General features: G+C 42.5%; 2 protein-coding genes across 4 annotated transcripts; both read left to right on the top strand.

The window, feature by feature from the left end:
- Positions 1–1,390: 1,390 nt before the first annotated feature.
- On the top strand, positions 1,391–31,863 carry ERCC5 (ERCC excision repair 5, endonuclease). Of its 2 annotated transcripts, XM_004577621.3 has the most exons (15): positions 1,391–1,776; positions 5,751–5,926; positions 7,842–7,957; positions 8,386–8,469; positions 10,108–10,168; positions 11,365–11,508; positions 13,251–13,458; positions 13,762–14,838; positions 19,646–19,869; positions 20,213–20,332; positions 20,460–20,673; positions 21,247–21,391; positions 27,659–27,859; positions 29,265–29,349; positions 31,212–31,863. In XM_004577621.3, exons 1-15 carry the CDS (start codon positions 1,689–1,691, stop codon positions 31,785–31,787), a joined length of 3,519 nt encoding a protein of 1,172 aa, XP_004577678.2. In that variant the 5' UTR covers positions 1,391–1,688; the 3' UTR covers positions 31,788–31,863. The 2 variants fall into 2 exon arrangements, with proteins under 2 accessions (XP_004577678.2, XP_058526484.1); XM_058670501.1 differs by lacking the exons at positions 1,391–1,776; positions 5,751–5,926; positions 7,842–7,957 and adding an exon at positions 8,044–8,166.
- A 9,104-nt stretch (positions 31,864–40,967) lies between these two features.
- On the top strand, positions 40,968–57,235 carry LOC101527607 (putative methyltransferase-like protein 21E). 2 transcript variants are annotated; one of them, XM_012927327.3, is made up of 5 exons: positions 40,968–41,024; positions 50,648–50,760; positions 52,344–52,510; positions 53,642–53,759; positions 56,211–57,235. In XM_012927327.3, the coding sequence occupies exons 3-5, from the start codon at positions 52,388–52,390 to the stop codon at positions 56,612–56,614; spliced, it is 645 nt and encodes a 214-aa protein (XP_012782781.3). In that variant the 5' UTR covers positions 40,968–41,024; positions 50,648–50,760; positions 52,344–52,387; the 3' UTR covers positions 56,615–57,235. The 2 variants fall into 2 exon arrangements, with proteins under 2 accessions (XP_012782781.3, XP_058526566.1); XM_058670583.1 differs by lacking the exons at positions 40,968–41,024; positions 50,648–50,760 and having other exon boundaries at positions 52,224–52,510.
- The last annotated feature ends 3,713 nt before the right edge of the window (positions 57,236–60,948 follow it).

The raw sequence follows: 60,948 nt of genomic DNA, 5'->3' as shown, positions 1-60,948 counted from the left end.
GTGCCAGAGTCACTCCTAGCTTAGCCCTTCACCACCCCAGCTCGCGAGCTAACCAGGGGGACTTGTATTTTTATTGGAAAGTCAGATATACAGAGAGGACAAGACAGGAAAATCTGTGTCCGTTGATTCACTTCCTAAATGACCACAATCATTGCTGTGCCGATCTGGAGACAAGAGCCTCTTCCGGGTCTCCCACATAGGTGCAGGGTCCCAAGGCTTTGGGCTGTTCTCACCTGCTCTCCCAGGCCACAAGCACAGAGTTTGATGGGAAGTGGGGCCACAGGGATTAGAACTGGAGCCCATATAGGATCCCAGCTTATGCAAGGCGAGGACTTGAACTACTAGGCTACCACTCCAGGCCCAAGTTGCTGTGGTTTTACAAGGATACAGAATAATCAGATATCCACAGTAGCTACTTTTCATCCTGTTCTCAGGGATGCCCACACACAGAAAAGGCCCCCTCAGGCTATCTCAAAGCAGTGGCCACATGTGAGCCATGGAGAGAGCAATCAAAAGAGACCATGCCTGCGATGCCTTGCAATCGTAGAAGGCAACCCATTTCAGCACTGTTATAGCAGTTTTAGCAAACTTAGACGCCCTGTAATCCCAGCAAGATGTTTACTGATGACACAGTAAAATGGGAATGCCACCAGTGAACTATTAGAGCAGTAGGATGAGCAAGTTACAAGATTTCATCAAAAGAAACTTGTTCCTTCAAGGCAGTCTTTCTGTGCTTGGATCTAATTTCAATACCATAGTCCAAATTTAAAAACAACAAACTTTCTCACCGAGTTGGGATGAGATACCCACACAGTAGTTACCATGTCATTGTGAGCTAGTATCATTTATCACAGAGCTACTAGGTCTGAGTGCTTTGTATATAGCACCTCTAATCCTCAAGAACAAATACTTGTTTGACGCTGTTTTTAAGGATAAGGGCAGATATTAACAATGTAACTACCATAAAGTTGGCTATATATGAATGTTGACTTAAGGGTTCCAGAGCCGAGGACATTCAGGTGTTACTGTGGCAATTCCACCTCTTTTCTGACGCATAACCCGTTGATTTCTCACTTGCAGATCCCAATGAACACTGTATTACAAGGATTAGAGCCTTAAGCTGCAATACTAATTATCACGTTCTACTGCAAATAGTTACTAATTCATACACACCCAACAAGCTATCTTGGTGTTGTTTCCTCACGCGTGAAACAAAACGTGGTACCCAATCTTCACTGCGTATAGTGGTGGCGGGAACTGATACCAAAACTGCGCAGGAAGCCACTTCAGCAGGAAGGCATACCGCACTAGAGCCCCGATTAACTTCCGGAGTGCGACGGACGCAGCCATTGTACGTCAGAGCGGGGCGGCAGGGCTTCCGCCCCGTGGGTGCTGGGAAGCGGAAGCGGAGCGGCCGGGTTCCCGGTGGGTGTGCGGACCCTGTCAGGGACGTGTGGTTGTTCCGGTTTTGCGCTCAGTCTCCTCGTCTCGTTTTCCCTCACGAGTGCGAGTCTGCGCCACAGCCCCGCCGCCTCCCGCAGCCGGCCGCTGTCGGGTCCGCGCGGAGCCTCTTCCTCCTGGGAGCCGCGGGCCGCGGGTCCCTTCCTGTGAGCCCGGGCGGGCGGCGTTCCTGAGGCAGAAGGGCAGCCTGCGGTCTCCGGCGCCGGCTGCGAGGAGCCGCCTGCCCCATGGGAGTCCAGGGCCTGTGGAAGCTGCTGGAGTGCTCCGGGCGGCAGGTCAGCCCCGAGACGCTGGAAGGCAAGATCCTGGCTGTCGGTATCCTTGACGCCTCGTGGGGCGGCGGGCTTCCCGGGCTCCGTGGCCGCTGCCGCCCGTGAGTGGACAGCGCCGTGACCGCGGATGAACGTGTGTGTGAGTGGACAGCGGAGTGACCGTGGAGTGACCGTGTGTGTGAGTGGACAGCGGAGTGACCGTGGAGTGACCGTGTGTGTGAGTGGACAGCGGAGTGACCGTGGAGTGACCGTGTGTGTGAGTGGACAGCGCCGTGACCGCGGATGAACGTGTGTGTGAGTGGACAGCGGAGTGACTGTGGAGTGACCGTGTGTGTGAGTGGACAGCGGAGTGACCGTGGAGTGATCGTGTGTGTGAGTGGACAGCGGAGTGACCGTGGAGTGATCGTGTGTGTGAGTGGACAGCGGAGTGACCGTGGAGTGACCGTGTGTGTGAGTGGACAGCGGAGTGACCGTGGAGTGACCGTGTGTGTGAGTGGACAGCGGAGTGACCGTGGAGTGACCGTGTGTGTGAGTGGACAGCGGAGTGACCGTGGAGTGACCGTGTGTGTGAGTGGACAGCGGAGTGACCGTGGAGTGACCGTGTGTGTGAGTGGACAGCGGAGTGACCGTGGAGTGACCGTGTGTGTGAGTGGACAGCGGAGTGACCGTGGAGTGACCGTGTGTGTGAGTGGACAGCGGAGTGACCGTGGAGTGACCGTGTGTGAGTGGACAGCGGAGTGACCGTGGAGTGACCGTGTGTGTGAGTGGACAGCGCCGTGACTGCAGAGTGACCGCGGAGTGACCGTGTGTGTGAGTGGACAGCGCCGTGACTGCAGAGTGACCGAGCGGGCAGAGCTGGGCGAGTGCTGTGGTAGTGACAGGTTAAATCCTGAATACTTCGGACCATCGTATTTCCTGCTGTCCCGAGCCTTGCTCCCGGCTGCCCTTCTTAAAGGAAGGAGAAGTGTGGACAAGACAACTTTTATTTTTAAAGTGTAGTGTTATAAATATGAAATGGCGTATCGTAAAAATTTCAGAAGCTTTACTGAGAACTCCGAATTTGACTTTTTTGTGTACATGTTTTGCTGATTTGCTTGTCATTGGAGTTAAACATGTTTAATTTTGGAATTTTTATTCATACGAAAGATTTTTTTTAGAGATTTATTTATTTTATTACAGTCAGATATACAGAGAGGAGGAGAGACAGAGAGGAAGATCTTCCATCCGATGATTCACTCCTCAAGTGAGCCGCAATGGGCCGGTGCTGCGCCAATCTGAAGCTGAGAACCTGGAACCTCCTCCGGGTCTCCCACGTGGGTGCAGGGTCCCAAAGCTCTGGGCCGTCCTCGACTGCTTTCCCAGGCCACAAGCAGGGAGCTGGATGGGAAGTGGAGCTGCCGGGATTAGAACCGGCGCCCATATGGGATCCCGGGGCGTTCAAGGCGAGGACTTTAGCCGCTAGGCCACGCCGCCGGGGCTCGAAAGATTTTTTTTTTTAAATATAGCTAGCCATGCTGTTCCAGGCACATACACCAGTTTTCACCTTGGGACCCATAAGCCTACACCGTGGCAGGTGTTATGTAAACACCGGAGGCCGGGAGAGAAGGGAGGCCGTTCACCCCTCCAGAATCTGCAATTTCAGCACAGAAGCCAGTTCTTCATACGTAACACCGCTTAATATACTGGAACACTCATCATTTCTAAAGTATGGCCAGTTTATTTTTTTGATGAGTGAATAACTAGCAAGTCTATTGGTAATGAATTTTTGGCTTGAAGGTTTTAATGTGGGGCACTTGGAGTTCCGGAAAGTGAGGGGTTTTGTTTTGTTTGTAAAAGAATGTGTGCCATGGTTGCCACCCAGTGGTCTCACTGCGTTACTGCATTCTAAAGATTTCCCTAGAGTTACTGGTGGATGCAAGGACGATTCAGACACGGGAGCTCTGGAGCAAGGACGATTCAGACACGGGAGCTCTGGAACAAGGATGATTCAGACACAGGAACTCTGGAACTTTGAAAGCGATTTTTAAGAAGTTATTGTGCTTTCCTGAAAAACAAACAAACAAAAAAACCCTTTATTTACAGCATACTTTCAAAGTCACAATGATTGGTTACAGTGATCATTTTAGATGCAGTGTGTACTAGTTAGTGTTCACTAGTTAGTGTTTCATTAAATTTTTAAAAAATTTTTTTGTTTGAGGTTGGGAGATGCTGAGGAAAGAGGTGGGAAGAGGTAGATTTTCTGTCTGCTGTTGCTCTGGCCACATTCCCGTAGCAGCTGGGCCAGACTGAAGCCAGACTGAGAGCCTGGAACTCTCCCTGTGGTCGTCCACTGGGTGGCAGGGACCAACACTGCTGCCTCCCTCAGCAGGAAGCTGAATGGGAAGGGAGCAGGTGGTGTGGGAGGCGGCTACTCTACAGTCCCGTTAGACCACTTACCTCCCTTTTGTTTCGTATCAATGGGGATTCAGACAGCTGAAATGTATGTGTGTGTCTATAGATATATGTAGATATGTATTTAAACACATATGGATCTATATGTCTGATATATCTATAGATATATAGAGCTATACACACACATATATATCTTTTGTTTGTGAAAGAACAACTTACTTATGACTACCATTTTCATGATTTACTGTTGGATCACTAAAATAAGTTGATCTTCTACTACTTGTAGAGTTGAGTGTCCTGTTTACTGTTTTGTTCAGATGATATAGTTGTCATGTGGAAATGCTAGGCAGGCTGGTGGATGTGGGCTTCGGAGCACGCTCTGGGCCAGGTGTACCTTGCTGAGAGGATGTGCTTTGGGGTGGGACACGAGTCCGCTTCATTAGGTGTGGAGACAGGAAGAAAGAGGAGGGCCTCAGAAGGATGGTTGAGGACCCGAGCAATTAACCGTGAGTTTGAGGCACTGGCAGAGTGCTGGGCCTTCTTTATAGTGGACAAATGGCATGCATTTGAAAAGCGGCATTTTGTGAGAAATTGGCCTTGCAGAGCAACGGATCAGGCCACTGTTGAGGCCACCCACAACCCCTATCTGAATCCCCAGCTCCTGTTAACGTGCGTCCTGGAGCCACTGAGGATGGTTAAGTGCTTTAATCCTTGATGCCCACAGGGACACCCACACGGAGTGCTGAGTGCTAGCTGCTGTCTGGCTCAGCTCTGGCTCCCAGGACACTTGGGGAGTGAACCAGTGGCTGGAAGATCTCTACTGCTCTAATAAAAATACTTAGAAGCATGTGTTAGGAAAAGCTAAAAATGAAAGAAAATACCAAGAAGGAAATAAACTACAATTAAATAGCAGAGATAATCATTGATAATATTGTGGGCATAAATTTCCAGTTTTTACATTTAACATTGCACAAAATATAATTAGAAGTGTTTTTTATATACTTTCATAACAAATTTTACTTCCTTTTTATGATTATCTTGCTTATCACTACGTATAACTCCAAAACTTCCAATTTTTGGTACACCTTGGTATTCAAAGAACTATATTATAATTTCATTCATGAAAAGACCTGTTAGAAATGTTTTAAGTTTTCTCATAGTTTATTTATTATAAACAAGCTTTCTTGTAAATAGAATCCTGTTAAAATCTATGGCAATTTCTTGCTGTAGAATTCTTATAGAATTCTTAGATAAACTAGGATTCAAGGTTTTATTATTATTTTTTTTTTTTTTTTTTTTTTTTTTTTGCTGTGAGTTACCAATTATCCCCTGGAAAATGCATGCTGCTTTACTAAGGTTCCTTAGTTCATTAGTTTTGAAAGAAAGAATTCTTTGAAGTTAGCTTTTTAACAAGAACATGTCTGTCTGTTTAAAAATATTCAGTATGCGAATAGCAGTAGAAAGGTTTGCATGAAGTCGGTTACTCACTCCTTCAGGGCCAGATGTCTGCCAGGAGTGGTCAGGACAGCTGCGATTCCATGTTGGACTGAGTCGGGTTCTAGGAGATTCAGGTTGTGAGGAGGAGGGAGAAGATTCCAAAGTGTCTTCCTTAAACATGTCTCCCAGACATTAGCATCTGGTTAAACCAGGCTCTGAAAGGAGTTCGTGATCGCCATGGGAACTCGATTGAAAATGCTCACCTTCTCACTTTGTTTCATCGCCTCTGCAAACTCTTATTTTTCCGAATTCGCCCTATTTTTGTATTTGATGGGGATGCTCCACTCCTGAAGAAACAGACTTTGGTAAGTACTATCTAGTTTTTTTTTTTCCATTCTGTATTTGCGAAAAAAGAAAAGTTCACATAAAATTTTGTTATTTCTTCAACTAAAGTTTTTTGGAAGCCACAGCCGAATTCATTCTGATTCATAACCATTTCAACTGCTTTTCAAATTATCTTGAACAGAGAATCATAAAAATGATTTCTTTTGTAAGTGATTTGTAGGAGCAGCTAATGAGTATGATGATGAAATTTCACTTTCCCCTGAAGCAATTACAGTTCTTAATCTCAGCTTGGCCTTCAGAGTCTCTTCCCTGATGTTGTGTTTTCCAGCTGGGCTGCCATCGGTCAGAATGGTAGGGGACCTGGCTTGGAGACTCCCTGCTGCATGTACCCCAGGGCCAACAAAGCTGCTTTTAATTTATTTTTTCCTTTTCTAAAGATTTACTTATTTTTATTGGGAAAGCAGATTTACAGAGGGTAGGAGAGACAGAGAGAAATATCTTCTGTCTGTTCTGGGTCTCCCACGTAGGTGCAGGGTCCCAAGGCTTTGGGCCGTCCCGGACTGCTTTCTCAGGCCACAAGCAGGGAGCTGGATGAGAAATGGAGCAGCTGGGACACAAACTGGTGTCCATATGGACTCCTGGGTGTGTGAGACAAGGATTTGGTCACTGAACCACCGCGCCAGGCCCAGCAAAACCTCTTTTGAAGGAGGTTGGGTTTGGAAGTGAACAGTGTTCTCTCTTATCTGGTGGTGACTGGCATGACTATCCAGGAAGGAAATTGGACATAATATAAAAGAATGAGGATTAAGCTTCTTCATTTTGAAAGTAGTTGAAAAAAATGTTTGAAAATCCAAATAACAGCACCATTTGTATTTATTGGAGTTTATGACTTTTATACTAGGATACTTCAGAAAGATCGTGGAAAATAGAATTAAAATATAAATTTATGCTGATGCAAAAAATTTCAAAATCTATGCATATGGGCCTGAGAAAGTTCATAGAGAATGTACATTTGGAATGGAAATGGTGCAAGGATTACAAAACCAGCAGAGTAAACATTTTTTTTATTTCATTTTTTTTTATTTTCACGAACTTTTGGAAGTAGTCTTTATGTGTTGAAAATGCCCCTTTATCGGGGGGTGGGAGTTTGGGGGAAAATCCCAGTATATACAAAATTGTACCACAAAATCCAAAAATTCAAAAACTCTAAATAAAAAAATAAAATTAAAGAAAAAAAAACACCCCTTCAGCACTGGCAGGATGGTCGTACCAGTGGGCCGGTGGGACCTTTGCTGCCCTTGTGTAAGTGTCCAGCTGTGACTGCTTTAGTTTGCAGTGATCCAGAGGCTGTTTTGTCTTGGATACCTACTGGGAGGATTCCAGGGGGAAAGAGAAGGTTATGGTGACTTTTGTCAGAAGCATGGAGACTACTCTGTTTACCCTGGCTTCACTGCTTTTTACAAGGTGTTTTAATGTACAGTTAGGATTTCTTATGGCAGTCTTGACTGTTGAAGGACAGAATTAAATATGAGTGCCATGTTTTTATGAAAAGAAGTATTTGGAATCATTATTATTATACTTCCTGGGCCCAACAACTACCTTTTAAACAACAACAAAAACAGAGGTCAGTTAAAGTAATTGTTTTTGGGAAGCATTTACTTGAATACATATCAGTATATTTCTGGCTTCTTTGGAACATTAAAGGATTTTGGAAGAAATTCAGTTTCTGGAGCATATGAGAGGTATCCCATTGAGAACAAAGTTAGGTGGAAACTCTGGATGTCCTGTATTTGGCAGAAACTTGAAGATATTTGTTGTTATTGCAATTAGGAGGAAAAAGAAAACTCAAACTAAGCAGCATAGAAGAAAAACCCCTGAAGTGTCTTTAAGAGATCTACAGCATGAGGTCACATCTTTTATTCTGTGTTTTCATAGGCTAAGAGGAGGCACAGAAAGGATTGTGCATCCACAGACTCCAGGAAAACTACAGAAAAGCTTCTGAAAACATTTCTGAAAAGACAAGCTCTCAAAACTGCCTTCAGAAGCAAAAGGCAAGCGAGATGAGCACTCTTGGAGAGCAGGGGCCGTTTGTGTCGCGGTCCTCTAGTTCTCTCTCAGCAGAAGATAGGGAGTGGAAGGGGGGCTGGTGTTTGCCCTGTGTTGCCGGCTCTGTATCGGGGTGTCGCAAGGAGGCAGGAAGGCTGGCGTGAGGCACGACTTACACTTTGTCCTGTCTCACTGGTCTATGCTGCAGCGTGCGGTGGGCTGTGGCCTGGCTCAGGAGCCTCTGTGCATCTACGCTGCCGTGTGTTGACTTCCGCAGTGGCAGCCAGAGGTGGGAGGAGGGAGGGGAGGCAGGTCCCCTGGGCAGTCTCCTGCGGGCATGGTGCCCGTGTGTGTTCTTCACTGCCTGAACCGAGCAAGCCTGGTCACCACACTGTCCATTCTACTTCTGCTCAAAGCTGCTTCTGCTTTTCAGAAATGAAGCACTGCCGAGTCTTACCCAAGTTAAAAGAGAAGATATCTACGTTTTACCACCTTTACAAGAGGAGGAAAAACATAGGTAAGTGTTTAAACTACTTAAGATTATGTCAGGGATGGATGTTGTGGTGTGGGTTCAAGTCCCTCTGCTGCTGTTCGGCATCCTGCTGATGTCCCCTCTGGGAGGCACAGGCGGGGACACCCGTGGTGGTTGGATGGGGCTCCTGGATCTGGCCTGACCTGGGACTGGCTGTGGGCCACGCTTGGGGACTGAACTAGAGGATGGACAGTCTCTTGTTCTGCCCCTCTCAAATAAATAAAAATAAATAACAATTTTAAATATTATTTTAATCTTTCCTCAGATTTTCATATACCTAATGAGACATGAGGAAATTTATTAACGCATTGGAAATATGCATTTCTACAGCATTTGAAATATTTTTCAAATATTACATGTTTGATTTACTAACTTTTGTCCTGATTATTTTTATTTTTAGTTCATTTTTTTTGACTGTGAAGTCTTTGCTAGCAACTTGGATTTAAAATTTTTAAAGACTCTGCTTTTATTTTTTTTTAAATATTTATTTATTTTTTTTGGAAAGGCAGATAGGAGAGATCTTCCATCTGATAATTCACTCCCCAAGTGGCTACAACGGCTGGAGCTGTGCCAATCTGAAGCCAGGCGCCTCCTCCAGGTCTCCCTCGTGGGTGCAGGGTTCCAAGGCTTTGGGCTGTCCTTGACTGCTTTCCCAGGCCACAAGCAGGGAGCTGGATGGGAAGCAGGGCTGTCAGGACTGGCACCCATATGGGATCCCAGCACGTTCAAAGCGAGGACTTCAGTGGCTAGGCCACTGCGCTGGGCCCAAAGACTCTCCTTTTAAATTTTCTTAATTTGTTACTCTCTTCTCAGCCCATTCTTGTCTCACCGCCATGCTGCATTGCCTTGGATGATGCCTGTCTATTGCATGCTCCAGTAGAGACTTGATACTTCTTGGGAGACTTGGCCTTACTTCATTAGCACTGAGTCCTGCTGTCCTGTTTGGCACCTCTCCATCCGCTCTCTGTATTCCTGTCTGACATGCTGTCATCTTCTGTGGTATCAGTGTTTGAAGTGCAAGAGAAGGAGAGGGAACCTGGGCAGTTTGTTTCCTTCCCCTGGAGCCTGCAAGAGGCAGAGTAGCTGTAGAAATTGGCCTGGTTCTCTTGATCTTCTGGGCCACCAGCACCATCACCTTTGGTCTAGGAGTAGCTTCCAGGCTTTTTTCTTGGTCTTTGGTCTTACCCTTTTTCAGTGCTTCTAATCTGTTAAACCCAGTCTCTGCTTTATATTATAGAATCTGCTTGAAACGAACGTGAGAGTTTCATTTTCTGATCTAAAACACTTCCAAGCTTCTTATTTCTTTATGCTTAATCATCCCTTTTCTCCTCTCACTGTCCATAGTTAGGCTTTTTTTCCTCGATCCTGCATGAGAAGAGAACTTGGTTTTTCTGCCTGGTTTATTGCACCTTTATCAACCTAGTCCTTGTCGTGGAAGCTACTAGATCGTATTATAATGGCCTTTTCACCTGTTCTCCTCCAGACAGGGAGACCTATGGTGGCACAGATCTTGCTGTCTTACATAGCATTGTAGCTCCTGTGACCAGCAGCTCCTTACACTCAAGGAATACTTTTATAAGTTACTGAAAATGGAAATACTTCATATGTGTGCTTGATTTTCAGTTCAGAAGAGGAAGATGAAAAAGAATGGCAAGAAAGAATGAGTCAAAAACAAGCATTACAGGTATTTCAATAAGTTCTGAATTTAGAATGTATTTAGTAGTTTGAAATGAATGACATGAAAATGAATACTATTAATGAAATAATGTGAAGTTATGAAAGTTCATTATAAAAAGTAAGGACAGATGCATTTTTAAATTGTGTATACAGGTGTATATGTGTATATAAATATATAAGCTACTTACCTATATTTGAATAGATATCTGTGGAATGTGCTATTATGCCTATCCAACTAACCTACTTCTTTTGTAGCCAACGAACAAAATGTATACTAAAGCATACTTTTATAGAAAACATAGAAAGCGGGCCCAGTGCGGCAGCCTAGCAGCTGGGGTTTTCACCTTGAACGCCCCGGGATCCCATATGGGCGCCGGTTCTAATCCCGGCAGCTCCACTTGCCATCCAGCTCCCTGCTTGTGGCCTGGGAAAGCAGTTGAGGACAGCCCAAAGCCTTGGGACCCTGCACCCATGTGGGAGACCTGGAGGAAATTCCTGGTTCCTGGCTTCGGATCAGCACAGCACCAGATGTTGCGCTCACTTGGGGAGTGAATCATCAGATGGAGGATCTTCCTCTCTGTCTCTCCTCCTCTGTGTATATCTGACTTTGTAATAAAAATAAATAAATCTTTTAAAAAAATAAAAAACAAAACAAAAGAAAATGTAGAACACCCCCATAAACACCCACAAATAACTTATGCATGTGATAACATACTGGTTACTGTAGTTTATATTTGTGTAGAAGTTGAATACTTTGTGTGTGTGTATTTGGTATGTGTATGTGTATCAAACATATCTATGTACATGTATATGTACGTATGTGCTATATATAAATGCATATGATATATAACACATATATTGTTTCTATGTTCTAGCATTCTGTTGTTGTGTAAGTTAGTGATGTAAGAATAGTCATTTATTATTGGGGCCATCACAGTGCTGTGGGCTGATCAGTCAGCAGGCAATTCTGTCTGAGATCTCCTGCAGTTGCAGTCAGACTTGTCGCTGGATGGTAGTCACTTTGGCAACTTCTTCACCATGTGCATGGCAGTTTTTGCTGGCAATTCAGACTTCTGGGGCATAAGTGCAACAAATATCCATGATGATGAATAGTACCACATGTGTGAGATGCAAATCTCATGTTATTGCGTTTTATGGTTTCAACACGTATCCACTGATTGCTTTGCATTTTATATTTTACAGGAGGAATTCTTTCATAACCCTCATGCAATAGATATTGAATCTGAGGACTTCAGCAGTCTGCCCCCTGAAGTAAAGCATGAAATCTTGACTGATATGAAAGAATTTACCAAACGAAGAAGAACGTTATTTGAAGCAATGCCAGAGGTGAATTGTTAAACAATAGCATCGTGCTTAGCATTGAGAACCGTAGCAGGACTTCTCATTAGAAAGAAGAGGAGATTAGGAAGTATTTCCATTGTATAGCCAGTATTATCTCAAAGATCCTTTGAACTTCAGGTATCTATAAGCTTGTGTGTTTAAGTGTTTAGCTTGACTTTAGTCAAGTATTTTTTTGACTTGATGTCCAAGACTAGCTGTTTTCTCCTCCTGTGTCCCAGGGCCCTGTCATGTCACTTAAGGATCTTATCTGCAAAATGGGCCTCTTGTAGTCTTCTGTGTTTGTAACCCCCAGCTCAGGAGGACGTAGGAAATGTCTGGTCTCTGCTTAGTGACTCATTTCTTAGTTTAGTTCATGAAAGATATTTTAAATCACCTACATATATATTTATATGTATGTGTGTAAGTGTGTGTATGATGCCCTGGAGATGTTAGCCCTTTTGGGCATAGAAACTTTTACTTGTAGTTTGTTAGCCACAGAAACCAGAGTGGGAATGGTGTGTGGGATTGTGTTGGATGTTGTTGAGCATATCTTTGGATTACGCTACATTAATGATGGACCAAAGCTACCATTAAATACTTAGTGCTAGTGAATGGGTTTTGCTTTTTTTTCTACTGTCATCTATTTTTTCTTTAGAGATTTATTTATCTTTTTTTTTTTTTTTTTTATAAAGCAGTTAGAGAGAGACAGAGCGGGAGAGCGTGGTAGCTATTCCATCCGTTGGTTCACTTCCCAGATGATTGCAACAGGCATCATGGGACCAGGCTAAAGCTGGAGCCCAGTACTTCTTCTGGGCCTCCCACATGGGGGGCGGGGACCCATACGCTTGCATCAACCTGCGCTTTTTCCCAGACCATTAACAAGGAGCTGGATCAGAAGTGGAATAGCTGGGGCTTGAACTGTCACCCATGTGAGATGTTGGTTGTTTTTTTGGGCAGACTTAGCCACTGGGGCACAATGCCAGCCCCCACTGCCATCTATTATTTCCAACATAGTTTTCCTTTAACCCATTGTAGTATAGAATATAAATTTTGCAGCAATGTTTCCCTAACAGATTAATTTGATATTTTAAAACTTTCTGTATATTTTTGAACACTTCTTAAAATTGATTTCAGAAATACGAGAAAGACATGATAAGTTTCTCTTGCCATTATTCTTTTCTGTTTTTCCACATAGGAAGGTGCACAGAAATTATATTCTTTGGTCTTTGGATAGGCAGAAATAAATTTATTTTCATCTCAGGGGAAATATGCAGACTCAACTTGCCTGTCAAGTACTTTATTTCTTGAGTTTGAGAGAATCTCTGTATAGTACCTGAGAAAATAGGATTTGGGTTATGCAAACAAAAGTGAGAAGGAGTGGGAGAATCAGAGTCCTTAATAGTTTGCACTTCTTCAATTTCTTTCTGAAACCTTGAGTCTCTGGGATTGGAGTAGCTTGGAGTAGCAGCTCTTTGTATCTGTAGGGTTTGTTAGGGGACAGTAGTTTTACGTCACCTAACTTGGATTAGTTTATCATCTAAATGCATTGTTCAAATGTGATGTTGGTAACAGTAGTGTCAGTAAATAATGGTAGTAATAGTGTTGGTTGTAACAGTATAGAACCAATGGGTAACAAATCCAACTGCTTTTGGTCCCAGACCTGACACTCTCAACCATGTGAGTCTTGGGAAAAATGATAATAATATTTGTACTGAATATGAAACGGTAGTTTTCTCTTTTACCTTTAGGAGTCCAATGACTTTTCACAGTACCAACTCAAAGGCTTGCTTAAAAAAAACTACCTAAACCAGCATATAGAAAATGTCCAAAAGGAAATGAATCAGCAACATTCAGGACAAATCCAAAAGCAGTATGAAGAGGAAGGGGGCTTTTTGAGGGAAGTAGAATCGAGGCGTGTGGTCTCTGAAGACACTTCACATTACATCTTAATAAAAGGTATTGAGTATCATCATTTATTTAGTGGTTAAATTTGTGATGGTTCTGAATTTATAAACTCCCTCCCCTGGGTAATGTTAGTAAATCCTACTTATGTGCTGGCGACGGTATAAAATATTTTTCAGTGAGTTAATGACTATAGTGTTAAACCTCTTTAAAACCTTCTGATGAAATTAACTCATCATTGCTGATTAAATGCTGTTTATATCTTTATTATGAGAATCAGTAATGTCCTCATCTTACTGAGAGTGCATTGTCACACTCTGAAACTGCATAGTGAGAAATGTTTTCATTTTTCTAAAGGTCTTCAAGCTAAGCAAGTTGCAAAGGTGGATTCAGAGTCTCTTCCGTCTTCCAGCAAAATGTACAACGTGCCTTCTGCCATAGATTCATCTCCACGTGAGAAACTGAAGCCTGAGGAAGAGCCTGCCAGCACGCCTCCCTCACCAAGGACTTTGCTGGCTCTGCAGGCTGCCATGCTGGGAAACAGCTCTGATGAGGAGTTGGAGAGTGCCAGTCGCAGCCAGTGCAGGGAGAGGGGCATGTCTGCCCCTGGTGATGAGGGCGCCATATCTCCGCGCACTCTGTCAGCTATTCAGAGGGCCCTTGAGGAGGATGAAGATGTAAAACTGTGTGCTGGGGAAGGTGTGCAGCCAGAAGGGCCTGGAGTGGAGAGTTCCCAAGGGGAGGATGAGGCGGGTCTTCAGGTGGGAGATGGAAAAGGAAGGCTGTTCACTGTGAGCCCTCCATCAGCCAGTGGGGCTGCTGTCGAGGGGCGTGGCGTCAGCACTGAAAGTGAGCAAAAGCCACTAGACTTGGCTCATTTGTCAAGTGCTGTCTTTGCTGAAGCCAGCAAATCTGATGCCCCCAAGGAAAAAAAGCCACCTGTTTGTGAGGAGAGTGAAGCTTTTCAGGCAAGTGAGAAGAGAAAAGATCCATTGCCAATAAGTAACCAGGTGGTCCTGCCCAGCGATGTGCCTGGACCCCTGACCCTGGCACCTCCACCAGGTGCAGGAGGACTGATGTCCAGGAACGAGACACCCACCAAGGAGCTGGAGCTGCAGAAAGATCCCTGTGCAGCTCAGAGGAAGTCTGGTTCCTCTATTTTTTCTAGTGATGATGAGACAAAATGTGAACAAAACTCAGCCTCTGAAGTTGTTGGCACTATCAGCTTCCCTGAAGTGAGTGATGTAAAAAACTTGCCTTCAGAGGGGGTAAGCAATGCTGGAAACGCAGAACTGCTGAATGTAGAAGAGTGTGAGAGTTTCCTGAAAATTCTCCGACCACAGGAGGCAGTTGATTCTTCAGGCCCAGATTTTATTTCCTTCCCAAAGCCCATGCAACCAGTGGAAAGCGACTCTGAGGAGAGTGAATCTGACGGTAAGTGAAGTGCTCTTTCAGCGACACCAAGTGGTATAACTTGATGTTTGTGGGATCCCAGAGACCTTTCTGTGTCCACACTTAGGACAGAGAGACAGAGCAAGGTGAAGTGAGCTTTCCATGGACATCCAGCTGGAACTGGAACCTCGACTCTACCTGCTTGCCTGTGCTTTCAGTTATTGCTGTTGTTTTATTTTTATATGTTTATTCTTTATTTGGAAGGCAGGTAGAGACCTTTCCTTGGCTGGTTGATGCCACGGATGCTTGCCGCCGCCCAGCAGCGACAACTACAATGACGAGGCATACTCTGAGGGTCTGGGAAAAGCCGGAACCGCAACCTGACCCTTCACTGCCAAAAGTGGCTGCGTTTAAACCCTTCTCTCTGCTGCCCCTTTCCCCATTGGCCTTAGCTCTCCTCCCCACTTCTCCAGCTCTCTCTCTGCCACCCTTCTTCCCGTACTTTATGCTGCATTTCTCCGTTCTTGTCCCCGTACGTAGGTCTTACTGCTTCTGTACCGCTTTTGTATCCCTCTCTGCCGCTTTTGTCTGTTCTTGTCCCCGTACGTAGGTCTTACTGCTTCTGTACAGCTGTTGTATCCCTCTCTGCCGCTTTTGTCTGTTCTTGTCCCCGTACGTAGGTCTTACTGCTTCTGTACAGCTGTTGTATCCCTCTCTGCCGCTTTTGTCTGTTCTTGTCCCCGTACGTAGGTCTTACTGCTTCTGTACAGCTGTTGTATCCCTCTCTGCCGCTTTTCCAGCCCTCTCTCCGCCACCCTTCTTCCTGCCCGTCCTTCTCCCGGTCCCGTCTTTCTCCGTCGTCCCTCTCCTCTTGCTCCAGCTCTCCTTCCTTTCCCTGTCCGTCTTCCCCTGCCCTGTTCTCATTCCGGCCTTCGTTCTCCTCCCCATCTTTCTCTGTCATTCCTTTTTCCGTCGTCCCAGTCTTTCTCCGTTGTAGTCTCTCTGTCTTTCTTGTCGTTGTTGTCCCTTTCTCTGTCGTCCCAGTGTTTCTCAGTCGTAGTCTCTCCGTCTTTCTCATCGTCATCCTCCTCTAGCTTTTACTGGCTACTTTTATATCGTTCTCCACCAATCACTTCTCCCCGTGGGTCCACTTGGCGCTACATGATAGGCCAGTAGCAATGACATAATCACAGAGAGGGCATTAGCCTATCCCTGTGGCTTCCTGTTTACCTCCTCCTGGCTCTGGGTCAGCCGCCATCTTGCAGCGGCCCCTCCCAGTCCCAGGAGCAAGATGAGCGGGAACAATCCCGCTCCCCACAGATGTTCACAGTTGCTGGGCTGGGTCAGGCTGGAACCAGGAGCTGGGAACTGAATCCCACTCTCCCACGTGGATGGCGGGTACCCAGTGCTTAAACCAACCTGCTGCCTCCCAGGCTGCATGACAGAGGAAACCAAAATAGGACCAGGGCTTAGACTCGAACCCAGGCTCTTTGGTGTGGGTTGCAGGACCCTCAAATGGTACCAACCACCTGTACTTGTTGCTTTTAAAGACAGGGACTATTTGGAATTCCTTCTAGGTTTTGTTTTTTTCTTTTACTTTGTGTTTTGAAATAATTGCAGACTTGATAAAGTTGACAGGGTATTGCAAAACATTCTGGTTCCTTCATCTAGTGCCTTAGTGGCTAGCATTTTCACATTTTTTTTCTCTATTTCTCTGGTTTTGTCACTTTTTCTCTGGGTACATATTAATTACTTGTGTATTCTTACATCTAGACAAATCTGTAGACTGTTAATCATTATTTTTAGATTCCGTATTTGGACCATTGCCTACTCATTAGATGCATTTGTAACTCCAGAATCAATAAGCATTCTGGGGTCTTTGTGGCCATTGGTGGACACTTGTGGAATGGGGGCTAATTTAAGTTCCCACAACGTCTCCCACTGAGCTCAAGCAAGCAATACTCCACCTTGGTTCATGGCTGCTAGGGAAATGCCAGGAGGTTGAAGACAGGGACGGTGCAGTGTAGACCAAGAAGCTCTAGCCTTTGGCCAGTTGGATCAAGTTTGAATCCCAACTCTGGCATCTGTTTGATTTGGTGGCCTCCACCAAGTCATTTAGCACTTCAAAACTTTGTTTCTTTTTTGCAAAATACAGGAAACATAGTCTGCTAAGATGGATTATTTTAGGAATCAGCAGTATATGTGAAATGTGTTAATATGTGTCAGAGCAGTGGCTCAGTGATGGTCAATTTAGTATTTACAGCGAATGTGTAGACTGTTCTATAAATAACAGGAACCAACCATACACACAGAGCTTATTCCCTAATATCTGCTGTTTCTCTACTTCAAACTTAGTGTTTCCTTTTTGTAATTGAACATTTTAAAAATTTATTTTTATTACAAAGCAGATTTACAGAGAGAAAGAGACAAAGATCTTTCATTCACTGGTTCACTCCTCAAATGTCTGCAATGGCTGGAGCTGAACCAATCCAAAGCCAAGAGCCTGGAGTGTCTTCCAAGTCTCCCATGCGGGTGCAGGGTCCCAAGGCTTTGGACCATCTTCTGTTTTCCCAGGCCACAAGCAGGGAGCTGTATCAGAAGCGGAGCAGCCAGCACACAAACTTGCACCCACGTTGGTTGCTGGCTCTTGCAGGCAGAGAATTAACCAACTGAGCCATTGTCCTGACCTGCAATCATTTTTTTAGAAGATTTATATTTACTTGAACTTGGAGGGTGGAGTTGGGGGAGAGAAAGACACAGAGGATAGATCTTCCATTTGCTGGTTCACGACCCAAATGGTTGCAAATGACTGTAGCTGTCAGGGCTGGGCCAGGCAGAAGCCAAGAGCCAGGAACTCCAACCACCTGTCCCACATGAGTACAGGCACCCAAGCATTCGAGTCATTTTCCCCTGCCATCCAGGCACACTAGCAGGAGCTGGATTGGCAATGGAGCAGTCGGGATTCTAACTGGTACCCATGTGGAATGCCAGCATTGCTGACAGCAGTGTTATCTGCTGGCCACGATGCCCTTTAATCCTTTTTTTGAGGAAAGGACTATTTGGAGCTATGTGAATATACTTTCCTAAACATACATCTGCATACATGTTTTAGCATCATGGCTGATTTTCTTCTGAATAAATTGTTACTGTGACGGCCCCAGGTGATACTTTTCTCATCATTCCATACATACTTATTAGTTGGCATCTGACTCAGGAAGACCTTTCTCTTCTTCATTTGTTTTTAATCACTGAGGACTTCAGAGTTCCTGTTTTGTTTGCCAAATTGTTATCCAGAACCAGCCTGAGTATGTCAATGAACTGTTCAGCGTTAGCCCATGGAGAGACCTTTTCAGCTGATTCCTCCGTCTTTTGACAATTCCTCTATGATATTTTGAATGTTTCCTTACTTTTGGGCCAAGATATTCTAGATTATTTTATAATCCTTCTGCCCAAGTCCTGGAACCATGGTTTTTTGTTTGTTTGTTTGTTTGTTTGTTTGTTTGTTATTTGTTTGTTTTAATCAAGAAACCCTGATTCCTGGAAGTGGTGCCTGCTGTTTAGAAACCACTGGCTGGGTGCTGGGCACTGGGTGCTGGGTGCCTTCCCAGTTGCTGATCTCATTGTTCAGGCCCTCTCCAGGACAGTGGGAATGTTTGTGTACACACATGTGACCATGTGTGCATGTATACATTTACATGTCTTGCTCTTTTATTAACATCTATCAATTCCTGCATTTTTTGTTTTAAAGATTTATTTATTTAGAAGAGTTACAGAGAAGGATCTTTGATCAGGGCTGGGCGAAGCCAGCGCCAGGAGTCAGGAGCTTCTTCCAGGTCTCCCACATGTGTGCAGAGTTCCAGACTTTGGGTCATCCTCCGTTGCTCTCTCAGGCACATTAGCAGGGAGTCTAAGCAGTGCCCATGTTTGGGATACCAGTGTCACAGTGCCAGTCCCCATTGACGTCTTTGTTTCCAGTCCACCACAGGACCTAGGCTCATCCCTTCTTCCTAACTTCCCTGACAGTGAGAAACCTGGCTTGCATTGTCTTCAGCAGATTGCTTGATCTTCTCACTCTGGCCGCCTCCTTAGTCCCAGCCGGCTCCTCCGCTGCAGCCCGGCCCTGGGAGTGCAGCTGCCTCCCGAGCTGCCTGCCTTACCCAATACAGCTGGGTAGGCTGTGCCAGCCTCCTCCGCCTCGGGAGAAGGAAGGGAACCAATCTGTGTTTAGGGGAAAGGTGATAGGAAAGTCAGTGTGGAAGAGCTGCTTGTCTTGGAGTCTGCCCGCAGAGTCAAGGCTTGCTTCCTTTATAGTAAAACAGACTGAACGCCACCTCATGACCATATTTTGATAATGCTTCTCTTCGAAGTTTTAGAAACAGTATTTTGAAGGAGGCTGAGACAGAGTTTCCATCCACGGATTTGCTCTGGAGAGGACATAAGCAGTGCTGGCCAGTGCTGGAGCAGGCCAGAACCGGGAGCCATGAGCTCACTTGGCCCTCCCAGCTGGCTGGCAAAGCCTTTCTCCATCACTTTTCCCAGGTCCTTAAGAGGGAGCTGAATCCAAAGTGAGGCTGCCAGGACACAACCAAACCTGTATGAGATGCCTGCTTTATCTGCTGCTTCACAGCTTTGCCCTACTGTCAGAGGCGCATCAGCCTATCTCATTGACAAGGCTTGTTTTGAGCCTAGAGGCATTTGTGATGAAATCTATTTCATAGTAATTTAACTGTCCCATGCTTTTTCTTTATCCATTTTCTTTTTTTCTTTTCTGGAGTATACAGTTTTTCAGGATGCTCCAGGAAGCTCTTGATGATTTCAGTGAGATACAGTGACTATTATTTTGCTACAGGAAGTTTCATTGAAGTGCAGAGTGTGGCCAGTGATGGACTTGGTGATGGACTGAGCGAAGCTTCCAAGCCTCGCTCTGAGCAAAGTGACACAATGCCCATAAGAGCCAAGGACGAAGAAGCTGCCCGTGATGCCGAAAGCCTCCCACAGGGCGACTCGGAAAGTGAAGACTTAGAACCATGTGTTGCAGGGGATTCACCTGATGAATGGCAAGACATTGATTTGGTAATGTTACACGTTGGGTTGTAACCTTCTGCTGGGCAGCCATGTAGCTTTTGAATTCATCGGAAATTGCTGGATGAGTAGTGTTTTTCAGTATTTGTAGGACACTTTGTTCCTGATGCCTCCTTTTCCATGTGGGGAACTTAGGTAGGAACCCATTTTTCTTGAGTGAGGGAACTCAAAAGATGCTTGTATGAAAGAATCTTGTTCAGAAACCCAAGTGGGATACTCTGTTAGGAGGAAAGGCTTATTAGTGATTTTGGTCAGAGTAAGTGAGCTGATTTTTGTAACCAATCTGAGGTGGCTTATTAACATAATCACCTACAAGTGAAAAATTACTCCATAGGAGGAGCTGGAAGCGCTGGAGAATGACCTCTTAGAGCAGCAGAATTCACTGAAGGCTCAAAAACAGCAGCAGGAGCGGGTCGCTGCTACTGTCACAGGACAGATGTTTCTGGAAAGCCAGGTAGGGCGTCGAACCTAATAACCCTTTCCTCATATTCCCCGGAAGGCAAGGTGTCATATTGCCACTTGTGGTGAATGTACAGCAGTGCAGGTTTCTGGGGCCACTCACCATGTGTCTGCCATGGCAGGAACTTCTACGCCTCTTTGGGGTTCCCTACATTGAGGCTCCCATGGAGGCAGAGGCCCAGTGTGCCATCCTGGACCTCACTGACCAGACTTCTGGAACCATCACAGATGACAGTGATATATGGCTGTTTGGAGCGCGACACGTCTACAAAAACTTCTTTAATAAAAACAAGTTTGTGGAGTATTACCAGTATGTGGACTTCCACAACCAACTAGGTAAGACATTGCAGAGCATGAGGCTTTCTGGAAGCTTCCTTCAGAATTTGTCCTGGGACCTCAGGCTTTCCCGGGAAATCATCTGGGACAGGAATGAGAATGATGGAGGTCTAATTAAGACAAGGTATTATATATGCTCTTTTGTTTATGTGAAGGAATAGTTTGAAAATCAGAGCTAAGAAAACAAAGTCCACGTATGTTCAGGCCTTTTCTGGAGTTAATCTCTCCCCTTCGAGTCCTGACCCCAGCTCCTGCTCATGGGTTCTACCACTGGTTTTCCAATAAAAAGACATCTTTGGCTGGTATTTGAGGGGATACAAGAATACCTAAGGGGATCTCAAAGCATGCGTGGAAAATATGCGTTGTGCTGGATCTCAAAACCTTTCAATAATATCTCAAAACCTTTCAATATTTCACCAAAATAAATTTACCTTTTAAGTCCATTTTCCCCCATGAACTTTTTGAGATACTCTTAATAAGTGTACAAAAAAATAATTGAAATTCTTCTACATATAGGTAATGTACTTTTGTAAATTAAAATTTTTTTAACAAAATAATTGTTGCTGTTAACAGGGCTGGACCGGAGTAAATTAATAAATTTGGCCTATTTGCTTGGGAGTGATTACACCGAAGGGATACCGACTGTGGGATGTGTTACAGCCATGGAAATTCTTAATGAGTTCCCTGGGCATGGCTTGGAACCGCTTGTCAAATTTTCGTAAGTTTTTTCTTTAAAAGATTTATTTATTTTTATTTGAAAAGTAGATTTACAGAGAGAAGGAGATACTGAGAGAAAGATCTTCCATCCACTGATTCACTCCCTAAGTGGCCGCAATAGCTGGAGCTAAATTGAGCCAGGAGCTTCTTCCGTGTCTTCCCCATGGGTACAGGATCCCAGGGCTATGGGCTGTTCTCTACTGCTTTCCCAGGCCACGAGCAGGGAGCAGGGAGCTGGATGGGAAGTGGAGCAGTCAGGACACAAACTGGCACCCTTTTGGAATCTTGGCACATGCAAAGTGAGGACTTTAGCCACTAAGCTATAGTGTTGGGACCTTTCTTTATGTCTTTGGTTATTTATACATACATACTTAAGCTAATAACTACCAGTGTTATTTATATCATAAACTATGACAAATCAATTTTCATTGAGAAAAAGCAGGAAGTTTTCTGGTAATAAAAGGCCTCTTTAAGAGTTTTGATGTAATCATTATCAATTTCTTATTTCAGTGGTGCCCATGAGCAGGTCAGCATTAGAGTCAGCCCCATGAGTTTCACAGGATGATGGAGGTGGCCATGTTGTCGTTCAGACATTTATTGAGTGGCTTCTGCATATGAGGCACTGTGCAAGCTCAGTGGATAGAGAAGATGAGTGAGTCACGTACCCCTGCAGGGATTCCCTGGCTCGTGGGGGTGATGTGTGGGCTCAGTGTTCGCATGGCGGTGGGGTGCTGGAACCCTTCCGGACCGGCTGCTGAGTGCCCTCCCCCTGGGCATGCCATGCTGTGTTAAATGGAGGAGTTCCACTTGGTGCTTTCTGAGTCCAGAGGCTTGCAGTGTGTGGGGCACACTTCTTGTTTGGGAGAATCTGAGGCCGCACAGGTCAGGAGCTTAAGCAGGTGGCTTCTCAGAGTGTGCCCAGGAAGGGATGTAAACAGTGTGGAAATGTAAACTCAGTGCCCTAAAGCCTGCCCTGTGGGTGCGCACAGGTCGGTGGGGTTGAGTGTATTCACAAGGTTGTGATGGCACCTTTTTTTCTTTTTATTTGGAATTTTTGAATTATGTGATACAATTTCATATAGACTGGGATCCTCCCCCCAAACTCTCACCCACTGACAGATTTTCCCCATTTTACTAATATAGTGTAGTCCTTCATAAAGAATCATCATTCCATCAGTCTCTTATTAAAGTGTACGCCGACATTGCTGGTACAGACAATGTCAGATAGTCCAGCACCCCATTGTCTATACATTTCCAGTAGTTTCATTGGGAATCCATCTTTCATCTGATAGCAGGGATGCATGTTGCATTATACCCTCACAGCTGGATATGGTAGACCCCAGTACTCCATCATTATACATTTCTGTAATTGAGAAGCCATGAAACAAGGTCAACAACTGGTATGAGTTAGAACAACAGCTTCAACAACAACAATGACAACAACAAATTACAGCACCATGAGTAATCAACACGTGGGTGACAAAAAGGAAACACAAAGTCTCTTGGAAAAAATGATGCCACTGTGTAATCCATGAGTCAGCAGTGAATTCGACAAGAGAAAAGAATGTATTTGGAATAAATAAAACTGAAATAAAAAACATCGAAACATATGGGATGCAGCCCAGAAAAAAAAAGCCAGTATGGATTGGATTATTGAAGTTACACTTTCCATGCTGGTTTCCTTGTATTAGAGAGAACATATGGTATCTGTTCTTTTGTGATTGACTCATTTCGCTGAGCATAATGGTCTCTAGTTGGGATCACCTTGTTGTAAATAGCGTAATTTCATTCTTCTTAATAGCTGAATAATATTCCATGGAATAGATGTACCACAGTTTCTTTAACCACTTTTCTTTGGAAGCACATCTGAATTGTTTCCATGTCTTTGCTATTGCAGATTGTGCTGCTGCAAATATAGGATTACAGATCCCCTTCTCATATGCAGATTTCATTTCTATTGGGTATATTCCTAGGAGCGGGATAGCTGGGTCATATGGCAGGTTTATTTGCAATTTTCCAAACTCTCTCTCTCCATACTGATTTCCACAGTGGTTGTATGAGCCTACACTCCTACCAGCAATGAAGGAGGGTGCCTTTCTCCCCACATCCACACCAGCAGGTGCTGTTCATTGAGTTCTGAATGTAGGCCAGTCTCATTGGAGTTAGGTGGTACCTCAGCGTGGTTTTCATTTGTATCTCTCTGATGGCTAGGGAGCCTGAGCATTTTTTCATAAGTCTGTTAACCATTTTAATCTGTTCTTCTGAAAAATGTCTGTTCATTTCCTTTGCCTCGTTTGTTACTTTTTTTTTTTTTTTTTTTGCTGTCCCTGGGTTTCTGAAGCTCTTTGTAAATCCTGGATATCACTCCCCTATCACTTGTGTAGTGTGCAAAAATTTTCTCCCATTCTGTTGGTTGCTTCTTTACTTTGTTAATTGTTTCCTTTGCTGTGCAGAAGCTTTTTTGTTTGATGTAGTCCCATTTGTTCATTTTGGATTTGATTGCCTTTGCTTTTGGCATCTTTTCTAAGAAGTCTTTCCCTGTTCCTATATCTTGGAGAGTGCTTCCTATGTTTTCCTTTAATGGTTTGATAGTATAGATTTAGGTCCTTGATCCATTTAGAGCTAAGTTTCATATAATGTGACATGTGTGAGTCTTGCTTCTTAATTCTGCAAACTGCTATCCACTTGTCCCAACAACATTTGTTGACTAGACCAGGGTTTTTGTCTGGATTGTTTTCAGTTTTCTGGTCAAAGATTAGTTGACTATACATGTGTGGGCTCCCTTCTGGTGTTTCTATTCTGTTCCATTGATCTCTGTTTCTGTTCCAGTACCAGACTGTTTTGATAACCATTGCTTTGTAGTATGTCTTGCAGTCTGTAATTGTGATTCCTCCAGTTTGATTTCTATTTTTTCAGGATAGCTTTGGCTATTCGTGGTATTTTGTGATTCCAGATGAACTTTTGTATCATCTTTTCTATTTCTGAAAAGAATGTTGGGATTTCGATTGGGATTGCATTGAATCTGTATATTGCTTTTGGTAGTATGGTCATTTCGATGATGCTGATCCTGCCAATCCAGGAACTTGGTAAGTTTCTCCATTTTTCAAGGACTTCTTCTATTTCCTTTTTTACTGTTTTATAGTTTACTCATAGAGTTCTTTCGCATATTTAGTTAACTTAATTCCTAGGTATTTAGGATCCCTCTTCTCTGTTTTAAAGGGGACTGTACTTACAAGTTCTTTCTCATCCATGGAATTATTGGCGTACACTAGTGCCGTGATGGCATCTTTTAGCCATCAGCTTGTTATTAGCTGCTATTGGGTCATGGTTGATTTAATGATTGCTTAGATTCCTCTCCAGTTTCATCTGTGGAGTCTGAAAAACATAGGCATGTGCTGGCCTGAAGTATCCGAGGTCAGAAACACTGAAATAAAATGCAAACTTGAGGTAATGAGTGCAGTTGACACTTGGCTCACGTAATTTAGATTTCTCTCTGAGTACGTGCTCTCATATAACCTGTTGTGCAGGTGTGTGACATTATCTTGTAAGAATGGAATGATGCTGTATAAAGTTTATGTTACCTGACATTTGGTGATAGGGCAAGGCATATTATCAGAAATGAATGGATTTAAAATACTATTTCTAATGACTCCAAGTAGCCTCCTTTGATCTTTCCTGAATAAAAAAACCCAGGAGATTGATTTGAGTGTCCGTACACATGTATCTTTCTGTTCTTGCCTAAATATTATTTGAGTAAATGACAGTGGTCTCTGACTTTTCAACCACTAGTGAAAATGAATCTTTTTGTGTGTATTGAAATTTCTATTTCTTCATGGGCCTGGCGGCGTGGCCTAGCGGCTAAAGTCCTCACCTTGAACGCGCCCGGGATCCCATATGGGCGCCGGTTCTAATCCCGGCAGCTCCACTTGCCATCCAGCTCCCTGCTTGTGGCCTGGGAAAGCAGTTGAGGACAGCCCAAAGCCTTGGGACCCTGCACCCATGTGGGAGACCTGGAAGAGGTTCCTGGCTCCTGGCTTTGGATTGGCATAGCACCGGATGTTGCGCTCACTTGGGGAGTGGGTCATCGGACAGAAGATCTTTCTCTCTGTCTCTCCTCCTCTCTGTATATCTGACTTTCTGATAAAAATAAAATAAACCTTTAAAAAAAAAAGAAATTTCTATTTCTTATTTAGGGAATGGGCTGATCACTCCGTGCTTGTTCACCAGGCTTAGCCCATCTGTTGCTCCCTGAGTTGTTTGTGTGTTTTCAAGTTGGGGTTAGCAGCGTCTGCCTTTGGCCTTCTCACTTGTTGAGTGTGGGCAGCAGCTGGCCCGGCCCCTCGTGACTCAGCGGGTTTAGGATCAGCAGAGTGCAATGCAGGGAAGCAGGGCTGGGAGCCAGTGACCTTGGGAAGGTGGCCTCCCTCCTTTCGGTTCCCATCGTCTCTGAGAGCAGGTGCTGGCCGCCTGTTCTTACACACTGCATGCCTTGGGTCCTGCAGACTGAAGACAGGCTGGCACACACAGTGTATTCGTTTCTAGAGGTTTACTCTGGAATTGGCTTCCAGCAACAACTTTGGAGGGATTTCAGGAAAAACTTCAGATCCTCTTGGAGAGAAAGAATATCTAAAAAACTTGAGTCCAAATTTCCAGGTAACCCTAAAACAAATGATATAGAGTAACAGCAGTTTCCTGCCACGTCCCCACTGCTGTGGCCTGAGTGTGAATCTTTGCAGTTTGTCACAGTTAAAACCTCTTCCATACGGCTAGATGGACAGGTGCCATCCTTGCTTTAAGGAGCCAGGGTGCTTCTGGCTTGACTAGCTGACAGTATGTTGTGCTGATTCTCCTGGATGGCAGTCACGATTACTCTTTAAAGTACAAACATTCATAAGTAAAGTGCGATTGAATTAAAGATATTCCTCCAGTATTACATTGGAAAAAATGTAAAAGCAATGAAGATTGTTACTACCATTGTATTTCAACAAAGATTGCACCTAGTCTTTTGGACACTAGGTGGCACTCCTGCATTGGTGTGAAACACTGGCTGAGCCAACGCTGGCAGGTGGGTGATGCCCAGGAACATGAGATGCAGGTGTCTTTTTTTTTTTTTTAATTCTATTGACTGTGTGGATTGATGAGGGTTATGTTTGTATGTCAGTGTTTTATAGACCATTTACTTTCTTTCCTAAATGCATATGTTTTTCTGGTTGCTACATTAAACTTCAGTGGCTTCAGACAGCAAGAGTCAATCAGTTTTGCCCAGTGAGTGTGTGTCATCTCTGTTCCATTCATGTGGAACAGCTCAGCTGAGCTCGACGATCACCATGAGACAGCTCGGCCCATGGACGGCATGTGGTGCTGTCAGCTGCGAGCCAGCCGGACTGTGGGCTGCAGGCCTCGGGTCCTCTCCTGGTGGACCTCTGCATGAGGCTGGGCTTCCCAGCGACATGGGGTGGAAAGGGCAGCTTGTGTGCTTGGCATAGCAGCATGCCTGTCAGTCTCAGTGCCCACGTGACTCCAGGCAGGCGCATCCAAGAGGGTAGGGCTGCCTTTCACCTGCATCGCCATGCAATCTCAGAACAGGAAATATTGGGAAAAAAGAAAATGAATAGCTGGCTGTGTTCTCATTTGAAGTATTAATAGCACAAGAACTGATAATATTGATGGTTTGATCTGTTTACTTTTTACACTTTGCCCCAAATTGATGTGATGTGTTATTGTGCAGCCAGGTGCTGTGTTTTTGAGCTGTGGCATGCTCATAGCATTTTTAAATTTTGTTAAACGGTCCTGGATTCATGAAGATCTTTGAGTTGAGGTGAGCAGTACAGAAATGTCACTTCTGTTTTCTGCTGAGAGCAGAGAAGCTGTGATCTCCGTGCCATGGAATCAGGAGAGACTATGGGAGGATGGCCCGGGTTTGGCTGGCCTGGCTGGGGCGTCCTGGGCAGGAACCGCCCGTTCGCCCTGGCTCCTTATCTCTGAGGGCGGGGGTAAGGCAGACCCCCTCTGTGCAGTCACTGGGCAGGTGAGGTGCTTCGCCAAGCACAGATAAGAATTCACTAAATTTCTTCTCTTTCAATACATCAAGGAACATAACACTTAATGTAGTAAAATTAGAATTCTATACAGCACATACTTTATTTCAAGGTTAGGACTTGAATTTACAGTTCCCAACTTCAAGTGTAGCTGTTTAAGTCTGTGCACTGTGCAGTGTTTACAAATGATTGTTTTACAAATGATTTACACGTGATTGTTTGCTTTACAGAGAGTGGTGGCAGGAGGCTCAGAAAAATAAAAAGAGCAGGCCCAACCCTCATGACACGAAGGTGAAGAAGAAACTGCGCAAGCTGCAGCTCACGCCGGGCTTCCCGAACCCCGCTGTGGCTGAGGCTTACCTGAGGCCTGTGGTGGATGACTCCAGAGGGTCTTTCCTGTGGGGGAAGCCTGACCTGGACAAGATTCGGGAATATCCTTTTACCTCTCGAAGCAAGAGACACTGAGGCAAATACGTGTCCAGTGTAGAAATTGGGTCTTTTTTTTTTTTTCTTAAGACAGATATCTTGGGCCCGGCATGGTAGCCTAGCGGCTAAAGTCCTCACCTTGAACGCCCTGGGATCCCATATGGTTCTAGTCCTGGTAGCCCCGTTTCCTGTCCAGCTCCCTGCTTGTGGCCTGGGAAAGCAGTCGAGGACGACCCAAAGCCTTGGGACCCTGCACTCGTGTGGGAGACCTGGAAGAAGCTCCTGGCTCCTGGCTTCGGATCTGCTTAGCTCTGGCCGTTGCTGCCACTTGGAGAGTGAATCAGCTGATGGAGGATCTTCCTCTCTGTCTCTCCTGTGTATCTGACTTTTTAATAAAAATAAATAAATCTTTAAGGAGATATTTCTTTAGTTGAAAAAAGCAGGCCTACAGAGAGAGGAGAGACACAGGAGAGAGACCTTCCATCTGCTGGTTCACTTCCCAAATGGCGGCAGCTGCTAGAGCTGGGCCAGTGTGAAGCTGGCAACCCGGAGCCTCCTGGTTCCCCTTGTTGGTGCAGGTGCCCAAGAACTTGGGTCCTCCTCTGCTGCTTCCCTAGCCATTAGTAGGGAGCGGCATCAGAAATGGACAGCCAGGACTTGAACTAACCCTATATGGAATGCTGGCCTTGCCTGCAGAGGCTTAGCCCACTATGCCACTGTGCCAGCCCCCATTTAAAAAAAAGTTCTATTTATTCAGGGCTCTCCTTTTAGTGTCCATTCCCTTCTCCTTGAAGAGATGATCTTGATGTGAACAGTGATAGCACTCATAAATAAAACCACAGAGTTCAGTATTATTTGTTCTGGAAGAATAGAGAAGATGGTTAATTTTGTCTGTTTTATAAGAAACCCAACAAACTAGGTTTCCATTCTGTGCACCTAAATCATGATTTGGATAGAAATTAGCATGCAGTGGAATTAATCTAACTAATATTTTTTCTTCTTTAAAAAAAGAAATGTAGATAGCTGAAACTTATTTTTTGACTGTAAGTTAACTTTTCCCCAAGTTTTGATGTCCTGAAATGTGTGATGAGTCTGTCTTGTCTGGGAGCATGAGGAGAATGTGGCGCCAGGTAGCCGTGCTGAGTGCTGGGTTCTCATCGGCACCTGTGGGAGTAGCAGCAAGGTAGCTTCTCGCGACCTTTGAAAGTGTGTAGTTCTTGGGCTCGGCAGCGTGGCCTGGTGGCTAAGGTCCTCACCTTGATCCCATATGGCTGCTGGTTCTAATCCCGGCAGCTCCACTTCCTCTCTATCTCTCCTCCTCTCAGTATATCTGACTTTGTAATAAAAATAAAATAAATCTTTAAAAAAAAAAAAAAAGAAAGAAAGTGTGTAGTTCTTGACTGCCTGCATGTTCTGTCAGCGGTACTTCGGGTGGGGCAGGACGAAGACGGATGAATCCTTGTTTCCGGTGCTGAAGCAACTGAGCGCCCAGCAGGTAAGCACAGTGGGCCGGGCGGAAGAGTCAGCCTAGTCGGGCTATGCTGGCAGGCAGTGGAAGCCAGCGAGCTCTTTTGATACCATGATCCTTTCAGTAAAATTAAGACTTCATCTTCATTTTCTGATGTTCCTTTTGTGGCTGCATTTGGCTGTATTTTCTTCCTCATTGTGAATTTGAAAAAAAAAGATGTAATAACTGATTCCACACCATGGTGTTTCTGATAAAATATATTACTCTTTAAGAGTAACTTCATTTCCTTAGCACCTAGGAAGTGTCCCAAGCAGAACACTTCTGAGCAGTAAAGTCTCGAAGTTCCAGCATGTTTGAAGCTTGTAATTGAATCTTTCAACGTAGACATGTAGTCACTACTGGCTATCAGTAGGAGAAATTTTTGAGGAGAAAACAAATCTTTTTTGTGACCCTCCAAAGTCATTTAACTAGTAATTTTGTTTTGCTTTGTCTGCCTGTCTTCCGGTTTGAAAAAAACTAGCATTCTCTCACCTCAGAAGCAATTCACACCATACGTATGCCAAGCAGAAATGAGACCATCTCTTAGATCCGACAGTTACAGGAGCAACAGCAAAAAATGTCTGAAAGTTTGTTTGAGAGGCCAAAAAGCAAGAGAGAGAGCCAGAAAGAAAACTCCCATCTATTGGTTCACTGTCACAGGCCTGCAGTGGCCTGGGGGGGCTCTGACTCCGGCAGCAGGGACACAGTGGCCTCCCACGTGCAGGTCCCTCTCCTGAGCCAGCCCCTCGACCTCCTGGTTCCTGCATTAGCTGGAAGGCACAGTGAGCAGCCGGAGCCAGGAGTTGACCCCAGGTACCCCAATACGGCGCATTTAACCACTGTCCTAATTGCTATACCAGGTGCCCACTCTGATGATGTCTCTTGTAGGATAATTAAGTCAGCTTTAATTAGGTTTGGTTGATTTTGAAGAAACATGAGCAAAATCAAATAGCATTTCCAGGAGCTTCCTGTTATTTATCTAGTGACTTTTATCTATTAGGAACATTACAGGCTTGCTGAGAAGGAATACTGGTTGGTTTAGTAACTAATTAATCTTTAATTTCAGATAAGTTTTATTGTTCTGCCTTTCATCCTTTTTATTACAGTATGCCATCCAAGTTGATGTCTCCCAAACTGGAAAGTGAAGAAAATAAATTATCTATTTCTTCTAACAAAGATATTAGTGTTAGATTTATTTTATTTTTCTCACATTAACTTGTTATCATATGCATGCAGAACTTGATAAGCTTGAACTTCCTTCTGGTTAATAACATAAGTTTTTGTCCTGCTTTTAGGATGATTTTTATAATTTCAAATGACCAGAACTCTTTCATTTTAGCCCATTTCATCAAAGAGCTTTAAATTAATTAGTTCACTTCAATTGTTGTACTTTAACTTTCATAATGCTGTGTGTGAGGAGCATTAGTCATAAAACTCTTCTTGTATTTAACTGGTTCTTAGGCGTTTCTTTCTCAGAGTAGACTTGCTGAACACAAGATGTGAGTATTCTTATGGCTCCTGATGTTTCCTCTGAACCTGGCTGCTGAGGAAAGCATTGTCTGATGAGTACAGCGTAATATAGAAGCAGCCCTTATGAAGTCATGTTGCTGCAAGACAAGATGATATGTTTGTCTACGAAAGGGTGTTGGATACTCTGGAGTGCCTATGGAAAGACGATGCCCTTGAGGTGGATCATGAGGACTGAGCTGACAGCGTTAGAGCAAGTGATTTTGCTGCCCGCCAGTGGTTCGTTGGCCGATGATGGATCAGTGTTGTCCGAGTTACTAATCCAATGCATTCACTGGATTGAGAAACTTTACTTACTTGTCTGATTTATTCTTTTTTTTCAGGCTCAGCTCCGAATCGACTCTTTCTTTAGATTAGCCCAACAGGAGAGGCAGGACGCCAAGCGTATTAAGAGCCAGAGACTTAACAGAGCTGTGACGTGTATGCTGAGGAAGGAGAGGGAGGAAGCAGCCAGCGAGATGGAGGCAGTCTCTGCTGCTCTGGACGAAGAATCCGAGGCCCTGGCCGCCACCAAAGGCAAAGAGCAGAAGAGAAACACAGCGCGTCACCCGGAGGAGCTGCCGGGCCCGAAAAGAAAGAGGCTTTCTGGCTCCTCCCAGCAGAGTGTGTGCGGGGGTTTCCTGGGGGCCTGCTACCTCTCTGAGTCCTCTGACACATGCTCAGGGGAGGATGAGGAGCCGAGGAAAGCAGCGACTCCACGGGCCCAAGGCGGCCAGCCCAAGGTGCACAGCACCACGGGAGATGCCTGTGCCAAGGACCAAGGGGCTGCGAGCAGCAGCTCCAGTGATGGAGACGGGGAGGAGGCAGAGACGGTTCTGGTGACAGCCAGGCCCGTGTTTGGGAAGAAGAGGCGGAGGCGGAGGAATGTGCGGGGAAAGAAGAGGGAAAACCTGATATGAAATTTGTGTTCCCTAAAGAGAACTGTATTTTTGTGATGAATTTATCATGAGACCATAATAAATGCAATTGCTTGGTCTTCGTATTTAGCGTGTACTTAAGAATGTAGATGCTGTTGGAAGAATTGCATACTTTTCCAGTGTTTCCTGGATCCTTTAGCATTTCCTTGTTTTCAGATTCCATCTCTTCATGTGTCTGTTCCCTTAGCACATCTGATGCCTTCTGACTGCATTGGAAAGAAAAGATGGGGTTCATTTTGGTCAGTCCTCACCTTGCACAGGCAGTCCTTGGGCAGCTTAAAGTAGTGGCCGTGCTGGCAGCTGCAGTCCTGCGCCCCACTCCTGTTTTCCCTCAGGGTCCACTCAGAAGGAAAGCAAGGGGGCCTACTCTGTTGCTGTGGTTAAAGCTGGTGCCTGTGGCCCTGGCATCGCACAAGAGTGCCACTTGAGAGTCCCTGCTTCTCTGCTCTTGATCTAGCTCCCTGTTTATGTCCTGGGAAAGCAGTGAAGGATGGCTCAAGTCCTTGGGCCCTGCACCCGCATGGGAAAACTGTAAGAAGCTCCAGGCTCGCAGCTTCACACATCAGCTCAGCTCCGGCTGGGGAGCAGCTGCTTGGAGAGAGAACCAGTGGGTGGAAGATTCTCTCTGATTCTCCCTTTCTCTCTCTGCAAATCTTTCAAATAAGATAAATTAAAAAAAAATTTTAAAGACTATATTTGCTGTGATTTTAACCAGTAACTAGCAAACCTAACAAGCTGCACCTTGTTTCTTGTGAGCTTTGCCTGAAGAGCCTCTGTACCACAGTGCTTGGCTTTTAAGCTACTTTGTTATTAGATGGTGACACTGGAGGGACGAGGATCGGGGGACTCAGGGTTGTAGTTGAACGGGTATAGGTGGGAGCTCATTAGGATTGGCTTGTGGAGGTAGATGGTTGATGACACAGGTGTGTGTTAAGCAATGTTAATCCTTCCCAGACCTCTCCTAAGGAAAGTTCTGGGTTACTGGTTGCCTTGGATTAAGAAGAGTCTGAGGCCAGTACTGCTCCCAGTGACTTTGAGTTTGGGGTCTTCTGCCTCAGGTATGTCTGTGTCTTGACTTCAGAAAATTCTTAGAAAAATTGAATTAAAAGACAAATTTCTTTTGATGCAAGAATTTCTGGAACCCAGTATAGTTATTTCAGAATACACATTTTGATCAGCATTCTGAACACCTTGAATGCTTGCGTTGCAAATGTGCTTTTTGCACCAGTTGAACTTAAGTTCTGTGTTCCATGAAGTGTTCAAAAAGATGCTTAGATGCTCATTTTTTTTGGGGGGGGGGTGGGGTTTCCCACCCTCAACTTTCAAATTGAAGTTTTAACCAAAGAAAGCAAAGTACAAAGAGATTTTCCAGCATCATCGAAGGAGTCGTAGCTGTGTTTTCTGGGCTTGCATTTGTATTTGTGTATTAGCTCATCTTATCCCAGACCTGGGCTTCCAGCTGCTGCTTTTCATGCTCAGTGTTTCTTCCTCGTTTCAGTAGCATCTCTTCCTCTCCATCCTTGGCAGCAGCTTTCTTCTAGAGAAGATAGTGACTGCCACATACATCAACTCCAATCTTCACTTCATCTCCCTTTCTCAGGAGGTATTTCAAGCAGAACGTCTTTAGCTCTATGTGTGTGTGGGGAGAACAGAACATTAACTTTTCTTCCTGTTACTGTCATGACTCAGTGCACCTAGTAATTGGGAGTTTTCTTTGTAGATATTTTGTGGTTAAGCTAGCAGTTTTCCTAGAGAGCTTGCTTGTGTTGTCTTTAGTAGATAATTTGCATGTGTTTTGCACAATGCTATTTGAGACAATGGTTAACCTGCTGTAGCCAAGAGACGTTCTTACACTGTGATCTGGGTAAAATAGAGCAGTGAACAGCAGTGTGAGCTGGTGCAGAGGTGTGCACTTGTGAAGTCAGGCAGAGTCCTGGGTGCCACCTGCTGAAGTGGTCACCACATCTGCATTTGACTGTGTTGGCAGAGGGAGGAGGCATAATCCAGGGCTAGCCAAGTGTCCTCTGTTCAGGGTCACTGGGAAAAGCCCCTTGCTTTCATCTTGTTCACCTGAACGGGGCATATACACGCTCCTGGATATTTTTCAGAAATTAATTTGTACCTTGTCTGCTTCAGAATGTAATCAAGAGCATTAGAAGCATGCTGTAAGTATGGTATGTGAGGACCGGCTTAGAGTTTTAACCTCTTCCTCTTAGTCCTGTGCCTATGGCCTAATCCTTCTAGAAGGGAAGAGACAGTTTAGAGACATTAACCAACTTTACAGAATTAATTTACCTAGTAGGTGACACAAGGGACATGAACCCAAATCTTGTAACTCAAATTGTGTAGTGGTATTTTGCCTACAAACTAGGCTGATGTTTAAAATAGTCAACAGAAACAAACAGCATTCAAAGCAGGTGCATTTACTTTGAGCTTATTTAGGATGAAGATCTTTTTCTGTAAAGTTATCTTGTTGCTCATTAATCTTTATCCACACTTGCTACTGAACCCTTATACTGAGGGTTTTATTTTCATTTGCTGTTGTTTTCCAGTTGTGTTTTACTCGTTTTCGCACACTCCAGTCCTGTGGTATAATCCTGCCATCTGTTGAACGTCTTCATCACAGTCACTTTACAGTCCTTGCTAAACAACTGGTGTCTGAGTCACATAATAAGATGGTTTCTGTTGTTTGGTTTGTGGTGTGTCTGCTGGGTTTTGCTGGATGGTGGACGTGGCAGGTAAGAAGTTGTACATTTAGTATTCTGATAGCAGGGAGATGATCTTCTAGTTAGAGCTGAGTGGATTCAGGGCTGGTTCAGTCTTTGTAAGATTCCGACTTCTGGGTTTCCTGCCTTCCCAGGGGAGAGGTTTTCTGCGAGCTCCATCTGAAAGCCTCGGGCATTTCTTCTTTTGAGCTTTACTCTGCCTTCTTTATTTTCCACTTTATGCTTGGAAAGTAAGACTCTTGCCCTAAACAATTTAATCAGTAAATCCTGTGGGTGGCAATCAGTACTAGGTCTTTTGGCTCCTTTTCTCCTTTTTCTTTGGGATCTTGGGCTCACTGTTCCTGGCTGCCTTGCCGGTCCCAGACATCTTTTATTCTCCCAGTTTTGTGCGATCACCTGAAGCTTTGCTGGTATCCTTACACATGGTCCTTTCTTTTTAATTATTTTGTGGCAGAATTGTGTGTGTGTGTGAGAGAGAGAGAGAGAGAAAGAGAAAGCTACCTGAGCTGGAGATAGACGTCTTTAATTTCTAAAGAGTTCAGTAAATGCACTGGTCATTCTCATCGTATTCAGTAATTGATTTAGGGATCACACTTCTTAGAAGCAATTCAGAGTTGAGGCGTATCATCTTTCAAGCAACTCCTTGAGAAGTGTGATTTTTTATTCTTCAAATGATTATTATTTTTTGTGTTTTATAAAGAGAATCTAGAAGGGTGTCTTCTGCCCCAAAAGAACTGTTTATGGAAAATAGTGTGCATTCTTTAAGTCTCTGAGCTTTCCAGAATGTTCTTACCTGTAATACCTCACATATAGGATATGATTGACATTCCTGTTTTAGAATGAGGAAACAAAAAACAGACCAAGTAAAGGCTTAAAAATAACAACCTGCATATGGAGTCCTAGTCCTGTCCAGTGGGTATTTTTAAGGGTTTATATTTTGAAGAGCAGAGTTACAGAAAAGGAGAGTGATCTTTCATCTGCTGATTGACTGCCAAATGGCTGCCACACAACCAGAGCTGGGTCGTTTTGAAGCAGGGAGCCAGGAGCTTTTTCTGAGTTTCCCATGTGGCTGCAGCTGCTCAAGTATTTGTGCTGTCCTCCCCTGCTTTCCCAGGCTCATTAGCAGGAAGCTGGATGGGAAGTAGAGCTGGGACTCAATGTGTTACCCATGTGGGATGCTGGCGTCACAGGATGAGGTGTAGGCTGTGTGCCACAGCACCACCCCATCCAGTATATTAAAGCATATTTAATACAACTTTGTTTATATTTTGGGGTGTGTGTGTGAAGTCTTTCAGAGGCTGTACTCAAACTGCCAAGTCTCACTTCACAATGTTGCTTGGTCTCCTTCATACTAGTACCTTTGTATTAAGGGTGTTTTCAGTGACAATGGAGATTTACATGCACTCTGACACTTGTATTAGATTTGCTGTTGCCCTGAGTGACACACACGCTCAGCCTGCCCATTCATGTCTGGATACGGAGGAGTCATGGTTATGTGATCCCTAGGTGCAGAGCAATGCTGTCCACCTTCTAGCGCAGTTGTTGAATTCTGAAACTTCACACCCAGACAGGTGACACAAAAAGTATGCAGCCTCCGCTTCATAGGACGTCATAACCTTAACCCTTGGCATTGCGGCTAAAAACATGGAGTGCTTCCTCCAATTAGCCTTCCCCGATTTGTACAGTGGCTCATGTTCACAGGAGTGCTAGTGCTGCTCACGAGGCGCTCGCTCGGAGAACTGCCACTGCTCTTCAGCCGCCTTCGTTCCTGTGATGCCAGAGGAACGGAGCTGCAGCTGTCAGGAGCCTAACTCCTCTGCTAGAGCTCGCTGCCAGTGTGTACAGTAATAAGCTGCATGCTCTGCTAACTGTGCTTTTCTTACCAGGGTCTCAGCAGCAGAACAAAAGCTGTGGATGATACTTTGTTAACCTTCTAGAAACTCTAACTAACTCATTAGGTATGTCCAGGATTCATGTTTAATAATGATGGGTGTGCAGGCAAATTTGAATTATAAAGACCACTTTTCTTTGGTGGAAGAGCTAATAACTTGGGATTCAAATGTGGCCACTTTTAAAAATTGGTTTAGATATATACCCTTTGTTCTTTTTCTCATGGATAAGCTATAGGGGAAATAGCTTGTCTTCTAATTTACTGCTGTAAAGAAAAATGTATTTTCTGTGAATGATGTTTGGGGTTCCTTGGAAGATAGAGATGCTATTTTAATTCATGGTAGTATAGAGATTATTTAATTTATGAACACAAAATTGTGAAATCAAACATCTAATTGTTTTTTCCAAGTTTGACTAGTAGCTCTCTAAAGCTTATTTAGGCATCTACTCTCTTTGAGAGGTGTAAAATGCTGTAATTTCTGTAGTGGTAACTATCTGCTGGGATGGTAAGATTGCCCTAAGGTGGAAGCTACTCACAGCCATGTGGTGGTTGGTCTGACACTGCAGACACTGCTGAGGATAACGTTTGTGGCAATGAGTGTATTCTGCATCCATTGCTAGGAAGCTTGTTTTTAGTTTATTATGGTTTTTAACACTCAGAACAAAACCCATTTCCTCCCAAAGTTGTAATCACCTGCTTAAGTTTAGGATTGCTCTCTCCGCAGTCAACATGAAGATGATGCCTGCCTTTGTGATCTGGGCAGCTTTTGATGGAGAATGTGTTTCCTTTCTAGTAATTTCTAAGATTTCAGACTAGAAGTCTCTGTTCTGTTTCAGTATGCAAACAAGACAGTGTTTGGATGGTAGTTCTTAAATCTGGCTTTGTTAACATATGCTGCTTTAATATAATTTTCCCCTCTACGTTTGGATTTAAGTGTTATTGAAAATATAGTCATTTAATACACAGTTGAATTCATTAAATTTATTGTTAGCATTTTATTTTTAATGTATTACTAGCTTAATTTTCAAGAAATGATCAAGAAAAGATCCGTGTATCACCGCCCGCTAGATCACCACTTGGTGGACCCAGAAGCCCAAGAAGGTACATTGTTTTCTGTTTCTGTGTGGAATCTCACCAGTTCTAACAGAATATTACATCCTTCTTTTGTTGTGTCACTGATGTCTTAAAGGGGTCTATTTTTAATCCATTGAACATTACATCTTGGCTGTGTTTGCTGACCTACAGGCATCTCAAATAATGTTTCCTGTCAGCCACCATAATAACTATTGTCCTCATGACATGAAAAGATAGTTTTGATAGATAATATATACTATACAAATTTACTAAATATTTAGTTTTTGGGGTTCCCAAAACTGGAATAATGTCTGTCAGATATACTTGTTGTTTCTCTATTGCTTCTCATCAGATGATAAGTTTACAAGAAATATAAAAATTCTCTTACGTAAAAACTAGAAATTTCCACTAATACTCGAGTAAAGGACAAATTTAGACTACAAAAACATTGATATGCTATGTGTTGGTCTCTCTATTAAAAGCAAACATGTAATGTAATTTGACCTATAGATCCAAGGAGAATGTATATCTGAATTGTAGTGGCAATGCAATTATTTGATCTGCACTTACTATTGTTATATGGTCTCAAGTATCAAGTATGGCTTTGCCTGGATTACATAATATAACCATGCCTGCTATTTTGTAATCAGAAGTGTGGTTGTATACTCTCAGCACCAACTAGAAGAATTCTTACATTTTTGCAATATGGATATAATTATCTTGATTTGGTCCCCTTTTCTCTCCCCTGTCATTATCCATTGTAAATGTCTTCTAAGACCATTAATCTCCCTCTCTGTGTTTGGTCACACCAGGCAGCGTCTACCTATGTCCGGCAGAAGGAGCTGTGCATATGCCCAGGGCTGGCAGCCTATCTGCTTTAAACACCAGCTATTTTAGTGCAGCAGTTCTTGCAAACCTAAACATTAAACTTGGCAATCACTTAGAGATTCCAGCCAATTAGATGATTTTAATGAAGATGCAATTTCTGTGTGGTTTATGAATAAAATCGCTTCATTACCATTACCATCAGTAACAATTCTTGGTTCCAACTGTGCACACAATAATTTGGCAAATTAAGGAAATGGAGGAGTTCAAGGTAAGACTGAGATAGAAATAGTGCTAAAGAGTTTATGAAATAAATAAACACCTTTTAGTCATCTGTCTCATAAATTAAAACTTTACAGTTACATTTACAACATAAGATGAAGGGTATTATGTGTTCTGCTAGAGCAGGGTAGGAGGGTGCTTTGTTGTACTGGCTTTCACCAAGTAGAGGAACACTCAGTCCCCAAGTACTGGAGGATATTGGCTTTTCCTTTCCTAGCTTTTATACTTAGTATCTTATGCTTGGAAAGGACGAAGCCAACCCAAAGCTCAGTTCTCACATTTCAACATTGGCAAGAAGATCTTAGAATTATAGGATGTCACTTATTTATATACGGGTTAAAATTAGGACTATGCTAGGTGCTAAAAATTTCTCTCCCTCTGTGTTTCCAAAGCTACATTATACTCTAATGTATCTAAAAACCTCATCCCTGTGAACTATTCCAAGTAACCTATGTTGCCGACTCTCTGCCAACAGCCCCTTTCCAGCTGTTAGCAGGAACTATGTGCTGTAAAATATCAGGGCCTCCTCACTGCCTCCAGCCATGGGGCGCACTCATCCTCACCCAGGGCTCAGGGATTCCAGTAAGCAGTGATTCCCAAATCTGTCACCCCAACTGCTTTCTGGCACATACTGTATTGTGTCCATTTGGGTCTCGCAAGAGGTGGATAACAAAATTGGATTAAATAGGCAAGGGATTTATTAGGGCAGGTGTTTGTAGGAAAAAAAGAAAGAAAGAAAGCAGGAACAGAGGCGGGTATGATGACTTAACTAGTTAATCCTTTCCTGCAAGTGCTAGAATCCCATATGGTTGCTCGTTTGTGTTCTGGCTGCTCCACTTCCCAGCCATCTCCCTGCTTATAGCCTGGGAAACTAGCGGAGGACGGCCCAAAGTCTTGGGCCCCTGCACTCGTGAAGAGGACCCAGAAGAAGTTCCTGGCTCCTAGCTTTGGATTAGCTCAGCTCTGGCTGTAGGGGCCATTTGGGCAGTGAACTAACAGATGGAAGCTCTTTCTCTCTCTGTCTCTCCATCTCTCTGTAAATCTGCCTTCCAATAAAAATAAGGTCTCAGCAGGTTCTGTTTGTAAACAACCTTTTTAAAAGGTACGAATAATTCTAGTCTTGCAAACCAAGTGGATCTGACCTGCAGTACCAAGTTTGCCAACCTTTGGTGTAAATGTGAGAGGATACTTCTGCATATCATTTTCTGTCTGAATGTATCTTTATGCTAGGTTCTAAGAATGTGTGATCCTATCCAGGTGACTTGAAGAAAAACACATGAATGTTCTTTGTAAATGTAATCTTTGAAAAAAACATTTTGAAATTCTTAAGCATTTCAGTGTTAATGAACGAATGTAGATCACCTATTCTATGCTTTCTACATGCTACAAAGCTTAAAAGAAGCACAAATAAAATGTGTTTTGTCAAGAATATATTACTATGTAGTAGTATGAGGGCATAAGGAATTGAGTTTTGGATAAATGACTAATTTGTACATTTGTATTTCTGCTACTGTTCTGATTTTGAGCAAAAATACAATATTCTAAGTAGCATAAAACACATGGATATTGCTTTAAAACTATAAAATGTATTACAAACACAAGGATTTGGTGACCAGTGGCAAATAGCATGCTGGTGGAGTATTCTCACTGAACTAAAAATTGAAACTAAAGGAAGAAAGTGCCTATTAAACTGCTTTGAAAAGTAAAGCACTCAGCACACATTAGTAAGCTACATGTTAATGAATGAGCAGTAACTGCCTCTTTCACCAACTGTTTTGCAGAATGTGGCCCTAATGTAAGTTGTCCCAAGTGATTCTCACATGCAGCAAAGGTTAAGGAATGAGGAATCACTTGATTTATTCAATCAACACTTTTCTCGTGAGATCAATTTAAATAATTACTGGTAATGTTTTCTAGCCTAACAGAATGTAATGGCTGTGAATGTGATGTCTAAACTCCAAAGTACTATGTAAATGTAAGACTAAGAAAGAAAAAGAAAAAAAAAAAAGCAGGAACTGAAGTGGGTGGAAGAGCCTTCAGGTCTGCATTGAGCAGGAAGAGCCTCTGACTGCATCACGGTTCTGAGAGTCGTGGGCAAGGTCATTGGCAGTGTGAGCAAACGTTGCCCACCAGTGCAGTAACTTACATGGAACAGGAACTGGCTACTGTGAGTAGGCACCTCTAGAGGAAACCAAGGTCTGCCAGCAGCCAAAGGTACAGCAACTCTCACTGTTGCATAACTGTGCCCTTTATGACAGGGTCTCACGGTCTGTGCCTGGCACATAAGCCATAGGTTATTATGTGTTCAGAAAAATTTCCCAGCCTGGCATTTTGCAGCCTTGCTGCTTCTTGAAATATCAGCATCCCACACCAGAACCCTGAGCCAAGTTTCATCTTCTCCACTTTGCATCCAGGTTCCTGGTAATGTGCTTTGGAAGGCAGCGGAAGATGGCCCAAGTGCTTGAACACCCACCACCCACCTGCAGACCAGCAAGGAGTGCCTGACTCCTGGCTTCAGCTTGTCCCGGCCATGGCTGTTTTGGCCGTTTAGGGAGTGAATTGACATATGAAAGCATGCTCTCGGTTTTCTCTCCATCCACATCACTCTGTCTTTCAAATCAATCAACTTAAGTATTTCTTTTTGCAAATTTTTCTATCTCAGTTAATGGCAGTGTAATTTTCTCAGCTACCCCAAAGTCTTGAGTAATCCCTGTCTCCTTTTCCATCACATCCCTCATCATGCTTCGTTGATTTTACCTTCTGATGTGTCTCCCCTCCCTTCCTCTCATTTCCATCGCCGAATCTTTGATTTAGGGCTTCGTGCTCCTCTTGACTGCTGTTAACTGCCTTCTCATTGGCTGTCTTGCTCTCACCTAACTCCTCTTTTACTTTTTCTGCCACACGCTCCGCATCGTGATCTTAAGATTCAAATCTTGTCGCATTTGTCTTCTACTTAAAATTCTTAACTGCTTCATTGTTTCTTGGAGGATAATATCAAGACTTCTTAGCACAGTATAAAGTATTCTGTCTCATACTGCATCCCCCTGTTGATCTTATGTTCCAATTTTCAGTTTCCCAAATTGGAAATTGATCGAGTGCCGGAGTCCAGCTCCAGCCGAGGTTCGGAGCTCGGGAAGGGTGCGTGGATGAGGCGTGAAGAGAGAAAGAAAGGAGACGGACCACCAGATTCCTTGATCGTAGTGGACAAAACAAGAAAGCTGTCCGCTTTATTTATACAGAAGCAGTACAAAGTTTTTTCTTAGGGGCATATTGACACAGCTTCAGGGGGGCACAATTTACAACTTCCTGAGGAAGGATTGAGGAAGGATTCCACATTCCTTGCTTATCTTGGCTTGCCAGTCTTCATCTGCTCTCCTCAGGTCTGGGCTATAACCTAGGCGCCATCTGTATCAACCAGACCCCTATTTTGTATGAGTTAAAAGGACTGGGGCCTTGTTCTATGGGGATCAGGATTATTGACATTAGTTGGCCATAGGTCTGTAAGCTCACAGTTTGTTAACCAAACAAGTAAAGCAAGGGTAAAAACGGCAGAAAGAATTGCAGTTAGCAATGAGCTAAGTTACTCTATTTAAGTTTCAACTCTACAATGGATGAGCGAGTGTTTCCAAAGACAATTCTACAAATTGTTTCAGTATTAGGCAAGGCATTATCCATACCAACGTTGCAACCAAGAGTTTTTCAGTAGACAACACATCTTATGCAGTAATACACTCCTAATACAATTCTTGTTCTACAACTTATCTATCACTAAATGGGAGAAATACATCAAGAGAGAAAAAACATGAAGATCTAAAACAAAAAGTTATAAACATTACATTCCTCCACAACTGCAGGCTTTACAACTTCATAAGTGATCAAACAATAATCAAAAATATCTCTTTATGATGTTAGTGAAATCACCCTATATTTCCTCTAGCTAAAAATTTATGAAAACAACTAAAACAGCTACATTTTCTATATTCTAAAGAATTGCAAGGACAGGCTAACCTTTAAGACCACAGTAACTATATTTTTTGCCTTAGCAGGATAGGCTTCATGGTTACAGTAGCTATATTCTTTGTTATAGCAGAATGACCTTTAGGGTCACAGTAACAGGATAACTTTTAGGGTTCCTCTTATCAAGCCATTCCCCAGAAAGCATGATAAATATCTGGGCCAGATTTTCTGGCAATGGGTAAACAGCACAGGCTTAATTATACTCCTGTGTGTAGTTAAAGGCCCACTCACCAGGACATCCTCAGTAACATTAACTCTTAAGCTCACGTTGGTTGTAAAAGCCATCTCACGGGGCAGACAATGCCTCAATAGATTACATAGTGGGGTGGTTGAGAGTCCATGTGAGGGGGAGTGAAAACTGCGTCAAGGTGGTCAGAGATGAATCCACTTAGCCCTGCTAAGCAGCTGGTAGCTCCCCGGGCCCTGCCAGTCAGGGAGCTGTTCTCTTCACACCTTCGTGTTATACACACCTACTGCATGGCCTCCATCAATCGAGGCTCTTTTGCTGGTGAGGTTTTATGCTTGTGTCCTGTGTGTGATAGGTCTTCCCTTTTCTGCTTTGACTGGCAAACTCAATCATCAAGTGTCGGGTATCAGATGGTTCTTTGCTGAATTCTTTAAGATATGGAAATTTCCTATTTATGACTTGTTTAGATAAGCCTCTGTTACCAAAGCTGTGTGTTGATCTCTCTTTGTGTTCACAGTTCACACGTGTTCAATAAAAGAATGAATGAATGAACTGGCTTTAATTATCTGCCTATAGCTAGACCTAAGTTTAGTCATTAGTGATGACCTTTAATTTCCGGCTGCCAGTCAATACACTCCCTTCAGGATTTGCTATAATGGTCTACTCAGCATGCTACATGAAGTATGTGGAATTTGTTCACTTTATGTAAATAAAATAAATCTTTAAATAATAAACAAAAAGAGTATTATAATAAATCTTAAATATAATACATCTTTATAATAATAAATCTTAAATATAATGCATCTTATTTTCACATTTCAGAAATCTCTACAGATGAGTTAATGTACAATCTGGCTTTTATAAATAATATTTTAGTGTAAGGAAAAGAAAGCTTGAGCATTTTTTATCACTACATTATCAAATGATGATCTGAGGCAATGTATTTAATGTCAGAAAACTATAGCATGTAAGATAATTCTTAAATATGCAGTCTTCCTTGGATGTCTTCAAAACAGGTTTGAATGTTAAGATTGAATGTCAGTTGTTGCCCCCTAAACAAAACACACTGTCACTTCAGAATCACATGATTTATACTTAGCTCTTGGACCTAAAGCCACTGTCTTCATTTAGAATCTTGTCTGTTGTGTACATTATTGCAACGGCCTCCTAATTAGCTTCCAACATCGCCAGTAACATCAGTTACTCCTGCCAGATACAGTTCTTAAATATCAAATCTGATCATGTCAATTCCTGTTTTAATGTCTCTACAGGAACTTCCTCACGTTACAGATAAAGGTCCTGTCAGCCTTGCACCACAGTCTGATGTCAACCTACTTCCTCAGGCTTGTGTTTCACAGTGCCCCAACATGCACCTGTATCATACCTCTGTGAATCTTGTTGCCCTTGGAACTCAAATGTCTCTATCTTCAGGATGCTTCTCATTTAGCAAACCATGCTCCCTTCCATAGCACTTCAGAAATATCTGTCTCTTTCATAGCACTGAGCAACCTGTAATTTCAATTTCTTCTGTTTTCTGTCCCTTCCATGATCTCATAGGTACATTTTGAGTACAACTGCTTGTAATTTAGTTTTTCGCCCCAAGCTTGCATTCTGAGTCATCTCAATAAAAGATTAATTTTTTTCTTCTGTGAAGACATGCAAGGTGGTATTCTTTGGTATATTTCATTGGAGTTACACCCTCTGTATGTTCTTGAAGGTCAGCAGACCAGGAAATAGAAAATATTTGTGCAAATTTCTCAGGAATGAGTTTCAACACGAATGATCAAGATGTTGACATTGCTAAAGAGTTCAGAATTGTATCTTTCAGGTCATCCTGGGAATATTTACTAATCTGAACAGATCTTTAACAGCTTTTTCAAATCTGTAGGTAGTTCTAAGAAGTGCATGACATCTGTCTGAATAGATGATCCAGTTGAGTGACAGTCTCTTTCACTTGGTAGAGAAGTTTTCACTTTAAATTTTGCTGATGGGTTTTCCTGACAGCCCTCAAATGGAATTCACTTGTCAAAGCTATTAAGGAGATTTTTCTGTCTTATTCTCTTTCCTTTGTGTGTGTCTGTCTGTGATCTGACCCTTATATTCTTTATTGTTCTTATTGACCTTAAAAGCGTAGAAGAGACAGAGCCTGCATTTCTGAAGGCTTGCTGCAAACCACTGCTGAAGACAATGCATCATCATAATGTGCCAAATCTTGCTAAATTTCAACTCATACTTGAAACCGCTTTAATTCTCAGGAGTACAAGAGCACCTGGTAGCGTTTAATGCACTATCACAGGAGATACAATATCAGCAAATGGTGTTAAAACTTCTTTTTCTGACACCAAAGCATTAAAATAGATGAGCTCAAGGTAGCATCATAATTGTAATACTATGTCTTAATTATGTTTTATTTACAATATCTTTTAAAACTTGCTTCAATATGAACTTCGTTGGAAGAAAACCCCATATTTTAAGATTATGTTAGATAACATTTATGAAAAGGTATAGATATCAGCCACTTTCTGCTTTTCATATGGAGAAGACAAGATATAATATTTATAAGACATTTCATGGTTTCAATTATTTTCCTGGACTCCGGTGCAGATAACAAGGAGATAGTATGTGTAGGAGAATTATTCTTCAAGACAGCATACTATGTTTCTGTTGCATGACTTTACTAGTGAATGAGAAAATTGCTGTTCAAATCTTTATCTTGACTTATTGATTCATATTTATTCAAAAGGGAGAGGAAGAAGCTAGTTCATTTCTCAAATGCCCAGAATAGCTGGGGCTGGTCCAGCCAAGGCCAGGAGCTGGGAATGCATTCTGGGTTTCCAAGTCAGGCAGCAGTCCTTGCTCTGTCTGCTGCCTCCCAGGGTCTGCATTAACAGGAAGGTGGAATCGACAGCACTGGGACTTGAACCTGGGATGTGGGTGTCCTCCATGGTATCTTTACTGCATCAAATACCAGGCACTACTTTCCAAATTTTACATAGACTGCCCACTCATCCATTAATCTTTTTGATAATCCAATTCTCTATTCAACATGCAATTTGCATGTCATGTTTTTCATAAATTATGTTTACAGTACAAATTTCTCCCTTTTATTATAACAAAGCTGCTCTAGGAATGTGTTGATGAGCTCAGTCCTTTCCATTAGATTCTAATTCAGAGATTCTTATATCTAAGTGGGTGGCAGTATTGATAGAACTTAATAATTAGTATCTTTTAATTTAAATAAATATTTGCTATGAAAATATCTCAAAATATTTAAGTAGAAGTTGATGCTGGGAAGCAAGACTCAATGTTTTAAGATGGAAATAACTATGTAGGTGTGTGCTTTCAAAACTACATATTATATCTACATATATTAGTAATTTTTTTGCTTTGAATACATTTTTAAAGATTTATTTATTTTTTTGTACAGTCAGATTTACAGAGTGAAGGAGAGATGAGACAAAGATCTTCCACCCACTGGTTCAATCCCCAAGTAGCAAAGGTCAGTGCTGAGCTGATCTGTAGCCAGGAGACAGGAACTTCTGGGTCTCCCCTGTGGGTGCAGGGTCCCAAGGCTTTGGGTCCTCCACTGCTTTCCCAGGCCACAAGCAGGGAGCTGGATGGGAAGTAGAGCAGCCAGGATATGAACCAGCCCCCATATTGCACCCTGGGCGTGCAAGGCAAGGATTTTAGCCACTAGGATACCATGAGAGGCCCATGATTTTTTTTTTAAAGATTTGTTTTATTTTTACTGGAAAGTCAAATACACAGAGAGGAGGAGAGACAGAGACGAAGATCTTCTGTTTGTGGATTCACTCCCCAAGTGGTTGCAATGGCTAGAGCTGCACTGATCCAAAGCCAGGAGCTTCTTCTGGGTCTCCTGTGCAGGTGCAGGGTCCCAAGGCCTTGACTGTCCTTGACTGCTTTCCCAGGCCACAAGCAGGGAGCTGGATGGGAAGCAGGGATGTCAGGATTAGAATTGGTGCCCATATGGGATCCCAGTGCATGCAAGGCAAGAACTTTAGCCGCTCTGCTGCCTCACCGGGCCTGGCCCATAAGTTTTATTTTAATCCTTAATAGTTACTACCAAAGAAACTTGATCAAGTCTTTTTTTTTTTAATTCATTGATTACATTGTATTATGTGATACAGTTTCGTTGGAACTGGGAATCACCCCACCCCTCCTCCCGCCCTCCCCCCATGTGGAATGTTCCACCTTGTTGCATATCCACTGATCAAGTACAGTTGAGAGTCCCTCTTTGCAAGCATAAACTAAACATAGAGTCCAACATCTTATAGTCCAATCTAGTTCCTCAGCTTCCTGGGGAGACCCTGTCCAGTCCAAGGGCAGAACCATCAGATTATCAACCCGATCAATTAAAGGCTCCAACATACCTTCAGCAACAATTAACTTCGTTGTGTAACTAATAGTTATAGTATTGAGTAACCAGTATGTTAAAAACAATTGCAATTTCTTAACCATCTTCTGTGATCACCTCACTGTCAATTCAGTATTAGTTTATACACAACAGATAACATAATATACATAAAATAACATGTTTTACATAACATCATATCCTCTTAAATTAACGCAAACATGTGGTATCTGACCTTTTGGGATTGGCTCATTTCCGTTAGCATTATGGTTTCCAGTTTGGCCCATTTGGCCACAAAGAACTGCATTTTGTTTTTTTTAATAGCTACCATGGAGTAGATGAACCATAGCTCTCTTCAAGTCTTGTATTGTAGTGTTACAGGTAAAGCTACCACTGGTGACACCAGCATACCAGCGGCTCTGCCTTCCTCTCCAGCTCCCTGCTAACGCACCTGGGAGCACAGCAGAAGATGGCTCAAGCGCCTGGGGCCCTGTTACCCACCAAGACCTGGGTCAAGCGCCTGGCTTCAGCCATTTAGGGAGTGAACCTGCAAATGTAAGAACTCTGTCTCAATCTGTCTCTCCTCCTCCAGCCTGCTCTTCCCTCTTTCTCTGTAACTATGTAGAAGAAATTTATATATATCTTTATATATAGATATATATAAATTTTATACATATATATATAATAAAACAAACTTGATCAGTTTCATTACTACAAGCCTTACAAGGAACATATTCTTTTTCAGAAAGATCAAGTAGCCAATTTTGGTGCATTTTACCTTCCCATTATAATTATGCTAATGTTGGAGGGCTCTTTCTTGTGGAATGCCTGTAGTATTCATAAAGTATTTGATTAGAGAATTGATTAGGCATAATCAATTAAATTTTATTCGACCTTAGTTTTCTATATGATTTATGTTCATCCCAGGTGTACAGTTAATTTTGAATTGCTACATATGATGTTTCTTGTAATCCCTCTGCAGGTCCTTCTTATTGGGGCACCAGCAATTCTCAAGTATAATAATGTATTCTCATGTATTTAAAAAACCTAATTACCCTTCAAAGGCAAAGATGGTGCATTTTTAAGAAGAGATGTCCAGGAAGGCAGTTACAAGTCAGGAATTCATTTGTTGTCACGCTGTAGTTTTTAGGACAGTAGCACTAATCCAGTCAACTAACCTTTAGAAGAACATGCACTGGCAGAGCTGTCAGATTGTACCGGTAAATATTCATTGCAAAATTTTTATATGAAAGATCGAATCTTCAGGAGGTGCTCCTGGGATCTGATGTACTCTAACACCTAATCCCTGATGCTTTGGATGACTTGTCAAAGCAGTGCTACATTGACAAGGAGGATGCAAGGAGGTCCTGAAGGACAAATTCAGATAAAGTTCAGGGAAGCAATTAATGTTTTCTCCTTTTCCCTGAAGAACTTTCACAAGAAACAATGCCCTCTCCACAGTATGAGTGAGGCAAGTGCATGTAGTGAAATCCAAGTTAAAGTTCAAATGAAACATATCACTGATATGGTTTAGTTCTTTGAGCTGCCCACAAAGAAAGTGAAACATACCAGAAGGATGGCTCTTGCTGGAGGATGTCAATTTTTCATCTCTCTGTTTTCTCTGCTTCTCTGGCAAGGGTCAGTGTTAATGGTAGCAGTAATGTGGGGTGGGAACTGAACCCTTCCTGTGGGGGATGGTTAGTTAAGTTGCCGCTCTTTGCAGGAATGCATAACTCTGTCTGTTGTAAGGGTGCTAAGGGTACACCCCTGACAGGTTCTTGTGCACATCCATGCATGGAAATGGATCACTAACCTCTTCTGTTTTGCAGTCCTTCAAAGCTGAGAAAACTTGTTTTCTTGTAGTCTTTTCTTCTCTCTCATGGCCTAGGTGGCTAGTTTTTCAATAAACTTTTCATTCATTTGGAGCTTGTGGCCACTTAAATCTAGATATGTGATCTTTACACTCCTCTTTATTTAATTTCATTGTAGTAAGTCCAAGCCAGTGTTATAGCCCATCAATACCATTTTAGTTTATATTTAGCTTTCTAGCAATATTGGTTGTCATTTTATCTGTATAATCTGTGAATCTTAGCAAACTTTATTTTTCTAACTTCTAAAAATTTATCTAAAAGGCATAGTTACAAAAGGAGAGGGTGAGAGACATAGCTAGCTAGCCAGATAGATAGATAGATAGATAGATAGAGAGTGAGAGGGAGAGAGAGATTCTTCCTTCCACTTATCACTCCTCATTGTCCACAACAGCCAGAGCTGGGCCAGACCACAGCCAGGAGCCAGATGCTTCATCTTAGTATCCCATGTGCAGGTAGGGGCCCAAGTATTTGGATCGCCTTCTGGTGCTTTCCCAAGTGCTAATAGGGAACTGTATCAAAGGTGGGGCAGCCAGGACATAAAACCAGCTCATGTGCGGTGTTGGCATAGCAAATGGAGGCTTAGGCTGCCATGCCACATTGCTGGCCCCCTGATAATACTCCTAATACCATCAGAAGGCATTGACAAACATGTTCTTCAGGGAAAAGCTGAAAATGCACTATTTATTAGAAAGATCCTCCCAGGAGGTGGGGACATTGTAGCCAAATGCTTTGGGGGCGTTGTGGAAAAACCAACCTGATTCCAGTCTGATATTTCTTCATGGACACATCATGAGCTACTCTATGTATTGTTAAATTTCAAGTTTTCCTAAGGCTAGGGACAAGGTCTGTCTGGACAATTGTATTCTCATCACCTAGCATTGTATTGGTATATGGTATGATTTTGCTGGATGAGTTAATGGAATAGCTAAAAATGATGGTTATTCTTTTTTTTGTTTGTTTGTTTAATTTTGGCATGTTTATTATGGGAAAATGAAAAGTAAACAAAATAATTACTATAAGAAAGTACATAAAATAATTCTTTCATAACTACTTTCATTGTTAAATGCATTAAGTTGAAAACAGGATAAAGTAAGATAATTTATGACCAAAGTAGTAGCTTGGGAAACATAAATTTTATTACTTTAACAATGTGAGTGGCATAGGAGTAGTAAAAATTAAGGACGCCCATACCTATCTTGTTGAAAGGGAATAACAACACCTTAAAAGGTTCTTTTCTCACTAAAGCTGTCTGTTCCTTAACATGCTATTTATCTAACTAAAATAAAAGGTCAAGCAAAAAAATCTAAATCATACTTTCTTATTTTTTCATACAAATAACAGAAATAACTCAATAACCATAAGGAAAATGCTAGGAATCATTAGAAAATAGTTTATTAACATAAGAAATGCAGTACATTTATTCATAAATCATTACTTGTTTGCTTATGTTTCAGTATTTTAGTTTTAAGGATGAAAGCTTTGTTACCTCATCTGCTCTTATTTAAGAAATCAAATACTTTTTCCTTTTTAATCTTTTACTAACACTGTTTTCTCCTTACATTCATAGTTGCTCTGTATTTTCCATCATCTCTTCCAGGGAGAACGAAGCCTGGATCCGTTAGTGCTGGGATAGGGGAAGGAATTCAGGATTCTAGCTGGGACTGTGAACGCAGAGACAAGCCTGGAGAGATCAATGGATTTTAAGGATTGGTGTGAAAAATAAACAGCTTTCTATCAGTGAAACTCCAATATTGGATCATATACTTATTTATATAAGTAAAATCACAAATTAGAAGTTAAAGCTAAGGAATTATTTTGAATATCTAAATTTTTTTTTTTTTTTTTTTTTTTTTAGTAGAGAAAGCAGAAGGGGAAGAGGGAGAGAGGGGAGAGACAGAAAGACAGTGCCCAAGAGCAGGTGCTCCCATCCTCTGAGTCACTCCCCAAGTGAGAGCACAGGCGGGGGCCGGGCTAGGGGCTGCTCTGAAGCTGGACCGGGAGCCAGGGACACAGCCTAGGTTCTTGGCACGAGTGGCACGGACCCAGTTGCTTGCAACGTTATTGCTGCCCCTGGGAGCTGCAGTCAGGCTGGAGCCAGGAACTGAACATGGTGTGTTAACTGTTATGGAAAACACAGTTCAAAGCAAGCTTTTTTTGGTGAAGCCATGCTTAAATGATCTCTACCACAGTGATTTCCTTCCCTCTCCCTTGTTGAACAAATGAATTTTCAAGTCTGTGTAACATAATTTAACATTAAATTAGATGGTGATTTTTGCCTTTCAATTTCTGATCAAAATACTAATAGTAGCAACTACAAAAATCATTTGTTGAGCTCCATGTAGCTGTATTTGGATTATAGGATGATCTTTGGCTTTCATTTTATATCAAAATGATAATAATAACCACAAAATAATTTCCCCAGCCCCAATGTAACAATGTACTAAGTGCTTTAAAGGACCTCAATACCATTTATAAAGGTTATTATATCTTTTACATTTTACATAATTAGAGACAATTAGATTTAAAGGAATTATACCAGAAGTTGATAATGCTTTTGAGAGAAGGCTTTGAAACAACTAATAAAGGAGCTCAAATTTTGGCTTATTCATTTATACCTTGTATAAGCTTACCTAAGTTAATATTGTTTTAGTCTTGTTACTTGTGAAGGTGAAAATAATAATGTCTCACTAGAATTAAATAAAAAGAATTAAAGAAACTCATAAGAGTTAAATAAACGTGCATTATAGCACACTTAGTGCGATCCAGTGTGTTTAGGAGGTGCTCAGTAACTAGTAATTAATATTATTTAATAACTTTGTGTAATGTTGTAGATGTTAATATCCCATGAGTTGCTTCCAAAATATTAATATAGAATAAATAGTTATAAAATTTACAGGATAGAAATATCTTTTATCTGGGTAAAAGCAGGTGGTAAAAGATGCATTATTCTACATTTCTAAGATACTGGGGCTGCTCTCTGCAGCCAATATGAAGAGCTGAGCTTTTACATTCCTGCCACCAATCTTTCTCTTATTTGCCTCATTTGCCAATTTAGAGATGGAGAGTGGTAATTTCAGCTTCTGTGTGCATCAGAAAGATGTTTCTACCGTAACATATGGCATATTAGTTTACATAATGAATAATTTTCAAATAGTTTTCCTGACTGTTTTAATTCGTCTAAAGTTAAGAATATCGAGAAATAACTTAGACCAAGTGGAAATGCTTCATTTCCATTAGGTTCTTATCTCTTTCATGGATGTTCTAACACAACCATGGCCTGATTCTCCTCTTAGAGACCAGAGAAGAACGTGATGACAAGCAGGTGGTTGCAGAGATCATGGCAAGATGTTTTATCCCAACTCGGATGACTACCTCTTCCTGGGAAGGCTTTCATTTCGCTGGCCATGAGATTCGGATTACTGAAGCCTTGGACTGTTACGGCGCTGTGGTTTGGCCATCGGTACGATTTCACACATTATTTGTCACATTCAAACCTTTTTCCAGTCAGTTTTGCTCATGATTATATTCTCCTTGAACTAAGACAACAGGTCAACTTGGTGACTTAAGCAGTACTAACATTTAGAAATGAGATAACTGAGAAACTGCTTCTACCAATTAATTCTTCCTTTGACTATACAAGGTACTTCAATAAGTTTATGAACAATGGAATTAAAAGACAATTTTATTTTGGTGCCAAAAATCTGGTGCAAAAAATCCTAGGACTATAGTCTTTATAAAGGTTTTGGAAACATGTATTATGAATAAACTATGCATGGATTTTAAAAATCTTTTATCAAAATAAAATCATCTTTTAATTGCATTTTCCATAAACTTTTTTAAGGTGCTCTTGTATCAACAATTTTAGGATAATGTAAGAAACTATTTATGCTTTCAGTTTTATGACTTCTAGAATTTAGAACAGTAGACATTTCCATTTCTTATTTTACTGGCTCCATTGCGCTAAATCTGCATGAGTCTCACATGGAGAATAGAGGGAAAGAGAGAGAGAGAAAATGAGTATCATTATAGTCTTAGAATTGTACTTTGGGGAGTGGATAGGAGACATCCCAGAGTCTATGGAATTGTATCATAAAATAAAAAATAAAGTTAAAAAAGAATCATACTTAAAAACTATATTGACTCTATTAAAAAGCTCATTTTAAATTTGAAAAATAAAAAAGAATGTTCTATAAAGGCCTACCATTCCTTTATCCAACGCTCCCCACTCGGGGGCAGAGAGGGCATGAGTTGTCATGCTGCCTGCCCATAGTCCTGTCTACAACTTGGAAGTTGTGCTGGAACTTTCTTCCTTTACAGATGATGAAACCTAAATAGGGAGTTCTGTATTTTTAGTTTTTTCTCACTATCCCACCTCCAATCCAATGACCTACGACATTTTGTAGCTGAAATGTTTACCTATACTTTTTGTGGCTGTTTCTAGAGGTATATACAAGTGCACCGATGTGTACTCATTTGTTTGTGTTTACATATCACAACACTTATGCTGTGTTTACCATACCCAGTTGTTCAGTTTTGCTTTCTGTTATTAGTTGCTAAGCACACCATTTTATCTTTCCTTTAACTTTCCTAGGCCCTTGTTCTATGTTATTTTCTGGAAACAAACACAAAGCAGTATAATATGGTTGACAAAAATGTGATTGAAATTGGAGCTGGAACTGGGTTAGTCTCTATCGTGGCAAGTCTGCTGGGTACGTAGGTATTTTTTTATTGAAAGAGGGGCCAGAAGATTTGTTGATCAAATATTATTGGTTGTTTCTACCATCCCACGTACTATGAACTTCGGCCTTATTTGTAACTCCTTAATTTGTAACTTCCAGAATTTTCTGGGTCAATTGTGTTAATTCTGTGGATTACTGAGTCACAAGCCTTGGAAGGGGTATCCTGAATGGCAGGAACACTTAAGAGTCCCGGTTGCTAGGGGAGATCTATGAAATACCAGGCTTAAGCAGAATCAAATGCTGCTGAATCTGATGCACTTGATCTTTTACAAACTATTTCAATGCCCCATGTAGCTACGATTCCTTCTGGGTTTTGAAATCCTGTGCCTTTCTGTAAAAGGAAAAGTAGCAATAGAAATCACACAAAAGCACATCTATTTCAATTCTCAGGTGTTCTTGATTTTATTTTCTCAGTTCATTTCTGTTCTTTTATTACCTCCAGTTTTCTCACCAGCACTTTTTCCCATGTAAATGTACAATAATCTCCATGTGAGTGATTCTCTTTCAGTTCAATCACTTTTGTGGTTATCTCTGTCATTGCCTTAATTTTGCTGCCTTTTCTGTTGTATACTACCCAAATCTCTCTTGATTTCCTTGATCTACAGAAGTACACACCTGCCACTCTAAAATTTTGTGAGGAATTAAAGATCTATCAATTTACAACTTTCTAAACACTGGGAGAGAGAGAGAGAGAGAGAGAGAGAGAGAGAGAGAGAGAGAGAGAGATTTTAAATCTCCCCATTTTTTAAAAATAGCTCTTTCCTGTAAATAGCTTTCTGAAGTCACTATCCCATTTGACAGCAAAAGGAGTTGGAGACATTATTTAGTTTATAACTATAAGTTTTCTGATTTAAGAATAGCCTTTGTCTTTAAAATATTATTTCATTAAAAAGAATTGATCTCTTCAACAGGCTGGTCTGACTTGAAAAAAGAAAAGCATCAAAATATGGAAGCTTGTTTAGTTAGGACTCCAACAGGGCTGTGTTTCCCCCCGCTAGACATAAACAGAGGAAGTAGAATGGTTTACATGACACATGGGCAGAGGTGTAGTCCTTATCTAGATTTTGAGGAGCTTTGTTGAACATGATGGATCAACGCACAAATGTGCAGGTTCATATTTCTGATTCAATGATAGGCGTCTTCCCTTCTCAATAATTTTCACAGAATATAAACAGTGCCCAAGAATCTTGACATGGAGGCTTGGGTTTGATCTGAGCTGGACTAGACTTCGCTTCCAGTTCTGCTTTACCGTTCTTTTGTTTCTTGAGATTTATTTATTTATTTGAAAGGCAGAATTACACAAAGGAAAAGAGTGAGGCAGAGAGACAGAGTGAGGGAGGGAGAGAGGGAAAGAGGAGGAGATAGATGATAGATAGATAAATAGATCTATTGATTGATCAATCTTCAATCTTCTGGTTTATTCCCCACATGACTACAACAGCCTGGGCTGGGTCTGGCTGGAGCCAGGAAGCTGTTACTCCACTTGGATCATCTTGTGTTGCTTTTCCAGGCGCATCAGCAGGAATACAGATCAGAAGTAGAGCAGTTAGTACTTAAACATGTGCCATATAGGACGCTGGCATTGCAGACAGAGGCCTTACCTCCTGCACCACAACGCTAACACCTGCTTTGCTGTCCTTGATCCGCACCTGTGTTTGTCTGAGCGAAGAACTGGCTGATCTGAGTTTATTGTCAGATTATTTTCTTGCTCTGGTATTGCTCAATGTTCATTACAAGGACCAAAGTTCTGTAAATTTAACTCAGAATACTCATGTTGTCTTCTTCAGCTAAGCAACCTGTCCTGCGTTTATCAGCTTTGGTGTTTTGAGCACCATGCATGTGATACAGCTGGGTTTTCAGCTTCTTTGGGCAAACAGAGAATGGGGGTTCAGTATGGATGCCTATGACACTTTCCATGTAATGCATTCAACCATTTCCTCCCTTCATTTCTCCTGAGAGTAGGTACTCCATGTCACATGTGCTCATTTGGTTTTCCACTGCTCAGGCGCAGGGCTCTGCAGAGGCCTCTGTTCAACTTCCAGCAACAATTTCTGATTTATGGGGGCGTACCAAACATTTTGAATTTCTCTTTCTTTCTGTTATTCTCCCAGCTTCTGTCAGATAAACACAACGTAGCAGTAGTAACAAAACAAGGCAAAACCAAGCAAGCAAGAAAAACCACAACAGAAAAACACAATTGTGTAGTACCAAGGTATTCTATTTTTTTAAAGGGAAGTCTGATGACTACTTCAGCTTTTTTTTTTTTTTGAAAAATGTTTCTTTTTCTTCTAACAATGGCCCTTCTTGTCTTTGGGACTGGCAACTGTGCAGAATTATAGTGTTGTGCGTGTTGGCTTGGAGCTTGATTAATGGACTTTTATACCCTCAAGGTCACTTTTTCTACCATTCTTTGTTTCACAGGTGCTCATGTTACTGCCACAGATTTACCTGAACTACTTGGAAACCTGCAATACAATATTTCCCGAAACACCAAAAGGAAATGCAAGCATTTGCCTCAGGTCAAAGAACTCTCCTGGGGAGTTGCATTAGATAAAAACTTCCCCACGTCTTCCAATAATTTTGACTACATCCTAGCAGCGGATGTTGTTTATGCACATCCTTTCCTGGAAGAGCTGCTTGTTACCTTTGACCACCTGTGCAAAGAGACTACCACCATCCTCTGGGTTATGAAGTTCAGGCTGGAGAGGGAGAATCAATTTGTAGATAGATTTAAGGAGCTGTTTGACCTGGAAGAAATTTCCAGTTTTCCTAGTCTGAATATTAAGTTGTATAAAGCCATGAGGAAAACTCGGAGGAGTGCATGATAGCCTGGACTGAGTTGTGCAAGTGAAAAGGCAGTTTCTGGTAGACTGTTAGTTTATAGAAAACCCCGGAGGGAAATATGCACACACCAGTGCACATACACATCCTGAGTGAAATATGTGATTCTGTAGCATTGGGGGCACTTTGCTCCCAGCCTCCATCGGCACGCAGGGCTGCTTTCTAATTATAATAATGGGAACTTTTGCAAAGTAATCGTGCATGGTCATTGGATATGAAGATATCTGCTCTGCTTATTAGCATATAGCACCATTTTTGTTGCTATTGGTTTTAATACATGGCATAGTTATTTTTAATGTGTCATTGCAAAATGATGATTCTTAAAGACATTTCTAAAATGAGCATTGTTATTAATTCTTTTAAGCATAGGCATAGGTGATTTGTCCCTTCAGTAATATAAAAATTGATGATAGTGAAATCTCCAAATAAATCTGAAAAGGCAGATACTTTTGGCAATGGTACGTGTTAGCCTTCTGTGGTTTCTGTTAGTGCAGTGTATTGGTGGTCCCTCATCTCTGTGTGGCAGGGTGTGTCTTTGGTTTAACCTCTGAAACCAGCCAAGCATGTGGATTTGAGGTTATGGCAAAGACATTTCACTCAAGTAAATGAAAAATGAATGGAAGCAAACAAAACCTAGTTGAGATTTTGAAGGCGCCATCGTTATATAGATATATTTTTCACCAGGCCCAATTATGTCATATCACAGAATCAAAAATAAATTCATGTGTAAAGGTTTTGGTGTCTAATCTCAAATAACCAGATGCTTGACTGGTGTTAAAGTTTAATGCTGTTGTAATGAACCTATGGAGACCTAGTTATCTGAAATCCTATGTGACTGTTTTTCATAAAGGCCTAAAGGATTAGCATGAAGTCTGGAGACTTTAAACTGTAAAAAAGAGCAGAGCAGTAGGATTTTGTATGTCACAGCCTGGGCTGCCTTTGTCGGCCACCACTTTGCAGCACTCCCAGCAACTGCAGAGACCTGTCATGGGCCTATCTGGGACTAGCCCTTTCAGCCTTGCTGAAGGTGGTCAGTCAGCTCCGAGTTGAGCTAGCTGGAAGGATCACTTCCTAGGACTCGCATCTGTAAACCAGAATGCAAACACGCCCTCATGGATTCTTCGGTGTGTCTGGTTTATGGGACTATCTCTCAACAATTCCTGATATTTACAAGAGTTACAGTTCGTTGCTTACAAAGTGTATACCTTAATACTCAGTCTTTCTACAAAGTGCTGAGGTCTACCATCCCCAGCCACACATTTGCAGAAAGGCAGCGATTGGGACATGTAAAGCCATGTCTGTTTGCACCCCAAGCCTGTGTTCTAGATCAATGTATTCTTAGTTATTTAAAGCATCCATTTTTAAACATGCAGTTTCATCAAGATGAAATGTGTGTATACCCAGCAAAACCAAAAGTCACATTTACAAAATAAGAACTGTTTTTCCTTGAAACTTTCTGCTTTGCAGTGGTGTAGGTCAGGTATGTGGCGACCTGTGCCCCACAACCAGGGTGAAGAGGGAGAAACAAAACAGACACAAAGGCCAGATGAAGGCCAGCAGGGCCAGAGGCTTCCTCTCTACAAAGGGAGAGGAACCCTAATGTTCCTCCTAGCGGTTTTTACTCTTGCAGGGTATCAAATTTCTCTACTGGCAAGGTCTCTAAGGTCACATCTCCATTCCCACTGCTGACTAGCCCCTGAGTCTGCCAGAAGATCATCATGTGCCAGAGCGGGGGAGAGCAGGATTCCTCCCGTGAACTCATTACCTCAGAACCACACCTGCACCAGAGAGCTTTGGCAGTAGAACACCCTAGCGGAGTTTGCTCCAGACCACATAGTTCTCATCTGTCTTACTCCTTCTTAGCCTGCTGATGTCTACTCTCAGTGGTCTCTGGCAAGGTAGACTTACTGGAAAGCAACATCTGAAAGGTATTGAGGACATGGCAGTGTGGCAACAGGGCACATGTGTTCCTGGCACAGGGAATAGTGGGCAGAGGAGCTCGATGGGGTTGGAGTTACAGAGTCTTGCAGGCAGCTGGGCCAAGGAAGGCCTTCAGAAACAAACTGATGTGGAGTTTGGGCACTTGCTGGAGTGCTGCTGGGAAGAGGGCTGTAGAAGGAATGGAGGCTGAAAGGCGATGCAGGCTGACTGTGGCCTCTGCTCAGACCTGCCCTGAGCCTGGAAGGCCTCTCAGCATGGTCCCAGGGGGATTAGGCATTCGGTGAGCCCAGGTGGCTGGCACTGGGTGAGGTTGCTCTGTGAGGACCCTGGGGCCTTGAGTGAGGTCTGTCAGCTGAGAAGTCCCTGTTGATGCAGACAGCTGTGGGCAGTCTGTCAGCAACACCTCCAGTGGCAATGTCCATCTAAAGAGGGTATGGGCAGGCCTCCACAGCATCCATCATGACCTTTTAGGTCTTTGAAAGAATGTTGGGTTCTCGCCCAGGGGGATGGAAATCTATTTGGTGATTTTGAGTAGAGCGGGGAAGTCAGATGGCTTTGTGTCAGGACCATGGTGGGTGCCTCTTCAAGGACAGAATGTAGGGATCAAGAGCCCAGGAAGCGGGCTGAGGCAGCTGTGAACATGGAATTAGCCCAGGGAGCGGGAATCCGGGCAGTGGCAGCTCTTGGAGATCTCTGGATTCCAAAGGCTGCTGACCTGATTGCAGAGAGACTGGGAGGGAGGGAAAGAGTCAAGCCTGACCACGGGGCGTCATCAGCTTGGGTGCTTTGTGAGGTTCCTTCAGGCAGCAAGAGTGACCACAGGAGAATGCACTCAGCCATTGAGCCCTGGTGCTGCCATGGTAACAGCTCGCACATGGGTGTGGGATCCCCCCCCCCCCAGCTCTGTCTCCACATATTGTCTGTAAAAAATATGAATTTACCATCACAGTGTTTTTTTTAAAAACTGGTTAGTAGAGTTCCAAGACTCCTGAAGTTTGCCTTGAACACTTCTGCTTGTGGAATGTTGTAGGGGCAACAGCAGGACTCAGGGTAACAGTTGAAAAGTATGGCTTCTCTGCTAAGACTGAGTACCATTACTAAGTTGGCAGAACAGATCATCACTTCAAAGACAATGTGAGGAACCATATGGTTCTTTACAGCCTCTCTTTGTCTACATGTCAGAATCTGTCAAGCACGATGTTCCACAGATAGTGTTTTATTCTGTTTATAACATCGCTTGCAAATTTTAACATCCACCCCCACACTGCAGGTCTCTGTCATTTTCCCTCACTCTGTATTCCTTTATTCTGTTATCCTGTTGTTGCGATTTCCCCATGCTTTGCCAGATTCAATTTTTATAATACTTTAATTTCAAAAGATGCAATTGGAGTAGGCTTCTTCTATCTTGAAATTTTGTTTGATGACTAGGGATGGATTTGTTAACTTCAATCTCGGGGAGTTATAGGAGTACAGTGAAGTTTTGCCTCTTGGTAACTAGCTTTTTGACAAGTTAGTCTCTGTTATTAAAAATGCCAGTGTAATTCTTGCAGTAACTCTATGGATTTCCAATAAAATGAGCATACTGATTGCCAAGGTTTAATCAAGGCTGGTACAGAACAGATACTGCTCACAGCACACAAACCGACCCACAAGTGCTGATCCGCAGCTTAAATCACACACAGGTGACTGTGGGAGTTTTTGCCAGATTGCATCAGTGGGCCTTAGAAAATGAAACATTGCACTAGAATCTTCTGAGAACTTAATGATTTTCCTTCTGTCCTTTGTACCAATGTTTATCTCCCAGGGATTTAGTGAAACAGCTTTTTGTCTTAGTTTTGCATTTTGTATTTGTGTTCTGTGCTCTCCTTTTTGGAAATGGAACTAGCAGCATTGGATGATGTCCTAACAGATTTACAGCCAATATAGTTAACTCATTATTTTGGGAATAAAAAGTATGAAGAGACATAAATGAATGGAATATTCTTTTGTTCTTTGGAGTCTCAGATTTCAGGACCTTGACATTCTCTGTAAATGCCTGGTGTTTATACACAAAGACCATGCCTAATTTGTTTTGAGTAGTCCCATTTGTTTATATGCAGATAAGTAATTTCTGGTTATCATTAGAAGTAAAACATTCCCCATAGTCAGGATTGTGACACAAGGAATGTGCATGTGCCAACTCTGCAAACAAGTTGGGGACCTTGGGTTCTAGATATGAAAACATTAAAATCAGCCTTAAATAAATCAGACAAGCTACTTGATGAAACAAATAAAATTAATGTACCATGCTTCTTCCTGCCTCACTTCACTTTAGTGTCCATGGACATCTGTATGTGGAGAACATAAAACTGTCAAGATGTACTTTTTACTAAAAAGA

This window comes from Ochotona princeps, chromosome 12 (assembly GCF_030435755.1).
Source record: "Ochotona princeps isolate mOchPri1 chromosome 12, mOchPri1.hap1, whole genome shotgun sequence".
Lineage (NCBI taxonomy): Eukaryota > Metazoa > Chordata > Mammalia > Lagomorpha > Ochotonidae > Ochotona > Ochotona princeps.
The sequence above is the reverse complement of the archived record's forward strand: the minus strand, read 5'-3'. Positions and strand labels throughout refer to the sequence as shown.

Bases quoted from the DNA above. Each gene is read 5' to 3' on its own strand.
- ERCC5 (XM_004577621.3), top strand. From the start codon at position 1,689: ATGGGAGTCCAGGGCCTGTGGAAGCTGCTGGAGTGCTCCGGGCGGCAG. The intron at 19,870-20,212 runs GTAATGTTACAC...ATTACTCCATAG, and splicing joins AATGGCAAGACATTGATTTG to GAGGAGCTGGAAGCGCTGGA. The intron at 20,674-21,246 runs GTAAGACATTGC...TGCTGTTAACAG, and splicing joins GGACTTCCACAACCAACTAG to GGCTGGACCGGAGTAAATTA.
- LOC101527607 (XM_012927327.3), top strand. From the start codon at position 52,388: ATGGCAAGATGTTTTATCCCAACTCGGATGACTACCTCTTCCTGGGAA. The intron at 52,511-53,641 runs GTACGATTTCAC...TAACTTTCCTAG, and splicing joins GCGCTGTGGTTTGGCCATCG to GCCCTTGTTCTATGTTATTT. The intron at 53,760-56,210 runs GTACGTAGGTAT...TTTGTTTCACAG, and splicing joins TATCGTGGCAAGTCTGCTGG to GTGCTCATGTTACTGCCACA.